This window comes from Nicotiana sylvestris, chromosome 12 (genome assembly GCF_000393655.2).
Source record: "Nicotiana sylvestris chromosome 12, ASM39365v2, whole genome shotgun sequence".
Taxonomy (NCBI): domain Eukaryota; kingdom Viridiplantae; phylum Streptophyta; class Magnoliopsida; order Solanales; family Solanaceae; genus Nicotiana; species Nicotiana sylvestris.
This window is the reverse complement of record NC_091068.1, coordinates 30,419,223-30,491,311: the sequence shown is the minus strand read 5'-3', so window position 1 is coordinate 30,491,311 and position 72,089 is coordinate 30,419,223. Positions and strand designations below refer to the sequence as shown.

At 37.3% G+C, this 72,089-nt stretch overlaps 3 protein-coding genes and 1 long non-coding RNA gene across 4 annotated transcripts; 3 read left to right on the top strand and 1 right to left on the bottom strand.

Moving 5' to 3' along the window:
• Positions 1–18,091: 18,091 nt before the first annotated feature.
• Positions 18,092–19,012, bottom strand: LOC138882854 (uncharacterized). Its single transcript, XM_070163490.1, has one exon. It carries the CDS (start codon positions 19,010–19,012, stop codon positions 18,092–18,094), a length of 921 nt encoding a protein of 306 aa, XP_070019591.1.
• A 10,460-nt stretch (positions 19,013–29,472) lies between these two features.
• LOC138882853 (uncharacterized) lies at positions 29,473–30,871 on the top strand. The gene is made up of 3 exons (XM_070163489.1): positions 29,473–29,495; positions 29,561–30,107; positions 30,203–30,871. Exons 1-3 carry the CDS (start codon positions 29,473–29,475, stop codon positions 30,869–30,871), a joined length of 1,239 nt encoding a protein of 412 aa, XP_070019590.1.
• A 7,812-nt stretch (positions 30,872–38,683) lies between these two features.
• LOC138884150 (uncharacterized) lies at positions 38,684–40,289 on the top strand. The gene is made up of 3 exons (XR_011404310.1): positions 38,684–38,736; positions 39,492–39,521; positions 40,215–40,289. It is a non-coding gene; the product is annotated as an uncharacterized lncRNA (long non-coding RNA).
• Positions 40,290–47,293: 7,004 nt separating this feature from the next.
• LOC104249614 (9-cis-epoxycarotenoid dioxygenase NCED2, chloroplastic) lies at positions 47,294–49,470 on the top strand. Its single transcript, XM_009806074.2, has one exon. It carries the CDS (start codon positions 47,388–47,390, stop codon positions 49,191–49,193), a length of 1,806 nt encoding a protein of 601 aa, XP_009804376.1. The 5' UTR covers positions 47,294–47,387; the 3' UTR covers positions 49,194–49,470.
• Positions 49,471–72,089: the final 22,619 nt, after the last annotated feature.

Below are 72,089 nucleotides of genomic sequence, written 5' to 3'. Positions count from 1 at the left end.
GTTGAGGATGTGTGAGTTTGGGTTCCACAATGACCAAAGTAATTGAGAGAGTTCTTTGATGTAATGAGTCAACTCTTGATGTTGTTGTGTCACACTTGATTCATAGTTTTTCGAAGGCTAAATGTTGTTAATGATTCAATTGTATTGAGGGCAATTGTTAGTCCCAATTGATGCTAGTTGAGGTTACTTTAGGGTAGCTAAAAATTCTTGGATTTTCCCTTAATGTGGGTCTTATTTTGTTTGCTTGAGGACATGCAAAAGCTTAAGTTTGGGGGAGTTGATAACTAGGGATTTTGACGTGTTTCATTTTCCTTCTTGCTTACGCTTTGATTATAAATTCTTACAAAATAGTCCTAAAAGGCTCATAAGTTATGCTTGATTGCAGGTTTGATCAATAAAGTGACGAGATGTCAAAGATCGGCTCAAAAGGAGTGAAACCTGCACAAGTACCAAAGACAAGACAAACTCAGGACAAACAAGCCTAGTGCGGCCGCAGTACACTTTGTGCGGTCTGCGCTAGGGAGATTCAGAGACCTAGATTTGAAGGCATCAAAGCAGTGCGGCCATAGTAGATATTGTGCAGTATCCCGCACTGAAGACACCACGGCCGCACCACCATTTCATGCGGTGCGCAGAAGCAATATTCAGAGAGATGACAAGTGCCAGGGTTCAAGCTTGTGCGGTCCGCAGTCCATTCTGCGGACCGCATTGGAAGCCTCCGCGGCCGCGGTCCACTCTGAAAGGTCCGCGGAGCCTGGGTTCAGAGAGTTGGAATTGTAGAGTCAAGAGCCTAGTGCGGCCGCACACCATTTTGTGCGGTCCGCACTGACCCCGCAGGGGCATTTTTGTCTAGTTTTTCCAGCTTAGTATAAATAGAACCTTTTTCCATTTTTAAGGCATCAGATATTATCAGCTATTTTCTGAACTGAGCTACGCTCGTTAGAAGACCATCTGTAGCCATTTTGGGCATTTTAACTTAGTTTTAACGATAAAATCTCTGTATTTACTTTAGTGTTTAATTAATATGCCTTTATCTTCATCTATTTCTCTATTCTTGTCGTCAAGTATAAGTAGCTAAACCCATTAGCTAGGGTTGTGTCTCAACCCCAGTGTGGGTAATTGATGGGTATTGTGATTTAGGGCTAGATTGACTATGAGTGTTTGTTATTTGGGTCAATTTTATGGTTTAATTTATGAATTGGTGGTTGCAAACACTGGTTTGTGCTAAGTTGACTTGGCTCTTCTTGAGAAAGAGAGCCTATGTTTTCAAAATTGACCCAACAAGGAATTGGGATGGACTTAAGAGAATTGATAGTCCCAATTAAAGAGCTAAACCTCGAGAGAATAATTACCCGACTTGAACCCTAGTTGCTTAAGCAAATTTGCCTACCCATTTGGTCTTGAGAAAGTCAATTGGGCAAAATCACTCTCTCTACCGAGAGGTGTGAGAGTGGGTAAAATCGTGCGGCGGTTATATCATATTTCTCCAATCATGTCAATCGTTCCTTAGAAGCGGTTACCCGTCAATTAGCCACCTAGGTGAAAGTCACTACCCTAGTGCCTTTTTATCCATTAGATACAATTTTTAGCAATTCTCGTTTAGCATAATCTAGTTGCATTTATAATTAGTAGTTGATAATAGTAGTTTGTTAAAGAAAAACCAAAAATGATTGGAAGTGTTATTTGGAACAAATACACAATTCCACTCTAAATAGATACTCGACTCCATTCCTAGATCCCTGTGGAAATCGATCCTGACCCACAAATCGGGTAAAAGCTATTGCGACCCTCTCTTCCTACTTTTAGTAGTGGAGAGTAGGCTTCGATCATTCAGCGTTATATTCCCTAATACTAAGTCCTCGACATTGAAGTATCGCAGGTTAGCCCTTCTGTTGTTGTATCTCTCAATCCTTTGCTTTTGGGCAGCCAACCGAACGAGGGCATGCCTTTCATCCAATAGTTTCAAGCTCGTACTCATAGCCTCATCGTTCGATTCCTTTGTTGCATATTAGAATCTGATACTTGGTTCTCCGACTTTCGACCGGTATTAGATCTTCGGCACCGTAAACCAATGAGAACGGGGTGGCCGCGGTACTGGAAATCGAGGTCGTACAGTATGCCCATAGGAATTCGGGGACGATTTCCTTCCATTTTCCTTTGGTGTTAGTCAACCTCTTTTTAAGGTTCTGAAGTATGGTTTTGTTGGTCGATTTTGCTTGTGTGTTCTCACTAGGGTGGTAGGGTGTTGATAGGATCCTTTTGATCTTGTGGTCTTCAAGAAATTTGGTTACTTTACTATCGATGAATTGTTTGCCGTTGTCGCACGCGATCTCGACCAGCATTCCGAAACGGCATATGACGTGATCCCAAATGAAATCGATGACTTACTTCTCCCTGACCTTCTTGTATGCCTGGGCTTCCACCCACTAAGAAAAATAGTCAATGATAAACAAAATAAATTGAGCCTTATCGGGTGCCCATGGAAGAGGGACGATGACTTCCATTCCCTACTTTATGAACGCCTATGGTGACAAAACTGAATGCAGCAGCTCCCTGTGGTGGAAAATCACCGGAGCATGCCTTTGGCATTGATAAGTGGGAATTTTGACTACTTATTAGCGCCTTTTAGCTTTTGTTTTTATCTAAAAGCGCTTAATTGTGTTCCCGAAACTGATGAGATGTGCTAAATTGGAGGAATATTGGAAGATGGACTCCCAAGATGAAATTCAACTCAAAAAGGAGTAATCTGAATTCAAGGCCATAAAAGGCACATAAGCCCAAAATTGAGGGTCGCAGAATATCATTTGTGGCCGCAAATGATGAAGGAAAAGCCAGCAAAATTTAGTGCAAAATGCGGTCCACACATGAATTGTGCGGCTGCAAACGAAGGCTAGGACCAAAAGTTCAGACAATGTGCATTCCAAGCCCCTCAGAAGTGCGGACCGCACAAGAATTTTGCGGCCGCACATGTAAAAGTGCGTACTGCAGAAGAGAAAGATGTAGCCGTAGTTACAAATCTGTGGACTGTAGAGAGAGTGTATTGCGGCCGCATATCAGAATTATGCAGCCGCAGACTTCCAATACTGAAAAGTTGAAGAATTTTGTGAACTGCACATGAAATTATGCGGGCGCAGAACTTCCCGAAGGGCAGTTTTGTTCGAAATTTCTAGCCTTGTATAAATAGAAAAGTTTCACAATTTTAGGTCAATTTTTGACATCAGCAGTTACAGTAGCCGTTTCTCTTTGCTTCTTTTAGTAGGTTTTTATATTTGGGATATTTTAACATAGATTTTACCATTTTAATTTTACAATATGAGTTTAATTAGCATCGCTTCTTCTATTTCTTCAATTTCAAGCCTGAGTAGCTAGATTTTCATAGGGTTGTGGAATTAATGATTGAAAACATTAGTTCATACCTATTTGACTTAGTCTCTAATTGAGAAAGAGAGAGACTTACTCTAGGAAAACTTGGCTAACAAGAAATTGGGTCAATCGAGAGATTGATAATCCCAATTAAAGAGTTCAATCTAGAGATAGTAATACCCCAACTTGAGCTTTTATCAACCATTTTGTGCAATACCCATTTGGACTTGAAAAAGCCAAATTGGGCAAATTACTGTCTGACCGAGAGGTATTGAGTGTGTAATTGAGTGTTGATAGATATAATACACCTCGATCAACAAAACAAGCATTAAGGTTTATATCCCATCAGGCAAACACCTAGGTGATGGTCATAGCCCTAGGCTTTTTACAAAACTTAAAAAGTAACATAAATAATTTTTTAATTTTATTTCTTAACTTTGCAATCTTAGTTTAAAATAGACATAGAAACAACCCCAACTTGTGGAAGCGTAAATTGAGATAGTTCAAACTCAAGCACTACAATATATACTCCTAACTCCCGTACATAGCTCCTTGTGAAAAATCGACCCCGACCCCTTGTTGGATATTACTATTGCAATCGACCATTTCATAACCTTCATTTGAGGTGTGAATTGGATGAGATCAATTTTTGGCATCGTGGTCGGGGAGCTAAAAATGGAATTAGTTATATATTTGGTTTTGTGTATGAATTGTCTTCTTTTCCTTCTATGTTACTAATTTTTGTAAATCAATTGTAGGTACCACAATGGCAAACAATCAACTCGGAAACATGCCTTTGGGGGATGTGGACGTTGATGATGACCAAGTTGATGATGTTCCTCTTGAACCTCAAGCAAATAGAAGAGGCCGACCACCTCAAGACAACATCCCAGTTCCACCCCCACCTCCACCAAGAGCGGCTCCACACCGGGTGTTGCCGAATGATGGGTATGCAAGCGCTATATTCCCGCCCCGTATTAGGGAAGGCAACTTTCAAAATTACAAATGTAATGCTCACATTGCTAGAGCAACGAGGATTCTTCACCGGGGCTCCGAGTCAAAACGCATACAAACACTTAAAGGGGTTTATGGACACTTGTTGTGGGATTAAATAGACAAGCGTTTCCGATGATGCTTTAAGGTTAAGGCTATTTCCCTTCTCTCTACGAGGGAAAGCCTTGGATTGGTTGGAAAGATTGCCAAATCATTCCATTCATATGTGGGATGAGTTGGCAGAGAAATTTATTTCCAAGTTCTTTTCTCCCAGGCATATGGCTACTTTTAGAGATGAGATTGTAGCATTCAAACAAGAGCCCAATTAGCCGTTACATGAGATATGAAAGCGGTATAGGAAAATGGTCAAAGAGTGCCCCAATAATGACATGACGGAATCTATGATTCAACAAACTTTATTTCGAGGGATCAATACGACTAATCAGTGCGTGGTAAATCAACTAGTCGGTGGACATTTCATGACAACGTCATATGTGGAAACTTGTGAGATTTTAGATGAAATGGAGGAAACATCATTGGTATGGAAAAGTAGGGCTAATGTTCCTCAAGGTTATCCAAATGTGATTCACCTCCATATAGAGTTGCATGATCATGGGCGAGCCATTGCCAAATTGACAACCACAATGAATCAATTAGCAAAGTCTCAACTTCAACAAGTGCAAAGTCCTAATCAAGTCAATGCCATGGAGGGAGTAAACATGATGGTGAACAAAAGAAGGACCAGGGTTTGCAAGTGCAAAACCGAGTGGAGAATTATATGTAAAAAGATAGTGGGTTTGATCAAGATGAATCTTACAAAGAACAAGAGGTGGAAGTGCAATATGTGAACAACTTTCAATGGAAAAGAAACAACTCTCAAGGCCAGAATCACCAACAATGGATACCTCAAGGTAATCATGGTAATTGGAATTCTAACAACCAAGGTAATTGGAGTTATGACAACAATCAAGGGAATTAGCATAATAACAACAATTAAGGAAATTGGAGTGGTGGAAATAACCAAGGTAATTGGAGTAGACACAATCAAGGCTATTGGGGAGGTAACAATCAAGGGGGATGGAACAATAATCAAGGCAATCGGGGGTCGGGTTTTCAAAGTCCCCCGATGTATCAACAACCGAGCAATTCGCCTCCTTATCCTTCCCATGATCCAAGTTCTTCCAACAATGAAATGAGGCGTATTGAGAATATGTTCAAACAAATGATGGAGAAGAATGCTGATTCCGATGCCCAACTTGCCTACAACAATGCATCTATCCGTAACTTGGAAGTTCAAATGAGGGAAATCTCTCAAGATCTAAACACTCATCTTAAGGGGGCACTACCAAGTAACACGGTGGTGAACCCAAAGGGTGGAAACAACACGGGGCATTCCATGGCCGTTACGACAAGGAGTGGAAAAGGTGGGAATGCACCCACCTCGAGTCAAAGGAAACTTGTGGATGATGAGCAAGTGGTACAAGAAGACAAGACCTCGAACAATCTGGTGCAAGAAAATGACGGAGTGTGGATTAATATTGATGACAATGTGGAAGAGACTCAAGAGGAAGTGAACCCGTCTAGGTATCACGTTATTGACATACCGGAAACGGTAGTGCAAAAGACTAAGGCATCATTGCCTAAGCCTCCTCCCCCATATACTCAAAGGATTGCAAAGCAAAATAGTGAAAATCAATTCAAAAAGTTCACTGAATGATGAAGAGTCTCTCGAACAATGTGACATTGGTTCAAGCTTTGGAACAAATATCTGGTTATGCAAAGTTTATGAAGGATTTGGTGACAAAGAAGCGGTCGATGAATTTTTAGACTATCAAAGTCACTCATCAAGTGAGTGCAATAATACATTCTATGGATCTTAAATTGGAAGATCCCGGTGCTTCCACGATCCCTTATACCATTGGAAGTGCCGAGTTGCTAAAGCTCTTTGTGATATTTGGCCAAGTATCAATTTGATGTTTTCATGACTTTGGGAATTGGGCAACCAAGACCCAACTCTATGAGATTACGAATGGCCGATCATACAATGAAGAGATCATTAGGAGTAATTGAAGATGTATTGGTTCATGTTAATAAATTCATTATTCCGGTAGATTTTGTCATTCTTGATTGTGAAGTGAACTATGAGGTGCCGACTATTCTTGGAAGAACTTTCCTTGCTACGAGGAAGGATCTTGTTGATGTGAAAGTCGGAAAAATTACTTTCCAGGTTGGTGATGAAAAGTGGTTTTTCATGTGTGTAAGTCCATGAGGCAACCCAATAGCAATGAGGTGTGCTCTTTTATGGACTTGGTGACTGATGTGATTGTGGATGAAACAAGTGTTGTGGTAAATGTTGGTGACATGTTGGAGGATGTCTTGCTCAACTTTGATGATGACAATATGGATGGCTTCATGGAATATGTGAACTCTTTGCATGGAATAGGGTCGTACACATATGAACCTTGTAAATTGTCCTTGGATCTTGAAAATTGGACGACTCCTCCCACAAAGCCTTCAATTGAAGAGCCTCCTATCTTGGAATTGAAGCCATTGCCTCCACATATTCGGTATGAATTTTTTGTCCCCTCTTCTACTTTACTGGTTATTCTTTTCTCTTGTTTAACTAACGCGCAAGTATACTCTACATTGGCAGTGCTACAAAAAAAGAAGAAGGCTATTGGATGGACATTGGCGGATATTCGGGGGATAAGTCTCGTATTTTGCATGCACAGGATTAAATTGGAGGAAGGTGCCAAACCATCTATTGAACATCAAACGAGACTCGATGAAGCCAGGTAAGAGGTTGTCAAGAAGGAGATCATCAAGTGGTTGGATGTCGGTGTTGTCTACCCCATTTTCGATAGTTCGTGAACTTCTCTAGTTCAATGCGTCACAAAGAAAGAGGGAATGACAGTGGTCACAATGATAAGAATAAGTTGATTCCTACAAGAACGGTGACCAGGTGGAGAGTGTGTATGGACTATCGTAAGCTCAATAAAGACACAAGGAAGGATCATTTTCCACTTCCCTTCCTAGATCAAATGCTTGATAGATTGGTCGGTCATGCTTTCTATTGTCTCCTTGATGGAAATTTCGGCTACAATCAAATTCTTATTGCTCCATAGGATCAATAGAAAACTACCTTTACATGTCCTTATGGTACTTTCGCTTTCAAGCATATGCCATTGGGGTTGTGCAATGCACCAGCGACTTTTCAAAGGTGTATGATGGTGATCTTCATGGACATGGTGGAGGATTACCTTGAAGTCTTCATGGATGACTTCTTGATGGTTTATGGTAGGCTATAATCGCAAGTTTTAGTCGATTATTACATTCTAATTTACTGCACTTCAGTTTAATTTGAGCTTTAATCGCTATTGTTTTCCACTAATTGTGTGTTTTATGTATTGTAGGAGTGCTTCCGAGCTTTGTAGATGTTATGGAATGAATTTAAGTGATTTGTAGCTTTGAAATCTGAGTAAAATCCCAAAAGGCAATATCGTGTTCGGGGATCAACGGATGATAGTGCAACGAAATGAAGAATTGAGCAGGTATACTGCGCACTGTCTAGTTAAATACACATAATTTTTGCTCATAACTCCATTTGGACTACAAAATATAGTGATGGAATAGGGTGAAAACATGCGCGGTCAGTGCATAACTCTATTTGGACTCCAAAATATAGTGTTGGAATAGGGTGAAAAGATGTGCGGCAAGTGCGCGGCCGTGCACTGACCGTGCATATGGGTAAAAAGTGTGAAAAGAGCGTGGCCAAGTGCGTGGGCACCTTTCGAGGTGCGCAGTCGTGCACGTCCTGTCCGTCAAAAGTGTCCCTTTTTTAATAAGAGAAGGTATAATTGTTTGGGTCCGACCCTACTTGGTACATATACATGGAAAAATGGTATTTAGAAGACTTTTAGACATAATTTATATCTAAGGAAGCTAAGGAGAAGAGGGAGAAGCAAGAGCACAAGGATTTCACCATTCATCCTCACTCAAGACAAGGGTTTGGATGTTTTATGTTTTCCTTTGACTTAAACTTAATTGTGATGAATTTCTCCATATCCATGGAGTAATTATCCTTAGGGATTGATGGAATTGGTGTTTTGAGAATTGTTTATAGATATTAACTCTAGTGTTTGTGTATTGAATCATTTTGGGGGTTTTAAGTTGCACATATATTCACTTGTTTATATAATCGAAAGAGGCATAATTTGTGATATTTTGCATTGTCTTGTTTGTTGAATTCGTTGATTATTATTCGTAATCGAAAGAGGCTAGTTGAATAAATGTTTAGACCTAGTTAGGAGGATAATCGATAGAGGTTCTCCTAAAGACTATTCCACTATGAATTCCTGCATATTTTCACCGAGCTTAACTTAGTTCATACCGCAAGGCTGAGACTTAATCGAGATAGGAGTTTCTACTGAATGGTTGACTATAATTGAATGAATTCGAGAGACTCACTTGAACCTTAGAAGTGAATCAATTAGAGTTAATTCCCAAACAAGTATCTTACACCTATCCAATCAACCCCTATTTTCTCCCTTTGATATCTTCTTCCTTACTCTTGTTGCGATTCTCATTAGTCAATAATTTAGATTCTTAGTTAATTTTAGTTTTAAATCACATAAATCTCAATTGTTGATCATCTTGGATAGAAATCTAGATAAAATCTATGATAATAACTGTTTAACTCGAATCCATGTGGATACGATATTATAATTATTATATTTGACTAGCAATCATATTTTAGTGTGTGTTCAGAGCTCGGCAGTAGTCGGGAATTCCTTTGATGATTGTCTCGCAAACTTGGATAAAGTGTTGACAAGATGTGAAAAAATAAATTTGGTGCTCAATTGGGAGAAATGTCATTTCATGTTCGAGGATGGCATTGTACTTGGCCACAAGATCTCAAAGAATGACATTGAAGTCGACAAGGCAAAGATTGAGGTGATTTCTAAACTTCCACCTCTAACTTTGGTGAAAGGAGTGTGGAGTTTCTTAGGCCACGCTGGGGTTTTACCGGCATTTCATCAAGGATTTCTCTAAAGTGATGAACCCGTTGTGCAAGCTTTTGGAGAAAGATGCTAAGATCCACTTCAATTATGATTGCATGAGAGCCTTTGAATTGTTAAAGTTCAAGTTGACTACTACTCCCATTATCACCGCAAATTGGAGTGTTCCTTTTAAGCTCATGTGCGATGCAAGTGATGTAGCGATAGGGGCTATTTTGGGGCAACGCATCAATAAGATTTTTCAGCCGGTCTACTATTCTAGTAAGACCATGAATAGTGCCCAAGTCAACTATACAGTTACAAAGAAAGAGCTCCTTGCCATTGTGTTTGCTATTAAGAAGTTATGCATGTACTTGATGGGTGCAAAAGTGATTACCCATATGGATCATACGGCACTTCGTTATCTTATGAGCAAGAAAGATTCCAAAGCCATGTTTATGAGATGGGTGCTTTCGTTTCAAGAGTTCGATATTGACATTCAAGATCAGAAAGAAAGTAAAAATCAAGTGGTGGAACACTTATCTCATTTGGAGGAGGAGGGGGCCGCATGATGGCCTTGAAATCAACGACTCCTTCCCTGATGTGCAACTTTTGGCTATTTCAATGAAGGAGGTGACATGGTTCGCAGATCTAGCTAATTTCTGTGTAAGTTGTATCATCCCAGATGAGTTCTCTTCAAACCAAAGGAAGAAGCTCAAACAGAATTGCCAAGACTATTATTGGAATGAACCGTACCTTTTTCGAATTTAAACGGATGGGGTGATTAGAAGATGTGTACCGGAGGACGAGCATTGTAAAATTCTTGGGGCTTGTAATTCTTCACCATACGGTGGTCACCATGGTGGAGTGAGAACGGCGCCCAAAGTACTAAGTTGCGGTTTCTATTGGCCCACTCTTTACAAGGATGTATGTGATCTAGTCAAGCATTCTGATGAATGTCAAAAGGGCGGTGGAATCTAAAAGAAAAGTTAAATGCCCCTCACCACCATTTTAGAGACTGATATTTTCGATGTCTAGGGTATTGACTTCATGGGTCCTTTTGTGAGTTCTAGTGAAAACACCTACATCTTGGTCGCGGTTGATTATGTGTCCAAATGGGTTGAGGTCGTTGCTCTACCCAACAATGAGGCGAGAAGTGTGGTGGCGTTCTTAAAGAAAAATATTTTCAAAAGGTTTGGTACTCTACGGGCTATCATAAACGATAGGGGGTCATATTTTTGCAACAAAGCCTTCGACGCCTTACTGGCTAAGTATGGTGTCACTTATAAAGTCACGACTCCCTATCATCAACAAGCAAACGGTCAAGTGGAAGTCTCCAACAGGGAGATAAAGAGTATTTTGTCCAAAACAGTGAATGCTAACCTCACATATTGGTCCAAGAAACTTGATGATACTTTATGGGCTTATAGGACGGGTTATAAAACACCCATCAGAATGTCTCCATATCGGTTGGTGTTCGGAAAAGCTTGTCATCTTCCGGTAGAACTTGAGTACAAAGCCATGTGGGATCTTAAGAAGTTCAATCTTGAGTGGGATGTCGCCTCCAACTTGAGGGTGGCACATTCGAATGAGTTGGATGAGTTCCGGTACCATGCATTCACAAGTTCGCCCTTATACAAAAAGAAGAGAAAATATCTTCATGACAAGTATATTTGGAACAAAGAGTTCAAAGAGGGTGATCTTGTGTTGTTGTTCAATTCACGGTTGAGGATGTTTCCCGGGAAGTTAAAGTCTAAATGGAGTGGCCCGTTTGAAGTTGTGGGTGTGACACCCTTTGGTGCATTAGACTTGAAGAATAAAAATGATGAGGTGTTTCGAGTCAATGGTCACGGGGTGAAACATTATTTGTGAAAAGTTGGTGATGGCCATGTTGTGGCGATAATTCATTTCAAGTGATGGTAATTTGCGTCGCCGCGACTTTAAATTAGGCGCTTTTTGGGAGGAAACCCATGTTTCTTTTTCTTTTTCGTTTCTTCTTTTGTAGATAGGTGTTATTTTTGTGCTAACTGGATTTGAAGTGTGTTGCAGGGATGAGTGTACTATACAGGAACTGTGCTAAGAAAATTAGCTAAGTATGGAAATAAGTGAGGACCGCACAATTATGATTGCTACAGCAAAAGGGAACTACGACCGTACAAATTGAAAAGGGAAAATGCAAACTCTCTGGAGTTTGGTTTGTCAGAGAAATGGTCAAAGTGTGGTTGCACATCAAAATCTGCGGTCCGCAATAGAAATCTACGGGCGCACCACAAATTCTGCGGACTACAGATCAGAAAGGCTTTTGAGCCCCAAGTAACAGAGTGCGGATAGCAGAAGGAATTCTGCGGTCACACTCATCCCTTTGTCCCTCTTAGTTAGACCGTCAATATAAATAGTAACCTTAGGGTTACTGTACATTTTTCCCTTTCTCTGAGCACTCAGAACTCTAAAATATTGAAAGCATATGTTCAATCATCTACCATACTAAATCCTCATATGTGATCACTCATTTGCATTGTTTCATATCTGGTATGCTTTAGTTACTCATAGAATTTTTCAATTTTTAGTTTAATTTACAACTTGTTAGATAGTTTAGGCCATTTATCAATAGATTTCAATTTTATTACCATGTGGGGTTTAAACTGTGTTGGGTCAACTTCTAACTGCTCTATGGGGAATGGGTGAATTTATTTTCATGCTTAATTGTTAATACCATGTCGATTTTTTGCAAATATTGAAAACCCTAGGAAGTCTGATCGATTTTGTTTTGAAATTTGTGTCCGCACCAGAAATTGTGCAGTCCGTAGAAGTTGAGATTTGGGTTCATTAGTAAAGCATGATTCTATGGCCGCACTTGAAATTGTGCGGACAACAGAAATCCCATCACGATTGTAGAAAATTGAGTGCAGCCGCAAAACAACCTAATCTCTATCATCAGAGAGTGGGCAATTTTGGGATATCTAATGTGTAGCCTCAATGATAAAAGTGCGGACCGCACTCCAGTTCTACAGCCACACTAATAATTGTGTGGATCGCAGTTCCACTTTTGTAGCTGCAAGATCAAATTGTGTGGTCCGCACAGCCCAGCCTACGGTCACACTTGTAATTGTGCGGACCACACTTTCCCACCCTACAAACATGTTTTACACTATGTGTTCATTGTCTGTTTGCACTTGAATTATAACTAACTCATATTGTTTCTTATTACATATAATGGTTAGATCTCGAGGTCGTGGAGATACTTCAAAGGGGAGGGGTGAACCTTCCAGAAGCCGAGGCAAGAATACTTTACCCCTCGCCCTCCAAAAGATAATCACCAAGAAGGCTGCAGACATGCAAGGAAGAAATACAGATCTGTCTGAATACAGGTCTTATGCCCCCATCTAGGGAAGCATCGTAGGGCGACTCAGTTCAAGAGCAGCATGTTGTACAATCAAAGCCACCGGGGAGGTATCAATTCTGGGATGTGCCTTCCACATTACATAGCACCTCCGAGGGGTCGGAGAGTGGTAGTCAGGCTTCAGAGCCATCCTCTATACCTGTCCCTGAGGCACTAGCGACTACAGTTGATAATATTTTAGATGATGGCCGAGGGGGAGATACTACAGTTGTCGTCCTTGAGAGGTTGAAGAAGAAAGAGGTCTGGGAGGACCGGTTCGTCAGTCTAGCTGTCTTCACTAGTTTCCATGAGTGGTCGCCGGTGAGATCGCTCACTCTTGAGCGACAGTTCCAACTGAAAGTCCTTGACAAGTACAATCTGGCAGTTTTAAGATAGTTCTGAGAGCGGAAGGGGCGGATGTGGTTCACCTAGAGTGTAGTGGACGCAAAAGAGTATCTAGTCCGGAAATTCTACGCCAATGTGGTGCACATAAAGAAAGGGACCAAAGTGAGGAATCTGAAGGTGCGATTTGACTAGCACACACTGAACTCCTACTTAGGGCTTGAGGATGTTGAGCCTACACAGTACTTGGAGAAGCTAGCAACGAGAGATGTAGCTCTCCTATGGCTACTTGTGATTCTAGCAGCCCTGGGGCCACCACCACCATAGATAACATCAGGTGTTCATATTCAGCGGAACAACCTGAACTTCGAGGCAAAGGGATGACAGACTTTTGTATGTAGCAGACTACACCCATGCCAGAATGAAACAAACCTACCTATTCCGCAGCAGTTCTAGTCCCCTCTATCATGGCTGGGTATCCAATCAATATAGATGTCGTGATGTCAGCCAATATGTCTGTGGTCGCCAGGCAAGATGACACCTCCTACCCATATTCCAACACCATCACTAAGTACCTTACAGATGCATGGGTGGAGTCAAAAGATTTTGCTATGAAGGTGCGGGCGAAGAAGATCTTCTCATGGTATTCTGATGGATACACACAACCCTAAGAGAAAGGGTCAGCCTACTACCACCATTGGCCAGTCTGATGAGTTATCGGTTGTACCTGCACAGAAAGCCGATATGCTATCCACTTTAATAGAGCCTTTAGCCGGTGCAGTTGCCATGCCCCTACCTTCAGCCTCAGTGCCTTCCACTTCGGCATTGAAGCGGGTGCATATGCGTACTACTCTATTTTCTACTCTACGAGTCCCCAAACACTAGCGAGCCTTAACAACTGGATGTAGACATCCACTGTAAAGTTGTCTGATATATTCAGTGATGTTGCAGCACAGTCATCCATTCTGGCACCCCAAATTCCCCCAACAGTAAAGGAGACTTTGAAGAAGCTCTTAGAGAACCAGACCACCATAATGAACACTCCGGTACAGCATGGGGCAGTAATTGAGGAGTTGGGAAAGGAAGTAAATAAAATGAGAAAATCCCAGGCTTTCAAGAAGTCAGTTGACAAGCTCCGAAGAGAGTTGGCTAAGGTTGCAGAAGTTGGAGATCTTCCATTTGACATTCTGATAGATCCATCTCTTTCAGCACCAGCAACACCATCAGTTCCAGTGGCACCAACTGGACAGTCTGAAGAGCCAAACCTGGCTATCGACATTGCTGAGGTGATGCGCCAGATGTTCACCAACCCTGCCACTCCTAGAGTCGAGGATGATGGGATCCAGTTAGAGGAGACCGAGGGCGGTGACATTGTTGTGGACACAGAGATGTCTGAGGCGACATAGGGAGTTTTCTTCACTCTTACTTTGTTAAGCATTGGGGACAATACTCACATTTATTTGGGGGTGGAGTTTATTTGATCTATTTTGATGATTTTGAGACATTTGGCCTGTAATTAACCTAATACTATTTTCTTCTTCTTTCTTATTATGTATATATTCTCTCTACTCTCTCATTATGTATATTCGTTACGCTTTCAGTAGTTTTGCTTTGTAACTTTTTTATTTTGTTTTCTTATTAGTGAGTGTTTAATTTAGTAGATTCTTGTTGATTTAGTAGCTTATTTTTATATTTTAGTGAATAATAAGTCTTTGGTTTTCTTAATATCACGGTTCTTTCCAAAGGTAGTTTTTGTGTTAATCGGGTGACTCTTCCAGCGATGGATGGCGTGACAACCTTCTTAAGGGATTGAGTCCATCTTTGGTATCTAGGTAGTAATAATAGTAGTAATGAATAAAAAGACCTAATTGAGTCATGCTAGAAGAATCAAACATGCTTCACTTGGTACCAACATACTTAACTATGTGCTTATAATTAAAAACAAGTTTTTTTTGGAAAGAAATAGCTCTAGTTAGTGACCTTGTGACTCTTGTGTTGACTTAGGTAATCATCGAGTGGTTTAATCGAACCGTAGTGATTTTCAATCTTGCATATGGTCGTTGTAGGCCCTCAACTCTATCCTCTTTAACAATCCAGCTGCGTGAGAGGTGAGATGTTTTTGTTGCAAGTCCAAGTACCTGTGCGAATGGTCTAGAACCTTCCCCGAAAGTGTTCCAAGATGAAATCTTAAGTTTTGCTTGGCTTGAGAAGTGATTGTAGGCTATCCTTGATCCGCTTGAAGTTTTCCACTGCCCACCGATGTTCTTATCCCTAGTCAGCCGATTTGAGCCTCAAACCTTTCTCACTTGATAACCATATTACAAGCCTTTACCCGTTTTGTCGTGACCCTCTCTTGGACCCGAGCTACTCTTGTGAAACAATTGGCTAAAAACGTAAGTTTGGGGGGAGAGATGAGGAACTTGAAAGAGGTATCAAGGCACAAAAGGAGAAGAAATGATGAGAAGGAAAGACAATAAAAGGAAAGAACAAAAAGAAAAATGCAAACAGAAAGTGAATAAGTTGAAGAGTTGAAGGGATTCAAAAAAAAGTAATGGTGAAAAGCATGGAAAAACCAAAGAGGAATAAAATGAATGTCATGATCAAGAAAGAGTGATGTTAAATCTCTCTAGTTCCCCGGAGAAAAAGAAAATGCCTCAAAAAATTGGCAAAGCATGAGCCAAGAACAAGAAAAATGGAGTGCTTAAGGAAAGGTGAACCCACTCAACCATAATGTATTCAACCTTAGCCCAAAAGCCTTCATTTACATCCCGAAAAAGACCTAGGTGATTTCAAGTTGAGTGATCTTACATTAGTGGCGATTTACCTGAGGGGCAAGCCTGTGGTACATAAAGCCGTACTTGAGACATTCTTTTGAGAGAGATGAGTGAACCTTTCGCAAATCTTTGGATTGAGTACTAAAATTCTTAAGTGAGATAGGAAAACGGAGAGTAGAGGAGGAGTAGTTTGGAATCCACAATGACCTACATAAAAGAGCGAACTTCTGTGATGAATAAAGTCAACTTTTGATGCTCAAGTGTTACATTAGAACTATATATGCATAAACGTTTAACTTGTCGCCTTGTTGATAATACATAAGTAGTGTGGGTAATTGTTGGTCCCAGTTGATGTGTGAATGACTCACTTTTGATTGGTTGGAATGGCACTTGACTTGTGGAGGTGGGAATTATTTTATTTGCTTTAGGACAAGCAAAGTCTTAAGTATGGGAGAGTTGATAAGTGGGAATTTTGACTACTTGTTAGCGCCTTTTAGCTTTTGTTTTGGTCTAAAAGCGCTTAATTGTATTCCAGAAACTGATGAGATGTGCTAAATTGCAGGAATATTGGAAGATGGACTCCCAAGATGAAATTCAACTCAAAAAAGAGTTATCTGAACTCAAGCCCATAAAAGGCACAAAAAGCCCAAAATTGCGGTCCACGGAATATCATTTGGGGTCGCAGATGATGAAGGAAAATCCAACAGAATTTAGTGTAAAATGCAGCCCGCACATGAATTGTGCGGCCGCAAATGGAAGCTAGGACCAAAAGTTCAGAGAATGTGCATCCCAAGTCCCCCAGAAGTGAGGACCGCACAAGAATTGTGCGGCCGCAAAAGAAGAGTTATGCCGCTGCATATGTAAACATGTGGACCACTGAAGAGCAATATGCGGCCGCAATTACAAATCTGCAGACCGTAGAAAAAGTGCATTGCGGCCGCAGATCAGAGTTATGTGGTCGCAGACTTCCATTCCTAACAAGTTGAAGAATTCTGCGGACCGCACATGGAATTGTGCGGCCGCAGAACCTCCCGAAGGACATTTTTGTCCAAAATTTTCAGCCTTGTATAAATAGACAAGTTTCACAATTTTAGGTCAACTTTTGACATCTGAAGCTACAGTAGTTGTTTCTCTTTGCTTCTTTTAGTAGTTTTCATATTTTGGGATATTTTAACATCGATTTTACAATTTTGATTTTACAATATGAGTTTAATTAGCATCTTTTCTTATATTTCTTCAATTTCAAGCATGAGTAACTAGATTTTCACTAGGGTTGTGACCCGACCCTAATGTGTGAACCTTATGGGTGTTTAATTTGATGCTTGTTTATGGTTGTGTGTTTATTATTTTGCCTTGTTCATGCTTTAATTTATGGAATTAATGGTTGCAAATATTAGTTCATGCCTATTTGACTTGGTCTCTACTTGAGAGAGAGACTTAGTCTAGGAAAACTTAGTTAACAAGAAATTGGGTCAATTAAAGGGTTCAATCTAGAGATAGTAATAACCTGACTTGAACTTTTATCAACCGTTTTGTGCAATACCCATTTGGACTTGAGAAATCCAAATTGGGAAAAATCAATCTCTGACCGAGAGGTATTGTGTGGATAATTAAGTGTTGATAGCTATAATACACCCTAATCAACAACATAAGTATTAAGGTTTATATCTCATTAGGCAAATACCTAGGTGATGGTCATAGCCCTGGGCTTTTTACAAAACTTGAAAAACAACAAAAACAATTTCTTAGTTTCATTTCTTAATATTGCAATCTTAGTTTAAAATAGACATAGAAACAACCCCAATTTGTGGAAGTGTAAATTGAGATAGTTCAAACTTAAGCACTACAATATATACTCCTAACTCCCATATATATCTCCCGGTAGAAAATCGACCTTGACTCCTTGTTGGGTATTACTATTGCAATCGACTATTTCATAACCTTGATTTGAGGTGTGAATTGGACAAGATTAGGCATCCATTACATTTTCTTACGAACACCTTCGCATCCTTTTCCATATCGATCCAGTAGTAGCTGGCTTTGATCACCTTTTGAACCAGTGATTTTGTGCCTGAATAATTACCACATGTGCCCTCGTGAATTTCCCTTAGAACATACTTGGTATCTTTTGGTCCTAGACATATCACTTGTGGGCCATCAAACGTTCTCCTGAATAGGGTTCCGTCTTCGGACAAGCTAAATCGGGCGGCCTTCGTATGTAGGGCCCTTAATTCTTTTGGATCCTAGGGCAGTTTTCTAGTCTTAAGATATTCTACATATTTGTTTCTCCAATCCCAAATCAGGCTTGTAGAGTATATCTCAGCATGACCTTCTTCCACAACCGATCTTATGAGTTGTACGACTGCTCCCAAGTTGAGCTCGTCGTCTTCGACCGACGACCCTAAGTTAGCTAGGGCATCGGTCTCACTATTTTGATCCGTAGGAACGTGTTGTAATGTCCACTCCTTGAACCGGTGTAATGTTACTTGCAACTTATCCAAGTACCTTTGCATACGTTCTTCTCTAACCTCAAATGTTCCATTAACTTGGTTTACCACTAGAAGAGAGTCGCACTTAGCTTCGATCACCTTTGTCCCCAAGCTTTTGGCCAGTTCGATACCTGCAATCATGACCTCATATTCAGCCTCATTGTTAGTCAATTTCATAGTCTTAACAGATTGTCTAACTACGTTTCCTGTTTGGGGCTTCAATACGATTCCAAGTCTGGACCCTTTTGCTTTTGAGGCATCGTCTATAAAGAGGGTCCAGATTCCTGAGGGCGTCCCCGAGTTTACCAATAATTTTCGTTCGACCTCAGGTATTAGGGATGGCATAAAGTCGGCCAAGAAATCTGCCAAAATTTGAGATTTAATGGTTGTCCGGGGTCGATATTCAATATCATACCCGCTGATTTCCACAACCCTTTTGTCCAATTGTCCCGAGAGTTCGGGTTTGTGCATTATATTTTGCAACGGGTAAGTAGTCATGACACATATAGGATGGCACTGAAAATATGGTTTCAGTTTCCTAGAGGTGCTTTGCAAAGCGAGCGCCAATTTTTCTAGGTGAAGATATCTAGTTTCAACATCAGCTAAAGTCCTACTAACATAGTATCTTGGAAATTGCATACCTTGTTCTTCCTGGACCAGGACTCCACTTACCATTTTCTCTGATACTGCCAAGTACAGGTATAGTTGTTCGTCTGCCTTCGTGTGTGAAGCAGTGATGGGCTCGATAGCTATCGCTTAAGTTCCTCCAAGACTCGTTAGCATTACGGGGTCCCTAAAAAGTTGTTCTTCTTCTTTAGTAGTGAGAAGAATCGGTGGCTCTTATCGGAGGACCTCGAGATGAACCGCCCTAGGGCAGCTATGCATCTGGTTAATCTTTGCACGGCCTTCTTGTTGTCCATGACCGTGATATCTTTGATAACTTTGATCTTGTTAGGCTTGATCTTGATTTCCTGGTTGGATACCATGAACCCGGGGAATTTACCTAATCCAACTCAGGACGCACATTTCTCTAGGTCCAGTTTCAACTTGTACTACTTCAATATGCTGAAGGTCTCCTACAAATGTTTTAAATGGTTCGCTTCTTGCAGGGACTTAACCAACATATCATCAATGTAAACTTCCATCAATTTTCCTATTTGTTCCTCGAACATCTGGTTTACTAGGCATTGATAAGTGGCATCGGCATTCTTTAATCCAAATGGCATCACGTTATAGTAGTATGTGATGTACTTTGTGATGAAGGATATTTTTTCCTAATCATCCTGGTCCATCCGTATTTGGCTGTACCCGGAATAGGCATCGAAAAAACTGAGGATCTCGTGGCTAGCCGTGGCATCAATCATGCGATCAATGTTGGCCAGAGGTAAAAAGTCCTGGGGACACGCCTTGTTCAAATTTTTATAGTCTACACACATTCTTAATTTATTCCCCTTTTTAAGGACTACCACCACGTTTTCTAACAAACCTGGGTACTTAACTTCCCGAATGGACCCTATTTTAAGGAGTTTGGATACCTCGTCCTTGATGAAAGCATGTTTGACCTCGGACTAGGGCCTTCTCTTCTATTTGACCGGATGGAATTTCGGGTCCAGGCTTAGCTTGTGGGAGGTTATCTCTGGGACCAAGTGAAATAATCTATGTTAGCTATAAGAAATTCAATGAGTTTTTTCCTGAGCTTGGGAGTTAACCCCCTACTCAGGTATATCTTCTGATGGGGTAGATGTTCGATCAATATGGCCTATTCCAGCTCCTCGGCCGTCGATTTAGTGGCACCGAAATCATTAAGAACTATAAAAAGTTGGGGAACCCTATAATCATCGTCTTCATCATTCCCCTGTTTATCCGGTTGGGTCGTGGCCGGAGTCGATGATTGCTATTTAGCCTCTTGCTTTGTACCTAAACTTGGTTCCTTTGACGTTGTGAGTGTTGATACCTGAATCACTTATTCGACTGCAAACATCTCTTTTGCGGCTGGTTGTTCTCCATAAATTGTTTTAATCCCTCCTCGCATTAGGAATTTTCACACTTAGTGAAGAGTCGAGGGCACTACCCTCATGTTGTGGATCCATGGCCTGCCAAACAGGCATTGTACCTCATGTCTCCTTCAATCACATAAAACTTGGCCTCCTAGATGGTCCGGTGGCATTCACTGGTAATGTTATCTCCCCTTTAGTGGTTTCATATGCCATGTTGAATTCGTTCAGAACTCGAACTGCAAGCACAATTTGATCTTGTAGGACGAGTTGCTCTACGACCCTCGACCGAATGATGTTGGCCGAGCTACCTATATCAATTAACACATGCATAACTCAAGATTTATATATGAGTAAAGATATTACTAGTGCGTCATTTTGGTGCTGCAAGATCCCTTTAGCGTCCTCATCATTAAAAGACAAAGTTTCCTCTGGTATGTACTCTCGAGTCCGTTTTTACCTTGTGATTGATTCTTTGGTGCGCTTTAACATCGGCTCTTGAGGGATGTCGACCCCACCGATGATCTTGTCAATGACATGTTGAGGTTCTTCTTGTTCAATCTGCTTGTTAGAATCCCTATTTCTGAAATGATTCTTGGCTTGGTCGCTTTGGAATTCTCGAAGGTGTCCGTTGTTGAATAACCGGGCTACCTCCTTCCTCAATTGTCGGCAATCCTTTTTTTGTGGCCGTGAGTGCCATGATATTTGCACATATAGTTCGGATCCCTTTGAGCTAGATTGGTTTGTAGAGGTTGAGGCCATTTGCTGTCCTTGATGCGTCTGATAGCTGACACGATGGCAACAACATCAACATTAAAGTTATATTCTGATAACATCGGTGTTTCTTTAGGCTCGACGGGCCTATCAAAACCATTCTTGCTCATGAGACCCTGATTATTCTGACCTCAATCATTTCTCCTTTCATTTCACACAATATTTCGTCCATACCCACTGCTTCTTCGATCTCTATTGTAGGGCTGGTATCGATCCTTGCTTGACCTCGGTTCACGGTCGATATCTCTCTTAGCTTTGTCGATGGATCTAACGGATAAACGGACCCGAAAGGAGCCCCAAGTTAATCGTCCTCAACTCTGATTTTTGATTGATATCGGTTATACACATCAGCCAAGTAACACTCGGATACTGTATCAGATTCTGCTTCAACTACTATAAAGCTGCCGAGCTTCGAACATTGAGTCCTTAGGTGAAAGCTTGAACAGCCCAATCATCGGCGATTAGTGGTAGATCCATCCGTTCCATTTGAAATTGGGACACCAACTCTCTGAGCATTTCATTATCCTTTTGTTTTACTTTGAAAAGGTCTGACTTCCTGGTTTCGACCTTAATAGCCCGGTGTGTGCTTTCATGAAGGAATCTTCAAGTATGGCAAACGAGTTAATAGAATTAGCAGGTAAGTTGTGATACTATATCATAGCTTCTTTTGACAGGGTCTATCCGAATTTCTTTAGCAAGACAGACTCGATCTCATCATCCTCCAAGTCATTCCCTTTGATGGCGTATGTCTAGGAGGTAACATGCTCGTTCGGATCGGTCGTTCCGTTATACTTAGGAATCTCGGGCATGCAAAACTTCATAGGAATCGGCTTAGGAGCCGCACTCGGAGGAAAAGGCTTTTGTACGAACTTCTTGGAGTCCATGCCTTTCAATATCGGCGGCTCCTGGGATTTGATCAACCCTGGAATTGTAGGTTTCCACCTTCTTATCATTTGCCTCAATTTTTTTCTCCCCCGAATCTATCTTTTTTGTTAGTTCCTCGAGCATCTTCATGATTACCGGGCTGGTCCCCCACTCCTTCTTTTCGATCTCTCTAAGACCGGTTCATCTCTGTTAACAACTTCCCGTAATGGTTCGGGCTCAAATCTACTTGGTAGGTGGCTGTGGTTCTGGAGCTGGGCTATCGCCGCTTGTTGAGCCTGTAACATTTCGAAGATTACCCGCAAGTTGATTCCACCGTCTTCGCCGCCGTGTACGCTTTGTGCAACTGATCGAATATCCCTACGGATGTTGTCCTCAGGGCCGGTAGGCAAATTTGCGTTGATGGCCACATGCGAGCTAACGTTAATTGGGTCTGCGGCCAGAATTCTACCGAGGTCGACTTGGGGCACCTCGTTTCCGGGTGCTACGTTATCGTTTTCGCCATGGTGGCCGGACTCATTGTCAACATGTAGGGGTGCTGATTGGGAGTCCGACATTTTTAATTTCAACCTGAAAGCAGAGACACTTCAAAGAATAAGTGTAAAAAGTGTGTGTTATGGAAATTTGTATCAAATAACTACTATTATCCTTAGCTCCATGGTGGGCGCCGAACTGTTTACCCTTAAAATCGGATAACAATTAAATATGTATGTGATTTTAAGGATACGTGGATTAAATTGATACAAAGTAATGAATTGAATAACAATTGAAATAAAGTATGATAAAGTAAATTCAAACCACACTGATTGAACAGTTACAACCTTGGGGTTGGGGGGATGGGGGGAGGGCACCCTTAAACAAAATGCACTTTGATCGGTGTCAAGACACAGTTGACTAAGAACTTAAAGAGAAAATAACTGTATATTGCTTCTGAATGATTGTTATTATGCCTTGTACAAATAATCAGACCCCCTTTATATAGTAGGAGAGTCCTACTTTAGGTACAATTTTATAAAAGGTAAAAATCTCATGATTTGCTGATTTGCCGGTTCCTTATTGATTCGTGCCGAGATTCCCGTCGTGATACTCGGATATTTCGGCCTTATGTTATTTCGGTCTTCTGTTGGTTATACAATGTTTCCTCGAGCTCATTCGTGGTCAGGGTCGATTCTGAGATCTTGGACCCGATGTTCTCGAGGACGGACATTCTGACCTCGTGTTCTGGCTCGATGGAACCTGGGGTCGATCTCCAATCCATCACGTTCCAAGCCCGATCGGTCATGCAGTAGACGAGCCCAATTTCGACCGTATACACATTTTTAGTAGTTCTCCACAACAGATGCCAACCACTTGTGATTCGTTAATCCTTTCAAGCCAATAAAATGAGCTGGATGAAAGCCTAATTTACCGATAAAATCTTTCTTTTAATAACAAGTATGGACGGCAAACTCTCAAGAAAATGGATATCATTCTTTTTCACTTGCTCAGCTTAGTTAAGCTTTCAATCAATGACAAGTAGAATTAACTCACAACTTTCCTTTAAATTATGGACGACCTTAATTATATATATATATATATATATATATATATATATATATATATATATATATATATATATATATATATATATAAAGTTACAACCAGATACTTTATGTGGCAAATTAAAACCATCTACACTTCAAGGAATTCTTTGGTATGAAAATATGAATTATCATGGTTTGGCACTGAGTGTGTTAGTGGACCATAGTGAAGTAGGCACAAGTTGGTTATTGATGCAAAATTTGAGAAAGGTATCTTTCATTCTCCACTCAGCCTTACCTAAAATGGCTAACAATAATGAAACGGTAACTTGTGTTACAAAGGTAACATGTGCTGTTTGAGTGATTTAGAACAAAAGGTTTCCTTCTTTACCTCTTTTTCACTAACTCAACTCATTTGGGATAAAGTGCAATAGCTACTTACAAATAGATTCAAAGCCTTTGCCTGAATTCATTTTACAAAAAGTTATAGTAGAAAGTTTAGGGAGTACATGACCACTACTTCAAAATAATTTAAGGGTTTTAGCCACATTTCTTCACGAATGACGAATAAATGCAAATAGAGAAGCTAAGTAGTATTGTACTTTTAGAAAAGCAAGTGCAGAAACTCCAACAGTGAACACATAAAATGTAATTGACTTGTACTATTTTCTCTGGTACCAAACATCAGTAGTTTTAACAAATTGAATTTGTTTCAAATAATTTGTTGCGTTAAAAAATAGGAAAGTTTATAAACTTACCCTTAGTGCTCCATTTAGTAAAATTTTAATTAAGTGAGACGTTTAAAAAAGATCATATAAAAGTTAGTCTAGACAAAAATTATTTTGATTGACAAATACAGGTCTCTAAAAGAAATGCCAAACTTTATTAATTCATTCTTTAGTGGAACTCAACAAAGATCATGACTAGGTCCTTGACACTCATTTTGATTCGGCAAATCCTTGATTGTGATTTGTGTGTTGTTAGTGATGGTAATGCTAGGTTTAGAGGACAATGCACATGCCAATTTCGAGAAGCCAAAGGTTTCCAAATTCATTGGCTAAGAATGCATAGAACCTAATATAATAATAATTCGTGGTATTTTTATGCATAGAAAATATTCGGAGGCAATGTAGGACGAAGGTGTGTAATTTGAAGCAAAAAAGGGACAAAATAGAAGCAATGCCACAAAGTAACGCCCTGGGTAGTGTGGGGCGCTACCCGTGGCACAGAAATCAAACCATAAAAATTTCCAGCGCCAGGACTAGCGCCCACGCTACCCTGAGCGCTCGGTGATGGGAAGTCTTCTATTTCGCACGAGGCAAAGTTATTTCGGCTCTATACACTCCGAACTCGTATAAAAGGGGTCCTAAACATATTTTGGAGGCGGGGGAGGAGAACATTTTAGAGAGGACCTTTTGACCAAGGGAGAGCACGGAGCCATTGTGGAGGCCGAGTTTCATCTTTTCTTCCACCGAACTTAGTAATTCTTATATTTATTTGTTTGATTTGTTGTTTGACTGTCATGTATATGTGGAGCTAAATTTCACGTTCTAGGGTGATGGTTCTTTCATGAGCATTGTTATTTGGATATTGATTTTGATTTCTTGATTTATCGTATCGATTTATTTATACAATCATGCGCTTAATTATTTGATTGCTTGATCACAAACTAATGCTATCTAAGACTCTAGAGTTGAACTTGAAAGTGAGAATTCTTGATTGCATATAGGATTGAGTAAAGCAAGTTCTCGAACCCGGGCATTGGAGAATAGATTCGCAGTTAGGGTAGACATATATTATAGGATCGCCTTGCTTGGTTACTATAGGGGGATTATAAATGCATTCTTGTTGATTCTGCCTCTATAGACATATATGTGTTATGTTAACTTGAATAGACGAGTAAGAAATCGATAGATTCTTATGAGTAATATTAACCCCATCAACCAATAAATCAGATAAATTAATTAGTTAATTCTAGTAAAAGATACAATAGGATTGCTAGATAGCCCATAACCCTAGATCGTTTTTTATTGCATTGATAACATAAAAATCAACTCGGCCTCTGTTTATAGTTCCCTATTTATTTTTCTTTATTTTAATTACACCGTTTAGAATCAAACCTTCTCGGTTTAATTCTTGTTTAGATTATTAAAATAGTCTAATTTAATTAATAGTTAATCACAAGTCTTTGTGGATTCGATATTCAATTTTTAATCACTTTATTAGATGACGATGCGTATATTTGCGTGTGAGTTTCACTGTAACGTTGACACCGTACGTAGTTTGTAGTCTCTCCTTGAAATGCCAAACTTTGTTTCATTCTTTAGTGGAACTCAACAAAGATCATGACTAGGTCATTGACACTCATTTTGATTCGGCAAATACTTGATTGTGATTTGTGTGTTGTTAGTGATGGTAATCCTAGGTTTAGAGGACAATGCACATGCCAATTTCGAGAAGCCAAAGGTTTCCAAATTCATTGACTAAGAATGCATAGAACCTAATATAATAATAATTCGTGGTATTTTTATGCGTAGGAATTATTCGGAGACAATGTAGGATGAAGGTGTATAATTTGAAGCAAAAAAGGGACGAAATAGAAACAATGCCACAAAGTAGCGCCCTGGGTAGTGTGGGGCACTACCCAGGGCACAGAAATCAGACCACAAAAATTCCCAGTGCAGGACTAGCGCCCCACGCTACCCTAAGCGTTGGGTGATGGGAAGTCTTCTATTTCGCAAGGGACAAAGTTATTTCGGCTCTATACACTCCGAACTTGTATAAAAGGGGTCCTAAACATATTTTGTAGAGGGGGAGAACGTTTTAGAGAGGAACTTTTGACCAAGGGAGAGCACGGAGCTACCGTGGAGGCCGGGTTTCATCTTTTCTTCCACCGAATTTAGTAATTCTTATGTTTATTTGTATGATTTGTTGTTTGACTACCATGTCTATGTGGAGCTAAATTTCACGTTCTAGGGTAATGGTTCTTTCATGAGCATTGTTATTTGGATATTGATTTTGATTTCTTGATTTATCGTACTGATTTATTTATTCAATCATGCGCTTAATTATTTGATTGCTTGATCATCAACTAAATGCTATCTAAGAATCTAGAGTTGAACTTGAAAGTGTGAATTCTTGATTGCATATAGGATTGAGTAAAGCAAGTTCTCGAACCCGGGCATCGGAGAATAGATTCGCGGTTAGAATAAACATATATTATAGGATTGCCTTGCTTGGTTACTATACGGGGATTATAAATGCATTCTTGTTGATTCTGCCTCTATAGACATATATGTGTTAGGTTAACTCGAATAGATGAGCACTACAAAAAAATTGTTAAATTGTGGCGGTTAATTTATGGGAGTTATAAGAAACTCCCACAATACATTTGTTTTGTGGCGTTTGCGTTAACCCCTACAAAATAATTCTTTTTGTGGCGGTTTATTTGTGGGGGCTGTAAAAGACCTCCACTATATTTTCAATTTATGGCATTTGTTCTAACTTTCACAAAATTATTCATATTGTGACAGTTTTATTGTGGAAGTTTCTGATAACCTCCAGAAATACAAATTTAATTGTCTGCAAAATCTTTGTCATTCGATACAAATTGGAGGCCACTAACTCATGCAATATTTAGTCATTTTTTACCATCTTTTGAAAATCTAATCAAATTGCACATTTTAGTTAAATTTCTACAAATTGATGCAATTTATGCTAATTTTTAACCCTTGTCATTTTTTGTCTTTTCCCCAACATTCAATACATAGTTTACCACCCAACCTTTGGTCCAAATCCCCCTTACACATTTTCTATGGACGATAATAACCTTACACAAGAAACCTTTTTAAAGTGTATCTAGTACCCACCTCCTTTGACCAGATCCTATTAATAAGACATCCGTGTATGTCACGCGTTTGAATTTACATAATTTTAACCCATTACCTTATAATAACTAACCCGACCCTACCCGACCCTAACTGACCCTACCCGACCCACAAGGTAAAAGCGTTGAAACCAAACTTACCCAAGTCAGTACTCAAAATCCGATACATCTAGAAGGAGATACTGTAAAGGCGATTCCGGCGACCATCGTGGATTTCCGGTGGATTTATGCAGTTAATAGGTTAGTAATTTTCTTCTCCTTGCATTACCCGTTTATTTTAATAGTGGGTGGGTTGAACCTAGGTTTTTGTTTTTTGAAATTTCTTCTATTTTGCTTAGGGTTATCGGACTTTTTAAAAGGGGAATCTTTTGTCATTGTCGATATGACTGTGAATTTATCGTCTTGTTGCCTTTACAGATAGTTTTTTTTATAAAAAAGATTTGTCTTGTGTTTGCAAATCGTGTGTAAAGTTAGGGTTTAACTAATTATTGTAATAGCATTGCTTTGAACAATGTGATATGCTCTTGTCTTTGTCTCCACTTTTATATTTCATTTGTATTTCTTTATTTTCAATTGTTGCATGTGGAAAGTCCATTTATTTGTCCCTTCTTTGTTTGCAGATAATGTCTTTTAAAATCATTACCCTCGGGTGGTACCATGATGGGGTATTAGTTTCTGGTAACTTTGCTCGTTATGTGGGTGGTAGTCAAACATTAACTTTAGATGTAGATGTGGACTTACTGTCTCTTATTGAACTGATGAACTACACTAGGATTTATGACTTTCAAAATGTGGCTGAGTTGTATATTTGTCCAATGGATAGGACAGATAAATTGGTAAATATTCTCACAGACAAGGATATTTTAGACATTTGTAATGAATTGGAAGATGGGGATACCTTAGATATTTATGTGACTCATACTGCCCCTTTATGTGTTGTTGACATAAATGAGGCTAGTAAAGGGGTTGGTGGGTCTAATAGTGGAGCGTTTAAGAGCACAACTATCTTAGAAGAAGAGGAAGATAGTGAATTAACTTTAGATGTAGATGTGGACTTACTATCTCTTATTGAACTGATGAACTACACTAGGATCTATGACTTTCAAAATGTAGCTGAGTTGTATATTTGTCCAATGGATAGGACAGATAAATTGGTAAATATTCTCACAGACAAGGATATTTTTGACATTTGTAATGAATTGGAAGATGGGGATACCTTAGATATTTATGTGACTCATACTGCCCCTTTATGTGTTGTTGACATAAATGAGGCTAGTAAAGGGGTTGGTGGGTCTAATAGTGGAGCGTTTGAGAGCACAACTATCTTAGAAGAAGAGGAAGATAGTGAATCTGAATCTGAATCTGCCCCTGCTCATGAACCTACCCCTTCCCTTTCCCCTTCCCCTTCTCCAGAACCTGCTCCTGCCCTTGCACCTTCAAGAGAATAAGAGAGTGGAGTAGATAGTGAATCAGACTTTGATAATAGTGAAGGTGAGGATGACAATGAGAATGATTCAGACTTTGACAATAGTGATAGTGATGAGAGTGATGGAGTAGATTTACATGTTCCTGATGATAAGGATTATGAATCTGATGTTCATGAAGAATTTGTAGAGTGTAGGGATGAACTGAGGAAGTATAGGAGGAAAAGGAGTGAAAGGCCAAAAGATAGAGGTGATATTAACATAGGTGATGCAGGAGTTGATATTGGTTTTGATGAATTAAGAACTAGTAGCAAGCAAGATAGGTACACAGGCTTAGTAGAGACAGATGAGCCTTACTTTGAGTCTTCAGATGCTGAAAGTTTTTCTTCAGATGCTGAAGATGAATTTGATGAAGAACATAAGGAGAAAATGGCTGCCAAGAGGAGGAAGAAAGCCCTGATATTTGATCCAACTATCAATAAAATAACCTGGGAGTTGGGGCTGATTTTTTAGAGTGTTGAACAATTTAGGTTTGCTATTAGTAAGTATGCAATTCAGAAAGGAGTTCAAATTGAAAAGTATATTAATGAACCTGGTAGGTTGAGGGTAAGATGCATGCATCCAAAATGTCCATGAATCTTGGCTGCAAGCAAAGATGGCAGATCCAACAATTTTAAGGTAAAAAGGTATTGCCCTGTCCACAAGTGTTACAAAACAAATAAAAACATGCTTTGCAACTCCAGATACCTAGCAAAGCATTACAGGGATAAGATTGTGTGTCAGCCAAATATGAAAGTTTGGGAGCTAAAGAAACTCATTAAAGATGAACTGGACATGTATGTTGGTAGGTCTATTGTACATAGAGCTAGAGCAAAAATTCTAAAGGACATAATAGGTGATGTGCATGCTGAGTTCAAGAGACTCTATGATTATAGAGATATTCTATTACAGACAGATCCAGGTACAACTTGTGTTGTGAAGGTAGAAGATCAAGGTGAAGGCAAGCTTGTCTTCAATTCATTTTATGTTTGCTTCTATGCTATGAAAAAAGGATGGTCTGAGGGTCGTAGAAGGATAATTGGCCTTGATGGTTGTTTTCTAAAAGGCATTTGTAAGGGTCAACTTCTTGTAGCAGTATCAAAGGATGGAAATAATCAGATGTTTCCTATAGCTTGGGCCATTGTAGAGGTTGAGAACAGTTTCACTTGGACATGGTTTCTGAAGTGTGTGACTCATGACTTAGAGCTTCAAGATGGAAGGGATCTTACTATCATGTCTGATATGCAAAAGGTGAATATATTCTTCTTTTTCTGTTTTCTGTCAATATTTATTTTTTTTAATTTCTGTTTTGGTTGGCAACTAATTCAATTCTTTTTATGTTTAAGGGATTGCTTAAAGCTGTATCAGAAGTGTTGCCTGAAAGTGAACATAGGTGGTGTTCCAGACATATATTAGCAAACTGGTCCAAAGATTGGAGAGGATTAGAGAGGAGAAACAACTTCTGGAGGTGTGCTAGAGCATCATGTGTAGCAGAACTAAATTTTCACCTGGACAGTTTGAATATGCTTGGGAATGGGATATGTGAGAGCCTCTTGAGGTATAACAAGGAAACCTGGTATAGAGCATACTTCAATTGTGACAGGAAATATGATATAATTGACAACAATATGTGCGAGAAATTTAATGCTTGGATACTTGCTTCTCGGCACAAGACAATTATCACAATGTTGGAGGAAATTAGAGTGAAGATGATGGAGAGAATAGGAAAGTTGAGGGAGTTTGCAGATACATGGATATGTGATATATCCCCAATTGCTATGAAGGTGTATCAAGATAACATGGCCCAATCTATGAGGTGTACAATCAAGTGGAATGGTGAATATGGCTATGAGGTTGAGGATACCTCATTAAGAGTAGTGCTGAAGCATTGTGTGAATATGCAAGCTCAAACTTATACATGCAGGTCATGGATGCTGAAGGGTATCCCTTGTGCTCATGCCATTGTTGTTATGCATTTCAAGAACCTTGACCCAATTAACTACATATCTCACTAGTACCATAAATCTACCTATCTGAAGGCATATTCAACATTCATCCAGCCTGTGTCAAATATGCAGATGTGGGCAACATCTAACAATCCACCAATTGAACCCCCACCAATTAAAAAGATGCCTGGCAGATCAGAGAAGAAGAGAAGAAGAGAAGAAATTGAACATCCTACTTCTGGAAAGCTTTCAAGAAGGGGTATGGAGATGACATGTTCAAACTGTGGTGGATATGGACACAACAAGAGGAGCTGCCCTAAGAAAGCAAGGCCTGCAGATTCTACTCCAGCAAATGCTTCATATATCCAAAGATGTGGAGGAAGAGGAAGAGGCAGAGCAAGAGGAAGAGGAACTCCAACTACTTCTGCCCCTGCTGCTGTTGGTAGAGGAAGAGGAACTGCTGCTAGTAGAGGAAGAGGAACTGGTAGTGGTAGGGGAAGTTCTGGGTTTGGACTATTTCAATCAAGCAGTAGGTTCACAAGTTTTTTTGTAAGTAGTTCAAAGTTAATTTTATATCTTGTTTGCTTTAACAACTTTACTGAATATTTTTTGTTTTTGGCAGTCTGGTGGAGGTAAGCCAAGAGTGGTCTCTCATGGTGGTGAAAAGCGGTCCTCGGCAGATATTCTAGAGTGTGCATACAAGTCAAGAAGTGGTGTAAAATGGAATGGTAAACCAGCCATTACTAGAAAACAACTTGAAAGAACTGCTGCAACTCGTTCCAGAACTGCCTCATCTCAATCCAATTTAAGTCAAGCAAGTTCATCATCCCAGCCATCCTAGAACAACCACTGAATTTTGTTATTGTCACTGTTAATTTATTTTGGAACTGCTGTAATTTCCTTTTGGAACTGTAATTTATTTTGGAATTGTTGTTAGGTTAATTCGAAACTGCTATTTAGGTTTGCTGTTAGTGTTGTTATTTTGTTAAGGCAGCCTGCTATTATTTTGGTATGCTGTAAAACTGGGCAGCGTATATTTTTGTTAAGGCAGGCTGCTGCTATTAAGTGACTGTAATGAACACCTTTACTCTATGATGAAATATATTTTTAGTATTGTTTGATAATTTCTGGGCAGATGTGTCTTTAGTGTTGTATGAATGCTGTTATTTTGGTATGTTGTTAAGCATTTTTGCTGTCATTTTTGTATGCTATTATTTCTGGAAAATTTCAGCATTTGAGTTGTATATCAGCCACTATTTGACTGTGTTTCAGTGTTTTATCAGTCACAATTTGAGGTGTGTTTTAACTGCACTATCATCTCACACAGCAACAAAGTCAAACGAAACAACATTAATAATTGCCAAAAAAAATCATTCAACTCACACAGCAACAAACTCAAACGAAACAACATTAACAATTGCCAAAAAAATCATTCAACTCATACAACAACAAACTCAAACAAAACAACATTAACAATTGCCAAAAGATTTCATTTATTTCTAATAAAGGGATACAAAATCTACCAAAATACTTCATTTATTTTCTTACATTATATAACAATCTTTAGAACTACCTAACACAATCAACTTCAACACAATTGCAATTAAAATCAGCACACACAATCTCCTCCAATTTCTTTGGTTTCTATTTTCCTTCAACAATGCATCAAATGCCCTCTTCTTCTTCAGCAGCCCCAAAATCACCATTTTCAAGTGCTCTAGAGTTGAGGGGTCAAACCACTAAAGAAATTACATGCCGATCGTCTGTCCCTCTGAAATATTGAAGAGAGAAAATTATTACGGAATATAAAATCGATTAGAAAAGTACAATTGATATTTATCTCATAAAATGGACATCCGTAAAACCGACAACCTGGATTATCAACACTCCATGACTGTATCACCACAACTTCTTCACCACAATAGCAAAATTTTCTCAGATTATGCATTTTCCCAAACCTTAAAATTGAGCCCTAGAAATTTAACCCTTATGTCAAAAAACAAATAAGGAATAAATAGAAGAAGATTGTAATATTGGCTTCGAGCTTCAAGAAGAGGAATAAATTTTGGCTTCAAGAAGATAAAATTTTCTTCAATTTAGAGCTTTCAAGGAGGAAGAAGAAGATGAAAATCGGGTTAGTAAAGATAGAAATGGGTTAAGGCCCTTTTAATATTTTAAAAAGGGTCGCATGAATGTGTTTTTGACCATTTATTAAAGACAGAAATTGTCTTGAAATAGTGTCCACGCGCTTGGTCCAGCTTGTATTACACACGCTTAGACTTGGTCAAAGGAGGTGTGTACTAGGCACACTTTAGAAAGGTTACGTGTGTAAGATTATTATGGTACACAGAAAGTGTGTAAGCGGAATTTGGGCCATAGTTTGGGTGGCAACTTATGTAATTTCCCCTACAAAAAGTAGACACAAAAGCAGAGGTTTTCCATTATCTCCTTATATTAGTTATTAGTTTTTCTTTTATTGTCTTCAGATTTTTTATTTTTTTTTTGTATATTCATCTTTAGCTAATGAAGGATTGAAATACCCCGATAAATAATTTAGCCACAAGTAAAAAAATTCAATAAAGGCTATATAGAAAAAATTTAACAAACTAGATAGAGAACGGGAATTTTTTATTCACTTATAAATTCTTGAATATCTCTACATCGAAGCTACCTCTCCACCTTAGAAACCATGTAGCTACACCCCTTTTTACACAAATAGCCGTTCATATTCTTTGTTTACTTTTTTTCTAGCCATATACATAGATTATACATTGATTATACACATATAATATACAAAATATGCATACATTATACCTCCACCGGCGATTTTTAGTTTAAATAATTGGTGAACGACTATTTGGGTTAATTCTCCATTTATAATACTACAAATCAAACTTGACTAGAATTTAGAAAATTTACTCCTACATGGATTCGATTGTGAATCCTAATTAGATAGAATTAAATAGAGTAACAAATACCAAATCCCAGAGAGCTTAGGAATACTAATTAATCTCGGTTTAATTTCCAACAGTTTTCTTTAAACCAAGATCTTCAAACTTGAGCATGTAACGAGTAACATCAAACCTTGTAGAAGTCAAATACTTTAGGCTCTCATTAATTTTCTAAAATATGTTGCATCAACAAAATCAGAAGCGCAATCCTTAATCAATTTCATCTTCTCTTCAAAATTGATCATAATTGATTTGGCTTTACCTATGATACATCCTTTCAAAATATCAATAACATATTTTTCTTTTACTATGAAATCATCTACTTCTCCATTTGCCTTGTGGTTGGCCTTGTACACCCATTCAATTCCAATTAGTCGTCCTATAGTTTTTAGAGTAATGCCATCAATAAACATTTCATCATACTCCTTGAAATATGCAATCTCGAATAATGGCACAAAATTTATTCCATTTTCGATATCTGTAATCATGAGTTATTATGGTTCTGGATCCCAAGCTAGTTCCGTCTCAATCTTGAATAGATCACCAGAACTTTTCTCTTGGTGTATCATTATACTTCTTTATTACTAGGATCATCTTGACTATCAAGTAAGTTTTCTTGTAAATACCATCCTCTTTCAGTGGTGCACCACTTGCAACTAAATCATCTATTTTAACTTTTCCTTCGATTCTTGCTCCTCTATTTTTGAATTCTAACCTTCTTGATTTATTTTCGCAAAATTTGTTATCTTTTTTTTTGTAGGTTGATCATTGATCTCCTTCGGTAGCAATACCTCCTCCATTATTTTATATCTCTGTTGATTAAGGGACATCTAATATGTCACGAAATCACATTCTAAATCATCAAGTCTTATGGTGTTAAGTGTAACGACCCGATCGGTCATTTTGAGCTCTAGCGCGTCGTTTGGTAGTTTGAGGTTATGAGTAGCTTCACTTCAAGAATTATGACTTGTACGCATGGTCGGAATTGAATTTTGGGAAGTTCAGAGTGGATTTGGAAAGAAAATTCTCATTTCGGAAGCTTTAAGTTGAAAGAATTAAGTAAGGGTCGATTTATAAGTAAACGACCTCGGAATTAGGATTTAAAGGCTCTAACAGGTTCGTATGATGATTTTAGACTTGGGCATATGTCCGAATCGGGTTTTGGATGACCCGGGAGCGTTTCGGTGCCTATTGTGGAAGTTGACATTTTGGAAGAATTTCATAAATATGGGTTGAAGTGCATTTCAATGCTATCGATGTCCTATTGGGATTTCGAATCTGGGAGTAGCTCCGTATGGTGATTCAGGTATTGGGAGCGCGATCGGAAGTGGATTTGGAGGCCCGTAGGTCATTTTGGGTCATTTGGCTTAAGTTAGAAATTTGAAGGTTTTTGGAGAAGTTTGACCGGAAGTGGACTTTTTGATATTGGGGTCGGATTCTGATTCCGGAAGTTGGAGTAGGTCCGTAATATCAAATATGACTTGTGTGCAAAATTTAAGGTCAATCGGACGTGATTTGATAGGTTTTGACATCGAGTGAAGAAAATCGAAGATCTAAAGTTTATCAAGTTCGAAATTGAGTATGATTCGTGATTTTAGCGTTGTTTGATGTGATTTGAGGCCTCAAGCAGGTCCATATTATGGTTTGGGATTGGCTGGTATGTTTGGTCGGGGCCCGAGGGACCTCGGGTGGATTCTAGGTGGTAATATACGACATTGTCCAGGCCTCGTTTAATTACTTTGCATGCAAGATTTGTTAGATACATGCAGTTTGACCTTGATGGCAAGATAATATCGCACTCACAATCCAATTGTCTTTTTTTTTTTTCAATTGTGCAGTTGTGTTACTCATCAATGTTGTACCTTCTAGAGTTTTCAAATCCTTCGTTAATAATGGACCATAATCCAACAATATTTAAAAAATTCTTTTTCTGTTGATACCAAGTTTCAAAATTATTTTTGTCATCAAACACAAAAAAATGAGACAACCAAGTGATAGAATATCCATATATTTTTAGGATCTCATACCTGCTTTGACAGATCTCACATAGGCTTCGATACCAATTTAAAGGATTGAAATACCCCAAAAAATAATTTAAGCACAAGCAAAAAATTCAACAAAGGCTATACAGAAAAAATTTATCAAACTAGAGACCAAACATGGTATGAGGCTTTTTTATTTATTTATAAACTCTTGAATCTCTCTACATCGATGCTATCTCTCTACCTAAAAAATTATGTAGCTACACCCCTATTTATAATACTAAAAACCAAATTTGACTGGAATTTAGAAAACCTATTCCTACATGATTCCGACTGTGAATCCTAATTAGACAGAATTAAATAAACTACTCCATCCGTTTTAATTTATGTGAACTTATTTGACTGGGCACAGAGTTTAAGAAAAAATGAAGACTTTTAAAATTTGTGGTCCTAAACAAGTCAGAAAGAGGCCTAGGATACTTGTGTGGTTATAAAAGCTTCACATTAAGGGTAGAATTGTAAGTTTAAGCTAAATTGTTACCAAATTTAGAAAGTGGTCATTCTTTTTTGATAGACCAAAAAGGAAATGGGTTCACATAAACTGGAACAGAGTGAGTAACAAATATCATAGACAATTTAGGAATACTAATTAATCTTAGTTTAATTTTCAACTTCTAAAAACTCAAAGGCTTTTTTTCCTCTCTTTATTTGTCACTTCTCAATATTAAGATATTGATTTTATTGTGGATGAAATTTTTTCACAAATTTTAAGAATATGATACCAGTAGCTAAATAGTAGAATGAAAAAAAATATTGTTAAACCTCTTTATAACAGTCTCATATGTCCATATTTTTTGGCCTATATTAACGATTAATTGTTATACACCTATACTAACATTTAAAATTTAGATCTTATTTGGTTGTTATAAACAAAATTACCAAAAAATAGTTTTTTCAATTTTTTTATATTTAAAAGATAAAAAATATATTTAGAATTAACATCTCAAAAGATATTCATATTTCATTAATTAAAATTTTAAATAATTAGTACGATATCAATACATCCGTAACTAGTTGTTACATTTATTTTATCTAGGGAGTTTAGCAATTTTATTATGTTCAAAAATATTATTTTTTGTTGTTTGAAAAATACTTAATTTTTTCAAAACTTATTTGTTACCTTAAATTTCCCTTTTTTTTGCTCGAAAAGTAAACGCGGTAAGTTCTCCCTCCTTTTCCAAAATATTTCCCGAATCTTTCCCTCTTTTAATTCCATTATTATGCCTCTAGTCCTAAATTTTCTCTTTTCAACATTTCGGCTGAATTGCTTCTTCTCTAGTGCACTGCTTCCCTTCAGATGCGCTCTCTCGCAATTTTCTGTCCATATTAGTTACATTTTGTAAGTATTATTCTTCTTCTCAATTTATGGCTCCTGCTATGATTTTTGAATCACGGATTATGTCTTTTGTGTTGCTCCATTGTTTCAATTTAAGTAGTTTTTTATTAAGGTGTTTTCAGGCTAGGAATACGATTTATTGGTATTGCAGTGTGTCTTGGGAATTTTTGAAGTGAAGTATCCATTTGGGCGAATCAACTTCAGAATGTCACTGCTCGTCTAAAGGTGGTTTTTTTCTTTTTTTTTCTTTTCCTCTTAATTTTATTTATTTTCTTTATCTTAGTAGCAGTAGAATTTGGGTTTTTCAGTTGTAGTTATTGCTTGAACCAGTAATGAAACCCTTATGGACAATCTAGCTTGAAATTTATTCTCTTTTTTAAAGAGTGTTGATATTCGAGGAAAGACCATTAGATATTTTGCTTCAGGCTAGAGACTACTCAGTGTTGTAGTAAGAAGCTCCTTTGTTTAAGGTAAAGCTTTTCCAGATTCCAATTAGAATTTAGTTCTGTTGTGTGATGTTGAAATTGATTGACCCACAAATTAATATAATATGGGAGACATGAGCGGCTCAAGTATATGCAGAGCCTAAGACCAAAGTTTAATATGAGGCCTAATTTTTTAAAAGAAAGTTATAGCATACGTTTTTATTTGAAGTATATACTTCTAACTTCTTGAGATACAAAGTTGTTAATAATCTTTTTTTATAATTGATTTTCTCTAATTGTCTTTATTCAATTGATAATATAGCCAGCTCATTTAATCTTTCTTGAGATATTGTAGATATTAGATAATATTTTATAGAGCAATAGAAGTATAGAATTATTGGAAGCTTAAAAGTATTGTTGAACAGTGGAGCTAATGATATCTTGTAGAAATAAAGTGAGTAATGAAATATTGGAGAAAGCAATTGAGTAAGAATATTAAAAAGAAAGAAAGAAAATATATAAGGGTTTCTGAAATATAAAGATATTGGAGAAAAGAAAGATTGACTTGGACATATTAAGAAAGGGAGAGTGAATTTTTTTATACATTATCTAATGAAGAAGTAAAACTGAAATATTGAGAAAACTATTCATCTATCCATTTTGAATATGTCAAATTATTACTTTATTTACATATCTAAAGAGCTCTATTTCCTCTTATATTAAAAACTCTAATTTTGTATTAAAAGTACTAAATATCATTTTTTTAAATACCTATAAGCCTATTCGTTTTAAAAAATGCCCCCCCCCCCCAAATTTGTGGGCCTAAGGCCCATGCCTTACCTCTCATCACGTTAGAGTCGGCGCTGATGGGAGAGCATAAATGCATTTTATTCTGTCGATTATTCAGTCAGGGAACTTCCTAATGTTTTTCTCACTTCTATATTGAGGAATATCAAGACAGTACAAGGTCTTTAATGAATACATATCTTTTACTTGCTATGGTGACAAATTTTTCCTTCTCTAGCTCATACTTTAGTAGTTTAGTTTTTCACTTTCCTTAGAAAATGAATTACTGCAAATGAAAACTTCCTCTAGTAATATGTCTTGCATCATATCATTATTGCAGATGTGCACGTTTCTAAGAGTACTGGACATGGTATAACTTCAAACCCGCTATCAGGTAAGTTGACTCATTTTGTTGTAAAAACTAGTTTATGTACGGCTCGCATAAGTTTTTGAGCATATTTTATATATGCCTTCAAATTTGAATAATTCTAGCATACAAAGATCATTAGGCAGGTAATTATTTGTATGCTATTGATGTTTTATTTATTTGAAAAAAAGAAAATGAACTCCAACTTTCTATATAATTATTCGAGATTGAGGGTGAAGAACATGAGCCTTACATCGAAGTATTTCAATCATAAATATGGTGTACTATGTAGATGATGTTTTCAATTAAGGATGAAGTATTTTTAGTAAACCTAAAGCTAAGAGATTTATATGATACATAAGAAGTTATGGAAGATGAAGGTTATGAGAATGAGTCATACTAATAGTTGGGATATAACTAGTTACAGACCATCTAATTGATGATGTAGTCGAGGCAAATACTGCTACTTATTTAGCAACAAATGCATATAAATTCGAATAAATTTTTTATTTAATATGGTATTTTATCTAAAGGTAACAATATTGCATCTTTAAGTAGTACTTATTTATTTCGTTTATAGATATGTTTAGAGATGATATTCATATTTGGTTTAAAGCTATGTTCAGAAATGATATTCACATTTGATTCACCTTATTTTTTATATCTTGCATTCGTATGTGTTCCCATAAAAGGATCTCTTACTGTGGAGTAATTCTAGGGACAAAAACTTTGATGAAGCCAACTTGATTGAATGCTAATCTATGCATATTTTGGTTTAACAGATTGATATGTTGTTATGATGGCATTGAGTGGTAAGTTATGCTTGTTAACTCATCTCCTAAATCTTTTCACATCTTTTCCTTAGGTTACATTAAGTAACTAAAAGTAATTTGTTATATATTCTCTTGTAGTTTTTACTGATAATACAGATACTAGTGGAATTCATGCCTTAGAAAAAGTTTTGCGCCTTTTAATTTGTTGCTTCTTTTGTTTGAAGTTGGATCCAACAGATTTTAACATGCTTGGTTTGTTTAACTAACTACTCCTATCAGACCACTCCTATTTTATTCAGTTCATTTCTTCTGCTTCAATTTCATAGTGTTATTAGCCTTCAGTTTTGATGCAAGTATGTTAATCACTAGGATAGATTACAGCTTATAATTTATTTGTTTGATTCTAAATGTTAGAAAACTTATAGTGGTTAACTTATGATTTATTAGTTACATTATGATTTTCGTGAATATATGGCAAGAATTTATGCTATCAAGTAAATAGTTTGTGGATGTAAGTGTTGTGATGATATCCAAGGAAATAGCTTTGTACTTTAGCTCTTATTCATGCGAGTATCTAACAACTTCTGTTCAATGCTATTGTTGGATCAAGTAACAGATTTATTTGTAAGAAGAATCAGATCTTTTGTTTATTTATATACCCAGATCTTCCTTTTAGCTTGTTGGCAAAATTTTATTCCTTTATAAGTTTTTGATCAAAATTCTCCGTTTCAGCATGTGATGTGTAGAGTGAGCCTACTTTATTCGGTGGATGTGAGAATATGATCAGGTGACAGCAATACAAATCGCCAAGCAAATACTTAGCACATCTGCATATTTACTTATTATGGGCAACTGTAGAATGTATAATGTTTAAATTATCAAATATGTGTTTTTATAACTTTAGTGTGATATGAATTTGAATGTGTTGATGTTTGTTACTATAGATATTCTTAATGGAATTGGATTTATGTTGTATGAGTTATTGAGTTTATTTTTTGAATCCTTGAATTAAAATTTTCCATTATTGTGGCAGTTATAAGCTGCCAATGATTATTTTTTTTTAAAAGATTGAGATCAAATTGTGGGGGTTTATAACCCTCTCACATTATTTTTTTTAAAAACACAGAGATCATATTTTGGGTGTTACAAACCGCCGCCAATTGCCTTTAAAAACCGCCACAAATTAAAAATTTATATTGTGGCGGTCGTCGTGGAGGTTTTACAAAATTGCCACAGAAATGCTCGTGGCGAAGGTAACTGTGGCGTTTTTTGAAACCGCCACAATTCATTTTGTAGGGGTCAAAAACCGCCAAAAAACTTAAAAATACCCCCCCCCCCCCACACACACACACAAAATGAGCCTTTTCTTGTAGTGGAGTAAAATATCAATAGATTCTTATGAGTAATATTAACTCCATCAACCAATAAATCAGATAAATTAATTAGTTAATTCAAGTGAAAAATACAATAAGATTGCTAGATAGTCCATAACCCTAGATCGTTTTCATTGCATTGATAACATAAAAATCAACTCGGCCTCTGTTCATAGTTTCCTATTTATTTTTCTTTATTTTAATTACTCCGTTTAGAATCAAACCTTCTCGGTTTAATTCTTGTTTAGATTATTAAGATAGTTTAATTTAGTTAATAGTTAATCACAAGTCCTTATGAATTCGATATTCAATTTTTAGTCACTTTATTACTTGACGATGCATATATTTGCGTTTGCGTTTGACTGCAACATAGACACGGTACGTAGTTTATAGTCTCTCCTAAAAATGTCGAACTTTATTTCATTCTTTAGTGGGACTCAACAAAGATCATGACTAGGTCCTTGACACTCTTTCTGATTCGGCAAATCCTTGATTGTGATCTATGCGTTGTTAGTGATGGTAATCCTAGGTTTAGAGGACAATGCACATGCCAATTTCGAGAAGCCAAATTCATTGGCTAAGCATGCATAGGACCTAAATGTAATTTGACACTAAATAATCTCTCAAATTTGATAAAATGATGTGATCTTTTAAGATTATCTCACGTCTAGATCTTATGACTGACATAATTATATTATAACTTTGTTGTAATTGAATGGGAATAATGGTCTCATTGGCTAAGTATGATCTTAAGACTAGATCTTCTATAGGATTAATAGTCTTATCAAGATTAAATAGAAATCTCTCCTATGTGCTCAGTTTGACTAATCTCCCATATGCTTGGGCAAAACTTAAATCCTCACTATAAATAATATTTTAACAAATTAAGATCTTTCTACTACTCCTTTCATGTCATCTGCGACAGATTAAGGTCGAGGCCTAATTTTCCCTAAGGCCCGTGTGGCCATAAATGTTTTTTACTTTTTTCGGAATGAGTTTTTGGCCGTTTCAAATTTCACTTAAGCTAAATTTTGAAATTTTTCGAAAATTTAACACACTCCAAAAAGCTGTTTTTGAATTTTTTTACTTCAAATCATTCACAAAAATTCAAAAACAGTTCCATATTGTATTCATATCCAAATATAACTCTAATTTACAAATACCATTTTTTTATTTGAATTTTTTTTTTAACTTTTTTCTGGAATTTTACAATTCTTATGTTCACGCCCACTTTATAATAATTTGTGGGCGAATGTTCTTACTTTATTTTAGGCAGGGGATAAGATTCTTACATTAAGACAATATGAACAGATGTACAATGTTCTTTATAAACACAACAATTATCGTTAGCATTCCTACAAAAAAGGAACAATAATAATATGATAAAAGAAATATATGTAGAAGATCTTCTAAATCAATTCGTTTAACTCTTCTCTAGTAGATAGTGCTTTCCAGACATTTTATATAAATGTTTCTTTAGCAATATACATGCAGTTGAACCATAAAATATTTTATCACATGTTACCGTAGCACCTTCCTTTTCCAACGCCTTCAGATTTTGTAAAAGATTTTTATTCTACTAATGATTACTTTGTAATTGGATAATGATTAGTTTAGTTAAGTTTGATTTAGATCTTGGGAAGACTATGGCATGCCTTACTTAATAAATTACTGTCAATAGAATCTATTATATATGGTTTCGAAAATTAATTTGGATGAAATAAGAGATATATTTTGGATGGTTGGAACCAAAAGCTGTGTAAAAGCAATTAGAAGAATTTGTTTGGTTGGAGGGATTATTAAGTATAATCATTGTAGAGAAATCCCGTATTATACATTCCTTTTTTATTTTGCTGCTTTACATTTCTGATATAAGAATTATCCGAATAACTTAGACCTCAATTGGGTATTATGGAAAAATTAGGTGTTATATTAGGCTTGATACAACATGTGATAGGTAATTTCAGTACTAGCAATATGAGTAATATTAATTTATGTATAAATAATGTTTACATTATAATATAGTGCATGTATATATGACTAGCTCATTAGCCAAAATGATCCGTGGGGTTGTTTGACTAACTGTTGAGTTATGCGGCCATTATAACGAAATACTTATTTATGTGGTGAATAATAATGTAATTTTTCCATTTTTTTTTTCGTGAAATCGACCAAATTCAGTTGTTTTGTTTTGCACCAAAACGTGAATTTTTTTTTTTTCGACTCATCCGGTCGGTATAGTTTAGTTTTTAAGAAATCGCCCAACTTAAGTCGGTTTTTCATTTAAAATTAATATTCAGAAAATCATTCAATTTTTTGGTCAACTAATCGACCAATTTCAGTCCGTAATTTTATTTTTTAATAAAATTGAATGAACCGGTCGGTTATTTTCGTACAAAAATGCGATTAATAATAAGTATAAATAAAAAATATTAAAGTTTTAAACCAACAAGCACCAACGGTCTAGTGGTAGAATAGTTTCATGCCATAGTACAAACCTTGGTTCGATTCTTAGATAGTGTATTTTTTAATTGCATAAATTTAAAACATTGATCAATTTTGGTCATTTTTTTGCTTCGTACTAGAATTTTTCTGGCCCGCCCAATTCAGTCGATTTTTGGTTGGTAATAATTAAGAACTAAACCGCATTCGCTCTTTTTTTGGTTGAAAAGAAACTATTTTTTAGTAGTGTATATGAGTAAATATTATGCATTGAATTATTATGTAGGGATTTCCTAATCTAAGGACATCATTATTTTTAATAAACTTGTCCATATGTTGCTGATACTCATATGCTTGTTTCACATTTTATCACATATAAATTAATACATAAATTTTCACACATTATATTAGTATTACTTATAAGAGATAACCTTACTCCCTATGTCCTAATTTGTTTGATGCATTCCAAATTTTGAGAGTTGAACTTCTCAATTTTGATCGCGAATTCAGATATATAATTTTAAGTTATTTTTTAAATAAAATTTATTTATTTGAAAACCATATAAAAAAATTTACAATTTATAATAAGTAATAATAAAAAAAATATTTAAAAGGCATATAAAAAACTCATAATCAAAGCAAAATTTGTTTAACTTTCGAAATTCGAAATGTATCAAATAATTTGGAAGGGGGCAATACTAATTATGTGAGATTTTATACGAGAAAGTAAAGGTTGCATAAGTAATAGAGTATTAAAAATGTCCTTGTACTTCAGAGTTCAGACGAAATGACCAATGGTTTAAATGAGACTCTCTTTCAATCTGAAATCTACGGAAAGCCAATTTATCAACTATCACTTTCATCCTATCTTCCCTCCCCTTATAACCCGTTTGGTCAAGTTGCAAAAATCAGCTTATTTTGAAAAGTGTTTTTCCTCAAAAGTGTTTTTCTCAAAAGTACTTCCGGTAAGAAGCAGTTTGTATTTGGCTAATTAATTTGAAAAGCACTTCTGAGCAGCAATTTGTATTTGGCCAAGCTTTAAAAAACTGCTTCTAAGTATATTTTTTTTCAAAAGTACTTTTGAAGAGAATCTACTTTTTTCTGCTTCTCGAAAACTACTTCTGCTCTTCCTCAAAAGTACATTTTTTTCAAAAGTTTGGCCAAACAACTTAATTTTAGAAAAAAATCAGTTTTGACAAAAAAAAAATACTTTTAGTTAGAAAAAGCTTGGCCAAACATGCTATTAAACTCTTTCTCAATGGCCGTTGAAAGGGTTTCAGTTGCAGAGTTGCAGCGTGGACCACAATGTATGAAGCCCAAAAAAGTATTGTTTAATTTGATCTGATTGCTGCAAATGTTCTGATTGAATTAGAATGACAAAACTATGACAATATGTGAGAAACTAGTTGTATTAAGTATTTTTTTTTCTCTAACAATTTTTTGGATCCAGATTTTTGTGAATCCGAAAGTATAAAATTGGAGTTCACAAATTTGTAAGACAAAAAGTAATCTCATACAACTAATGACAGTTGTATGAGACACACAATAAAACTTCTCCTTAGTTATTGTTATACACATAGTATTTTACTTAACACACAAGAAAAGAAATACGTTTCTCATATGTTACTCAATATCTAAAATGGCATTTTAATGGTTTAAGTTAGTACAGAAATGCATCCCTTTTTTATTTTGTATTTTTTTGTGATACATTTTTCTTTTTAATCTATCCCAGTTACCTGCACTTTCGTTTCTCGTCGTATGATTGATGTTTTCGAGACTTCCATATGTTCATATTAGCTTATTCAAAATTCTATATCCTTAAACACCAATTATCAAATAAACTTAGTACTCTCCCTATTTCAATTAATATATCATATTTATAGTATGTTTGGTCAAGTTTCAATAATTAGTTTATTTTGAGAATTGAAAAAGTATTTTTAGTGAGAAATAATTTGTATTTTATTAATTAATTTGAAAAACAATGCTAAATAACAATTAGTGTTTGGCCAAACTTTTAAAAAGTGTTTCTAAGTGTATTTTTCTCAAAAGTGTTTTTGAGGAGAAGCTACTTTTTCTGCTTCTCCAAACTATTTTTGGTTCTACTCAAAATTATTTTTTTCTTCTAAAAGCTTGGCCAAACACTTACACTTTGAAAAAAAAGTACTTTTTAAAGAAAAAAAAATATTTTTGACTTTAGAGAAGCTTGACCAAACACGCTATTAGTCTATTCAACAAAGAATAATATATTTTCTTATTTAAAAAAATTTATTTTTAATGAGATATTCTATGATTATACAAATACATATAATTTGTTTTAGATCATAAATTTTAAAAATATTATTTTAATTTAACGACAATCAAATATTGCCACATTAATTAAGACGGAAGAAGTATTAAGGTTCAACAAGGAGTCAACGGAGCGCGTTAGGAAGTAGGCCGGGAAACGCTTTTACAGTTCCTGCAAATTTCAGGAAACGCACAAAAATCAATTAAAAGTGGGCAATCAGTAGAAGGCAGTGCTGACTACTGTTTTGACTGAGTTATTTTGCCCTCTGACTTTATTTTCCATCTCTTATTGGTCCTTAATTCATGCATCTCCTCCAATAACACTGATTTCCAACTTTATAAATCAGAAATTAAAAACAACTTCCAAAGTTGATGCTAAAACTTTGGAACCAAACAAACTCAAATAAGTTGGTTCTTGGAACCAAAAAACTCAATAACTTTTTGATACTTTTGTTGCTGAAAAAGTTACACATCTATTTATCTTATTTCATATGATAATAAAGTATTCCCTCCGTTTCATATTAAATGAGATAGTTTGACTTGACACGGAGTTTAAGAAAAAAGAAGAAGACTTTAGGAACTTGTGGTCTTAAAAGCTTAAGGGGTAAAAAGTTTGTGAGGCCATGACATTTGTGTGGCTATAAAAACTTCTCATTAAGGATAAATGGGTAAAATGAAAGAGTTTAAATTGAATTATTTCCAAATTTAGAAATGTGTCATTTATTTTGGAACAGACTAAAAAGGAATGTACCTCATTTAATATGAAACGTAGGGAGTATTATATTTTGAATAGTTAAAGATTTCCTTAAATGTACTTTTTATTACATATTTTTTATTATGAAACTATTACTTTTAATCTTTTTGTGATTTTACATTACTGTATTTCTTCTCTATCCTATTGTGATTTTGCATGCTTTTGTGATTTTACATTACTGTATTTCTTTTCTATACTATTGTGATTTTGCATGCTTGTTTGGAGCCGAGGGTTTATCTATCGAAAATATTTTCTTTACCTGCACAAAGTAGAAGTAAGGTTGTGTACTCGCTATCCTCCCCGCACCTTACTTGTGAAATTATACTGTCATTTTGTTGTTGTTGTTGTATTACTTTTAATCTTTTTATTAGTATTTCATTTCAAATACAACATTTGCACCCTCTTACCCCACTTTCTTTCTCCTAACTCTATCTTACGCGGTTATGCATATGTTGATCCCAAGTGATCTTCCCACAAATTCACCAACAACCCAATAAGTTTTTACTAGTTTTTCTTGCATTATTTTTCATATCCGATATATTCATCAAATTAATAAAATGCAATATACATTTTATATATACTAAGGTAATATATTATTATATTAGTTTATAATTATTCAAATTAATATTTAAATTGCTACTGTGTGATTAGGGGGTACCGGGTTCGAGCAGTGGAAACAGCCTCATAAAGAAATGTAAGGTAAAACTGCGTACAATATACCCTCGTGATCCGGCCTTACTCGAATCCTGTACATAGCAAAAGCTTAGTGCTCCGAGATGCGCGATGATACTCTCCTCCAACTTTTTCCTCCTCTCTCTCCCCTTACCCCTACCCCTTATGTTGCTCCCAAGTGACTATCTCACAAAATCCACCACGTGCTCTTCTCTTAGATGTCTAAGGTGGACCTCCATTCCCCTCTTTACCATACACACTCCCCTCTTTTTCTCAAACACATACTTCTATTTAAACCTTTCTTTCCCTCTCTCTTCTCGCACAATCCTCTCTTTCTTTTCTCCTCTCCCTCTTCAAAATACTAAACACAACAAGAAAATGACTTCTACATCTGCAAATTATACTACTTGGGCTACAACCCAAAATTCTCATCCCTTTTCACCTTCAACTTCTTATTCTTCTTCTCATGTTGATTTTTCCCTCCCTTCAAAGTCCAGCTCCATGAAAAATCTCACAATTAGAAAAACTAACATCCACTCTGCTTTACAGTCCCCTGCTGTACTCATTTTCCCAAAACGGAAAAAACAAAATCCAACAATTCCCAACAAACAGTTACACTCTCAGCCTCAAACTCCTGACTTGAATCTTTTCCAGAGAGCAGCAGCAAAAGCTTTAGATATTGTTGAGAGCGCGTTAGTCTCACGCGAACTCCAAAATCCACTCCCTAAAACAGCTGACCCACGTGTCCAAATCGCCGGCAACTTTGCTCCGGTGCCGGAACAGCCCGTCCGGCATAATCTCCCCGTTACGGGGACAATTCCCGATTGCATTAACGGGGTTTATGTCCGTAACGGTGCTAATCCGCTCTTTGAACCAGTAGCGGGTCACCACCTTTTTGATGGCGACGGCATGATTCATGCCGTCACCATCGATGATAGCTCTGTGAGCTATTCTTGCCGTTTCACTGAAACGCAAAGATTAGTTCAAGAACGTGAATTGGGTCGCCCTGTTTTTCCAAAAGCCATTGGTGAACTTCATGGCCATTCTGGAATTGCGCGGCTATTGCTCTTCTACGCTCGTGGACTATTCGGGCTCGTGAATCATAGCCACGGCATGGGAGTGGCTAATGCCGGATTGGTTTACTTTAACAACAAACTTTTAGCCATGTCAGAAGATGATGTCCCGTATCAAGTTCAAATCTCGTCTTCTGGTGACCTTCAAACTGTTGGAAGGTACGATTTTGAGGAGCAATTAAAAAGCACAATGATTGCTCATCCGAAAATTGATCCTGTTTCGGGTGAGCTTTTTGCTTTGAGCTACGACGTAGTTCAAAAGCCTTACTTGAAGTACTTCATGTTTTCGACCGACGGGAAGAAATCACCTGACGTCGAAATCCCACTGGACGTCCCGACCATGATGCATGATTTTGCTATTACCGAGAATTATGTCGTAATTCCCGACCAGCAAGTTGTGTTCAAGCTTCAAGAAATGATCAAAGGTGGTTCACCAGTAATTTATGACAAAGACAAGAAATCCAGGTTCGGGATTCTACCCAAAAATGCTAAAGATTCGAAGAATATTATTTGGGTAGAATCACCCGAAACATTCTGTTTTCATTTATGGAATGCTTGGGAAGAGCCAGAGACAGATGAAGTAGTTGTCATTGGCTCATGCATGACACCACCAGACTCAATTTTCAACGAATGTAATGAGAATTTACAGAGTGTTTTGTCCGAAATAAGGCTCAATTTGAAGACAGGCGAATCGACGAAACGGGCTATAATTTCATCATCAGAACAAGTTAATTTGGAAGCCGGAATGGTTAATAGGAACAAACTTGGTCGAAAAACACAATATGCTTATCTTGCAATTGCAGAGCCATGGCCAAAAGTGTCAGGATTTGCAAAAGTGGACTTATCAACAGGGGAAGTTCAGAAATATATGTATGGAGATAAAAGATATGGAGGTGAGCCATTATTTTTACCGAGAAACGTAAATTCTGAGAACGAAGATGACGGTTTTATTCTTGCATTTTGCCATGACGAGAAGACATGGAAATCAGAACTACAAATTGTGAATGCTATGACTCTAGAATTGGAGGCTACTGTTAAACTTCCATCTAGAGTTCCATATGGATTTCATGGGACTTTTATTAGCTCAAAAGACTTGCAAAATCAAGTATAGTACTACAAAATTATTATTCGTATATACGTAAATATTAAAGGGGTAGAAAATTATACTATAAGTGTGTTATAAAGGAGATATTCAGAAACCAAGCTTGAAGCTTGTAGGTGTGTAGGTAGGATTAGAAAGGCTCAGATGGTTTCTGTTATCTTTCTTTTCTCTTTTTGCCAAATACATTATTATGTGTTTTTTACACTTTTTTTTTTGGTCATTGTATATGAGTGAATATTTATACGTATTGGCAGTATTATACTAGTTGCAACAAGCTTGAAAATGATGTTCAACTTTTCTTATGTTTTTCTCTTGGATGGGGGCTTGCAAATTTTAACATAGGATTAGGTTATTTCCAAAAAAGTATACCTCTTGCATTATTTGGTTTATTAAGAACTGACCAAAATAAGGTAGTCGACAAGATAATCCACATGTAGGCAACCGTCTGTTCCGAATCCATCAAGTATAAATTCTGAAAGAGTGTCATGTGTAATACATGATCACTTCATTCTTTCTACTACTTTTATTGTATTTGAGTTCTGTGAATGAACAACTTCTTGGTAAGAAACATTTTATCCTCTTTAGTAGGTGTATCTATTCTGAGACTAGATAAATCGAGCAAATGTAATTCGAATATGGAATGTTTAAAGAAAATAATTTCATAGGACGCTACGTGGTGTTTTTGATGGGACATTTCTTCTGATTTAAAGGCATTTCAATAATTTCATAAATAGAAGGAATAAGGTGTTATGAATCTTAGGATAGTTTTGCGTGAATTTGAATTAGTCCAGTCATTATGATTATGTATACTCAAAAAATCTAAGTCATGAGACATATAGTCTTCTTGAGTGGACATTCCTTTTGATTTGAACGCCATTCAATAATTTATTAGCATGTGTTAAATTGATAGAAGGTCTAAGTTGCTATCAGAGTCTCCTATTTTGTTTGCTGCATACTTTAGTGCTCCATCTTTCATATATCCTTATATCCTTCAAATGGCCTTTTAGTTTTTATGGGTTCAAGATCTGAAATTTATGAGTTTAGTATTTTAATGTTTTAAGTTATGTTATTCTAAATTAATATTTCGGAATATACCCTTGTATTATGAGAAAAGATTTAAATATATCCCTCGTTATACTTTCGGTCCAAATATATCCCTGCTGTAATACTATTAATTCAAATATACCCTTCTTCCGTTAAATTTGTCCAAGGTGGAGATCCAATCCTACGTGACATTAACATTTGATGAGGTGGATGTCACGTGGCTTGCCACCTCAGCGCCCCTAACCCATTTTACCCCTCCCTTCTATTTTTTTTTTCCATCACTAAACTTTCCTTCCCCTCGAAGAAAATTTTAGTGGTGGAAAAACAAATATAGGGGAGGGGTAAAATGGGTTAGGGTCTCTGAGTTGGCATGCCACGTGACATACCACCTCATCAAATGTTAGTGTCACGTAGGATTGGATGTCCACCTTGGACAAATTTAACGAAAGAGGGGTATATTTGAACCAATACTATTACAGTAGGGATATATTTGGACCGAAAGTATAACGAAGGGTATATTTGAACCTTTTCTCATAGTACAAGGGTATATTTGGCCCTTCTCCATTAATAATTTGTGCATTATTTAATAATTTTTAAAACAATGTAAGGTTTGGACAAAAATTATTAGGTTCAGCCGTACTCGTATCTGGAGGATTAGCCTGCTTGCATAGTATTAGGATTTCCCTAAAAATATTTGAAAAATCATGTCTCATGAATGCAATTGAGCTAAACAAAATAAAAGCAAACAGCATATTACAACAACAACTATTATTATACCTCAACTTTTAAGTAAGTAGAAATCGATCGAGTATATGAATATTCACTAATTAATGTCATTGAAAAAATGCCAACACCTTCACAAGTTCGAAAATGCTACTCTTAACTTATTGTAATAATTAAAAATAGCACCAACTAGTGAAAGTAAGAAGAAGATCAAATAGTCCAAAGCAGTCTTCTAGGATGACGTTTACCTCTCAAGAAACATTAGGGACCTCATTTCATGACAATTGCATTTGTCGTTGGAAATGTTTTCTCTCTTATATAAGGCAGTCTTAATTAAACACTAAAATTTAATTTAAAAGTTGAAAAGAAATATTAGATTTAAAGCGTTCTCTACTAAACAAAAGATTAGATTCTTATAATTTTTATTTTTATAATAGGGGAAACAATGAGAAACAAAAAGTGGTCACAAATCTTGATTAATATCTCTAATTTCATGATATGTTCCCTTATTTCCTCTTTGTCTATGTATTGAATGGCGTTGTTCAATGCATCTTAAAGGTTCTTTCGGTATTGCCAATCTCCCATGTGATTCACACAACTACTTTCCTTATTTTGGGAGTGCCAACAATCATAGACAGAAAAATTAACCAATATTTGCTTTCTTTTTTTCTCATCTTTCGTTTTCTTTTCATGTTTTTGATTTTCTTTTCACTTTGCCAATTTTTTTTTTTAAACTTCGAGTCGTCTTGCACAACTAGGATTCATTAAACTAAATGTGTGTTGATAATTGATACATACGAATGAAGGCGATTTGTGAAATTTTATTTCAAATAACATTGAAATCATTTTCAGGTCAACATAGAAGAATGTTTGTATTCACAAATTCTCAAATAAGAATGTACATCATGCCTCAGCGTCCCTCTTTTTGGATTATTTTCTTTTTTCCCCTTTAAATAGATAAATCACATGTTAGGATCGAAATAATCAAGTATCATGAGAAGCTATAAAGCATATGTCTAATGACGATAAATCAAACAACAAAAGAGACACAAACATTTAACGTGGTTCAATCAATTGGCCTTATGTCCACATTCAGATCGAGATGAACAATCCACTATATAAAAGAGAGTACGAGAGAACAACCTCACAATAAGACACACATAAGTGCCAGATTTGCACTTGTCACACAAATTCTCCCCCTAAATAAGGCTCTCAATTGCCATAAGAATACATAGTGAATGCTACTAAATGAGAAGAAAAAATCTTTTTATAGAAAATCAGGACAAAAAACCCAGATTCTTTCGATCCTAATACTACATTAATGCATCTTGTATTAGTAAATAAAACTCCTTACTTTTTAGGTTTATCCTAGTCCTTAGGAAGTAGTTTAACGTGGTTTTTGTTATCAAGTTTTTAGGAGAAAATTTTATGTGGTAGTTCCTAATTTTAAGCTTAAGTTTGCTATATTTTTTTGTTATAAAAAAGATTGCAATTGCAGTATTGTAGTCAATCAGTCAAGCAATTTCTTTTTCACGTTTATTGCCTTTTTCTCTGCTCTATTTTTTACTTACAATCTACATCCTTCTCTGATTAATTTTTCTATCAGTGGTATGAGAACAAGGTTAGATCCCAAAAATAAATAAACCATGTGAGAGAGAGAGTTTACTCAAAAATAAAAAAAATTATTCTTCATCTATGGCTTCAGAGAGCAATTTTGTGCAAACAACTATTCCCCGTTCTGATGGTCACTATGACCATTGGAGTATGCTGATGGAGAATTTCTTACGGTCAAAAGAGTATTGGTCAATTGTTGAAGATGACACTAAAGCGTCAGCAGTAGGCGAAACTTTGACGGATGCTCAAAAGAATCAGTTTGAAGCAAGAAAGTTGAAAGATTTAAAGGCAAAAAATTATCTCTTTCAGGCTATTGAGCGTCCCATCTTGGAAACTATTCTTTGAAAAGAAATTTCCAAGGATATATTGGATTCCATGAAGAAAAAGTATCAAGGCTCTACAAATGTGAAGCGGGCACAACTTCAAGCCTTGAGGAGGGACTTCGAAACCTTGCAGATGAAGGAAGGAGAATCCGTCACCAACTACTGTGCTAGAACCATGGAGATATGCAACAAGATGCGATTCCACGGTGAGAACATGGGCGACGTCGTAATAGTGTAAAAGATATTGTGCTCTCTGACACCAAAGTATGGTTATGTCATTTGCTCTATTGAGGAGTCAAAAGACATAGATGTCTTATCGCTTGACGTATTGCAAAGCTCCTTATTGGTGCATGAGCAGAAGATGAACCGTAGTTCAAATTTCGATGAGCAGTCTTTGAAGGCTTCTACTTTTATTTCTTCTCCCAATTCTAGAGGAAGGGGTGGAGGTAGAGGTCGAGGCAGAGGAAGAGGAGATCGTGGAGGTAGAGATTCCGGTAGGAATTTCAAAGCAAATAATGATCAATCTCAAGGTAAAGTCAGAAGTCGAGATTATGACAAATCCAAGATAGAGTGCTATAGATGTCATAAATTTGGTCATTACGCATGTGAATGTTATACTAGGCTGCCTAATTACAAAGAAAAGGAAGAGAAGTCCAATTACTCGGAGAACAAGGAAGGAGAGACCTTGTTTATGGCAATTCAAGTAGAGAAGGAAACCGAGCAAGATGTTTGGTATTTAGACACAAGCTGTACTAATCACATGACTGGAAGTAAGTCTTGCTTTTCTTACTTAAATGAAGACTTCCATTCTAAAGTTAGTTTTGGTGATTGTTCTACTGTGGATGCAACGGAAAAGGTGACATCAAGATTAAAACCAATAATGGTTTTGTGGAAACAATCTTTAATGTGTTATATGTTCCTGATTTGAAAAGCAACTTACTGAGTGTTGGTCAGTTGCAAGAGAAAGGCCATGTCATCACTATTAAGAAGGGTAAGTGTGAAATTTATGACCCTGTAAGAGGAGCTATAGAGATAATTCAGATGAGTTCCAACAGATTATTTCCGATAATGATTGATAGTATGCAATCTTGTTTGATGACGGAAGTGAAGGATCCCTCATGGTTGTGGCATTTTTGTTATGGTCATTTGAGTTTTGGAGGATTGAAGAAACTTTAGGAGAAGAACATGGTCACAGGTTTTCCTCAAATTACTGCTCCTCAAATTTGTGAAGAATGTGTTGTTGGCAAACAACACCGATCTCAATTTGTAACAATCTGATTGGTCGTTTTGAATAATTGCACTTCGCTCGCCAGTTCTCGGGCATGACTAGCCCCGTATGATGTGTTATGACTTATGTAAATCGTCGGTTTTAGTTTTCAGGACATTCAGAATAGATTTGGAAGAACAATTCTCAGCTTGAAGCTTTAAATTTGAAAGGTTTGACCAAGTTTTGACTCTTTAGTATTCAATCTCGAATTTGAATTTTTATGATTTGGTTAGCTTCATTAGGTAATTTTGGACTTGGGAGCGCATCTGGAATGTGATTTGGAGGTCCGTGATAGATTTAGGCTTGAATTGGCGAAATTAGAAATTTGGAGTTTCAGGTAGGCAGTGGAAATCTTAATATTGGGGTCGGAATAAAATTTCAGAAGTTGGAGTAGGTTCTTAGTATCATTTGTGCAGTGTGTGCAAAATTTCAGGTCATTCGGGCGGAGTTTGATAGGTTTCAGCGTTATTTGTGGAATTTGGAAATTTAGATGTTCTTAAACTTGAATCCGAGGTTGATTTGGTGTTGTGATGTTGTTTAGAGTGTTCCAAAGGTTCGACTAGGTTTGTGTGTTAATATATGACTTGCTGGTGCTTTTGGATGAGGTCCCGAGGGCCTCAGGATGAATTTAGTTGGTTGACGGAAGAGTTGGAATTGAGTTGGTGAAGCTGAAATTTGCTGCTTATGTTATTTCCACTCCTGCGGATTTAGGACCGCAGGTGCGAGGTCGCAGATGCATGAGGAAGGCCGTGGATGCGGTTTTGGACTAGTTGAAGCTTGATCGCAGGTGCGGCGATTTTATCGCACCAGCGGGGCCGCATGTGTGATGTTGTAATTGCAGAAGTGATTTATGGGCATAAGTGGGAGCCGCACTTGTGATGAATCTTCCGCAGGTGCAGCATCACAGAAGTGACATTTTGACAGCAGATGCGGTACCTCTGGGCAGAAAGTATAAATTGTAGACTTCGCAGATTTTAGTTCATTTTCCACCATTTTTAGTCGGCTTTGGAGCTTTTGTGAGCGATTTTGAGGAGGAATTCAAGGGTTTATCAGTAAGGTAAGTTGCTTGAGCCCTAATACTCGTATATGTGATGATTTTTCGTTGTTTAATCATGTAATTTATGAAGATTAGGGGTGAAAATGAGGTGTTAGGACTTGAGATTTTTGGAGAGTTTGATTAAGGACTTGAGGGGTCAAATTGAGTTGGATTTTGATAAATTTGGTATGTATGAACTCGTGAGAGGATAAGGATTTTAGTTTTGTGATTTTTATCGGATTTTGAGATATGGGACAGGGGGTCGGGTCTGGCCAATTTCGGGAATTTTGATTAAATTTGATAATTTTCGCGTGAGCCTTGTTCCTTTAGCATGTATTGATGATATGATTCTGATTTTGGATAGATTCGGGATGATTTGAGGCCGAGTCAAGCGGCAACGGCATCACGATGTAGATTTTTGTCCGGTTGAGGTAAGTAATTATGGTAAATGTTGTCCTGAGGGTATAAAACCCCGGATTTCACACTGTTTCACTACTTTGAGGTGATGCACAAGCTAGATGACGAGCGTGGGGTCATGCACCGTTGGGGATTGTAACTTGGTCCATCCTGTACGACTATTATGTCACGTATTTGATTGAAAACTATCTGATATAAGGAACAAAGCAAGAGACTCCAAGAAAACAAACTAAATCATAGATAGGAAAGTTTCCCTACAAAGGGGCTGGCTTCAACAACCCATAAGGGATGGCTTGCCAAGCTATACAAACAGTTAATTTGTTTATAGTCGCAAAAGTGTTCCTACAAAGGGGCTAGATTCAACAACCCATAAGGGACGGTTTGCCAAGCTACACAACTCAAAAAACTTTTGTACTATAACAAACGTTAGTTGTTTATAACTCAGAAAAATTTCGTACTACAATAAGCTAACTTTCAAAGAGTATTCTTAATCTATTTTCATACATGGACCAGCCTTTCCATCCATTCGAAAGAAAGAATAAGAGGGAAATTTAGAAAGCACTCATATGTAATATATCACAAAAGATTTACAAAGGTTACACTATGATCCTACAACTACTACAAGGCCTCCTTTATATAGGACTAGGAGGGTTTTACAGGACAAACTTTCATGATAAAATAAACCTATCTTACATGGCAAACTTATCTACAAGCGGGTCCCTCTTGGCATGTGAAGGACTTTAGGCAAAACAACTGAAAAACACCTGAAAACATGTGAAAGGGGTGAAATATACATGGTGTAGCATGTGAAAGTATGAGGGAGCATGTGACGCCATGTGAAAGTATTGTGTTGCATATGACGAAGCATGTGGAGACATGTGGAAGTATGTGAAAATAAGTAGAAGTAGGGCCCGGATAGTATGAAAAGATGTGGGAATTTGTCTTGGCATGTGTAGAATATTTTTGAGGAATTTTTGGGCAGGTAATGTAGGATTATGGTGGTATTAGCAGGGATTTAGATAATTATCCTTCATTGATTTTAGGGTTGTCTTCTAGGCATCTTTTCAAAGACCTTGTGTAGTAATGCCTGAAATTTGACGGTCCTTCTCCACTGTGCTCTTTCTCCTTTGGATTGAGAGATGTAATCCGTAACTTTAATCTGGAAATGTCGTGAGTGATCTTTTCTCGGATGACTTCGTATGGGGTTTGATATTCTTTTACTACTTTCCGGACTCGTTCCCAGTGAGGATGAGTGTTAGTATAATTCCAACTTGCCCAATCTTTTGGCCATATCTCTCTCGGGATGCACCTATTTTGCTGGAAAAGGATTCTTTGTGCCTCGCTATATTCCTCCTCCATTGATAAAGTGGACACGAGAAATTTCCACTAGAATGATGCCTCTGCTTGTACCTGGACTTTTCCATTAATAATCTTCACTGGCATGTGGAACACAAATACCTTTGTTGTATAGGAATCGTTGAAACATTTTATCCGATATCTTATAGGTTTGAACCATAGCAAAAATACTTTAAGGGCTGGTGCAATGTTATCAAAATCCTTGAAGACGTTGCATTTGAATTCCATGAAAATATGATACTGATGACATAGGTACCAGAAAAACCATAATAGTTCTTGTGGAAAATCCTTGGCTTGAGCTATGAATATATGGTAAAACAAATATTCTGGATTGACCCCATATGGCTTGAGAATGGATCATTCATGTTGCCGGAAAACTTGGAGCTCATAATGAGTTTTTCTTTCCATAATAATTGACGGGTCAAAGGGATCCATGTGGTTGAACAACTCCGGTGGATGGTTTGTTGGCTTTGATGAACTCGTTCCTGGTATACTTGAGAGCATGAAGATGTGGCTGATCAGCTTTTGCTTTGGCTTCAGTTTTGCTGGGGAAAATCTCTTTGAGAATTCTTCCGGTCGAGATAGAAAATTTGCGAGAATATTATTCTTTCCTTTCAGGTGCCTAACTTGAAATTTGTATGGAGAGAACTATTGAGCCCACTTGAGAATCTGAGGATTGGGAATAATTTTTGCATTTAGCTGAATCATCTTTGGGAAGGCCTTCATATCCATCTCTATTAGAAATTCTGTATGAATAAGGAAGAAATTAAATTTCTTGATTCCATTCTTTACTGCAAGAATTTCCTTGAAAGTTGAGTGATAATGTTGCTCGGCATCTTTGAACTTTCCACTGGCGTATCCGCATATTTTCCTCTGTCCATCTTTTTCTTCAAATAGAACAGCACTCCTTGACTGCTTCATCTTGTTTCTTTCCCCATGGCGGAGCATTTTTCTTGAGCATCTCTGTGAGTGGATAAATGTATGTAGAGATATTTGGGATGAAATCTCTCGCATAATTTACTATGCCCAAGAATTGTTGGATCTGCTTTGTTGTGAGGATGGTATCCAGAAATTTGAATAATTCCTGACATATATGTGGTCCTGGACTGTATTCAACTTGGACAAAATGCATTCCGAGAAAATCGATCTCTTTTTGAGCAAGAACCATCTTTTTTGCTGAAAGCATGATCCCGTACTGTGTTACCAATGCCTCAAATTGACGAATCAAATTGACATGTTCTTCCAATGTATCACTAAATAAGAATATGTCATCAATGTAAACTAAGGAGGTATGGAGGATGGATTGAAATATTTTTAGCATGGCTTTTTGGAACAAAGAGGGTGCAGTTTTCAACCCGAAGGGCATGACTTTCTATTGGAAGTGATGATCGGGGATGCAAAATCCCGTTTTAGGTCTTTCTTCAGGGTAGATTCCCAATTGCCAAAATTCGGATTTTAAATCAAACTTGGAAAAATATTTGGCCTTGGCTAAGTGGGAGAAAATGGTGAGTTTATTTGGGATAGGAAACTTATCATCTTGGAGGAAATGGTTAAGTGGCTGGTAGTTGATGACTAACCTGAGTTTTCCTCTTGTCTGTTCAGCTCTTTTGTTGATATAAATTGCTTCCCATTCCCATTGTGAATCTTATGGCTCTATCAGATCAAATTCCAAAAGTTCTTCACATTCTTTCTTTGCAAGCTGAAGATGGTCTGGATTCATCCCTAGATGGCTGGTTTTTGTTGGATTGATATTTTCATTCTTCTTGAAAGGGAGCTTGATAAAAAACTCTTCATTTTTCCATAATGGGTGTTTCCCTTTATTCATGAAATCCTTGTGGGATTGAGCACATGAATGTTCAATGAGATTTTGCTCAATCTCTTTGATTTGTTCGTCGTCAGTGATTTGGAATAGCCTTGGAATCTCAGAATAAGCTCTGAACTGCTTTTTAAAAGCTATCCCGTTAGCCTTGATTTGGAGTTGATCTCTAAGTTGTCTGTAAATGTCGAATCCAATAATAAGATCCTTTCTTGGTACATCATATCCTAGCAGCTTGGTTCTGTACTTTAACCCTAGAAAGAACTCAATTGTGACCCAGTGCTTTATAATGACAGTTGTGGTCAAAATTGCATTTGATGCAGTGTTAAAATCTTTAAAATGCGGCACCCATTGATCTTCAGGGAGAACAACAGGATTTAGGAGTAAAAAAGCAGCTCTGGTGTCGATGAAAGCAATAAGTCGAGTTGGTTTATCCCATTTGGATGAATAGACTTTTAGTTTTACTTGAGGAACGATTGCGAGGGCGTTGATCTCCTCTCGGACTTCGATCACTAGTTTTGAAATTTGGTAGTGATCATTGCCTTGATCTTCATAGATATCAAGAGAGAATAAACTTTCTTCATTGGGTTCATCATCCACAGAGAATATGCATTCAAGGTCCTCCTCTTTTCCAAGATGTATGCCAATGTAATCTTCAATATCTTCAAGGAGTTTGACAGATCTTCTAGATTGGGGACAATTTTTTGCGAAATGTCCAATCTTATGGCAAATAAATCATTTGTTCTTCTTGTGAAAATTTCCTGGCCTTCTGCGTCTGAAATATTTTGTGCGTCTCTTGGACCTTGATTTTCCGTCTGAAATTCTTGGCCATCTGAACCTCCCGAATTCTCTCCTTCACCTAGATGTGTGGCAGGAACATCCTGATCCGGTGATTAGACAGATTTGCGACATGTTTTGTCAAGCGCTGGATTGTGTTGGATAATTTGTTTTAGGGCAAAGCGCTTCGTACAAATGTCATCCAATGCAACAAAAATAGCTTGCCTGATGTAACCAATTTGTGGGATTGTTATAGACTGAAACTTTTCTTCAGTGGTGGTCATGGTTCGGCTTGCCAACAACTTTGGAAGGAAAGAGACAAAGGCTTGCTTCAGATTGATGTTCTCCGCCAATTTCAAAGTATATCTTCACCATTTTTTGAAAATGCCTGTCAATGTCATTTCTGTCGAATGACACACACTTCATCTCGAAGAGTTGTCTTCGCATTTTCTCCTGTCTTTGGCCAGTATCTCCACAGAAAATTTCATGTAGGATTCTGATGTTGAAGGAAAAATCTTGGGAAGTAAGAAAAGTATTTTTGTCTTGAATTCCAACTGAGTTCCACCAATCTCTGAGGATTTGTGAGAACCATGAAGTGAGTTCTGACAGGATGATATACTTTTCTCGTTCCACCAAAATTTTGGTCACCATCCAAGTAAAAAAGTCTTGGATCCTTTGAGGCCATCTTGAAACCTTGACGTCATATAAGGTGAAAGTGTGGAAACCAGTTCCAACGGGTTATGACGCCATGGGATCATATCTTCTTTCTGGGATTGGCTCATTTGTCATGCCTTCTTGTTCCTCATCTATTTCAGATACTTTTGGGTCTCTTAGCTGGTTTACAAATATTGGGGGATTGTCATCTTCGGAAGAGTTTGTTGTGGATTCATTGCTTGATTGAGAGCTATATTCCATTGTTTCATCGTCTGATAAATTTAGACATTCCGACCATGGAGTATCTTCTTCTGATATGTATCTTGGCTGGGAGACATAGAGGTCTGGATCCTTCTAGTCAGAAATCATCAGATTTTCGAGGTTGGACCCTTTTGAACTTTCTCCTTGGTCTCGCCTTTTCTTGGTTTATTTTTGTGCTGCAAGGGCATCTTTCCTTTCCCAAACCATTTTTGCAATATCAAAATCATGTTCTTCTTTTAAAGGTCGGGTGAAAGAGATTGGATTTTGTGAGGTAGATGTAAAAGTAGAAAAGGTGTAGTCTAATTTAGGTGGGGAATATGCTTGTGGAGACATAGGGAAGAAGGTAGGTTTCGAGGGGAAAACTGAGATTTTTTGTGGCTCAAAGTGGTCATGTCTCAGAAGTTGAATTTGTTCTTTGATAAAATCATCTCCTTTTGTTGTTGTTGGAAGACCTGGAAAAGTGAAGTTCCTGGCGGACAAATCTCATATTGTAAATTTTTCAATCTTAGTTCTAAGACTTTGATTAATCCGGTATGGTGAGACGATGTCTGCTCCATCTTTTTCTCAATTGTTTCCATTTTGCTATCATTTTGTTTTGTGTATGGGCCACGTTATTTATGGTGTTGCCTATGTTGTTCAACACCTTGTTTTTGCAGATGGAGTTTTCTGATTGCCAGTTCATTATTGCTTCGATGTCACTTGTTGGGGGGTTTTTCTCCAGTAGGTAGCACTATGATTTTCTTGGAAATTTTTGGAGCATGGCTTATACACTCTTTTTCAAAAGGTTGAAGTGAAGGAAAATCTTGGATACGACTGGAGCTTGAAGGACTTAGCATGAATATTTGTGGTTATGTGGGATTTATGGTTTTTTGAGTCGGTGAAGTTTTAGGTTCAGGTGGCTTTTTGGATTCTGGGGTATGAGCTGATGGTGATTTGGGTTTGGGTGTGGTTTCACTATCCTCCCAACTTGGAGTGAATGTTTCTGGTAATTTTGGCCATTCCTAGGGTTTGTAACTGACAAGAAATTCATATTTACCTGGACGTCTTAATGAGCCAATTGAAGGATCTTTATTCTCATATTTGGCTCGAAATTGTTTTTAGTGGTTTTCCACTTTTTCTTGGATTTTGGTTTGGTTTTATTGAGGCTGAACCTTTCGCAATGAAACTGGTGGTGTTCATCATATTCTCCAATTGGATCTTCCAAACAGTCTTTACAGTTGCAATCAAGATCCCAAGGGCAGTGCCCCGTAAAGGGGCATTTGAACCACCAAGCTCTTTTCCCTTCTTTGTCAAAATTTTAACACCAGTCATGTTCTTGCATGATACTTTGTATATTCCAAAAGAATTCTCTATCAGGTTTAGGGTATGTATCTGTTGTATCTTTGGGTTGAATCATTTGGCAAGAAAAGATGGTTTTATTGGGTTTTCTAAGATGGGAATGGTCAAAGCTTATGCAGACAGTTTTGTCATTTCTTTTGGTAAAAGTTGGTTCACCAGATTGCAGAGATTCCTTCGGTTCTCTTAACTTTTCATAATTTGTGATCCAGGAATTAGGAAGAATTTTGATAAGTTCATCTCTTAAAATTTGTCTGGGTATTTGGGTGCACATGGTGTTTTCTTTGGTAGCATCAATATTTAGGAGTAAATCATTTTCTCCTCCAGGAAGGCAAAGATCCATGGCATGATTTGGGACTCGCCACGCCATTTGGTGATGAAGAGTGGCTTGGATGGAATCTTTAGATTGAGGGGCTCCTTGGATTTGGACTTGGATTTTTAGAGTTTCGGTTGAGTATGGATCATAAAGGGACATGTTGAAATTTGGAAAGATAGTTATGAAGACAGTCCCAACATTCAGGGTAACTTCTGCAGTACCCAGATTTGCATGTTGGTACTCCAAATACCTTGTATCTAGAAGAGAAAGTCGAGCTACAACAGGTTGACCTTTTCTTCCGTGATATGTTAAAGTGATTCGGATAACACCAAAATGGATATGGGTAAAACCATGATCTCTCCATTGTTTGGGAAAATCATCTGGGATTTGAAGAGTGATAAATTGTTCCTCTCAAGTGGAAAGAATAGGATGCTGGTCAAGTTTTGAGGCAGCAACGTATTCTTTGACTCCTTTTGGTCTGTGTTGGACTAAGGAATAAATTTGGGTCCAGGGTACAAATGATTTTTTGGCGAAAGCTGAGTAGAGGTTTATGAGAGGTAGTTCAGTGGAGGATACTTTTTGTTCATTGGGTAGGATATCTACTTCATAGAGGTAATCATATTTTTTGGACAAGGTTTTATATAGAGTAGGGGACATATTCATTTTTGCAAGGGAAGAGGATGATGGGAATGACTCAGACATATTTAGTAAATTGTTTCTCCCTCCGAAAGGATGGGCTGGCTCTGATACCACAGTATAAGGAACAAAGCAAGAGACTCCAAGAAAGCAAACTAAATCATAGATACGAATGTTTTCCTAGAAAGGGGCTGGCTTCAACAACCCATAAGGGACGACTTGTTAAGCTACACAAAGAGTTAATTTGTTTATAGTTGCAAAAGTTTTCCGACAAAGGGGCTGGCTTCAACAACCCATAAGGGACGGTTTGCCAAACCTTGTGTTTTGGAAAGTATTACTAAGTTTTGCGCTGGATGCCATATTTGGGCCTCGTTCCAACTGTTTGGACCCTTAGGGTTTTTCTTTGTTGAAATTTCTCACTGTTTTAATTTAATAACTGTACTCAGTCATGCTATATTTTACTGATTTCATAACTCAGTCTTATTTACCCTAATTTGACGCATAAATGATATTTCGACTGAGCATACTATTTTACTGTAGCCCGAATGGCTTGAGAGGTTTCTGACTGAGTGAGGCCGATGACCTATGTTGTGGGGATATCATGGGATATGACTGCGCGCCGCAGCATGTTGTACTGATTTGTGATATATGAGAGGCCAAGGGCCTGGTTTATTATGCCACGGGGTGGCTTGTTATGTGAGGCCGAGGGCCTGATTGATTATGCCACGAAATGACTTGTGATAGCGCTTGGGCTGTAGGAGCCCCTCCGGAGTCTGATCACCCCTAGTGAGCGCGGGTACCTAGTGCGAGTGATGTGATGTTGCCCGAGGGGCTATTTTTATTTATGTTGTTCCCCGAGGGGCTGATTACGAGTGATTAGGAGGTAGCCCGAGGGACTGGTTCTTTTGAGATTTTGCCCGAGGGCCGATTTATGATTTATTTTGCCCGAGGGACTGTATACGAGTGAGTTTTTGCCCGAGGGGCTAACTATGTTTTCATCATTTCTACTCATTGTTTCATCACTAGTTTGAAAACTGTTGAAAGATGTTTTAAATGGATTTTTACACATATTCAAATGATTTCTACCGAAAACTGGATTTTTAACAAAATGATTTGATTTATACATTGTTTTTGAAACACATTGTACTCACTGTTGTGTTATGACGTGGATTATGTATTTTTTTACTACTCAGCCTTTATTTACTCTCATTACTTACTGAGTTGGCGTACTCACATTACTCCCTGCACCTTGTGTGCAGATTTAGGTATTTCTGAACCTGGTAGCGGGTGTGGATTACTCATTGGCAGGTTCATCGGAGTTAGCAAGGTAGCTGCCTGGCGTTCGTAGCCCTGCTCTTCTCCCTCTTATCTTCCTTAAACTGTTTTTAGTATATTTTCAGACACTTCATTGTATTCAGACCTTAGTAGATGCTCGTGACTTGTGACACCCCGATGTCGGGCTTGTGTTATTTTCTTCCGCACTAGTTATTTAGACTTATGTTAATTTAATAGCTTAAAAATGACTTATATGAAATACTGATTTGATTTGGGATTTGTGTCGGCTGGCCTAGTTTCATGATAGGCGCCATCACGACCGGGTCGGTTTTAGGGTCATGACACAATTTCCGAAAGGCAAATCATGGCGAGCAAAACATGTTTTGGAGTTAGTTCACTCTGATATATGTGGGCCAATAAGACTAATCTCTAATGGAGGCAAAATGTATTTTATTACCTTCATTGAAAATTATTTTAGAAAGACTTGGGTGTATTTTCCACAGGAAAAATCAGAGGCTTTTATTGTATTTAAAAGCTTCAAAGCTCATGTGGAGAATGAGACAGGAAAGACCATCAAGAGCTTCCGAACAGACTGTGAAGGTGAATATTGCTCTAAGGCATTTTAAGAATTTTGTGGGACTCATGGCATTCGAAAAGAGCTCACAACGGCATATACACCACAACAAAATAGTGTATTAGAGAGGAATAATAGAACCATTCTCAATATGGTTCTAAGCTTGCTAGCTCGAGGAAAAGTTCCAAAGATATTCTGGCTAAAAGCAGTAAATTGGAGTATTCATATTTTGAATAAAAGACCAATATTTGTTGTTCAAAACATGACTCCATAGGAGGCTTGGAGTGGAAGGAAACCTGTTGTAGATCATTTTAAATTTTTTTGGTTGTGTTGGCTATGCACATGTCCTAGATGAGAAGAGGAAGAAACTTGATGACAAAAGCGAAAAGTGTGTTTTTCTTGGTGTTAGCGAGGCATCCAAGGCGTACAAGTTATTCAATCCATTGACAAAGAAGGTTTTGACCAATAGAGATGTTATTTTTAATGAAGAAAACTCTTGGGATTGGAATATGCAGCAGTCTATTCCAATCTTAATTGATAATGCAGTCGAAGAAGCAACAATAATACCTGAAAATTTTGACAATTCTAATCCAGCAGCTGCTAAAATTTCACCCTCAGCTTTGGAAGAAATTGATGCACCAGATGAGTCTCTCCGTCGTGCTCGCAAAAGGCCCGCGTGGATGATGGATTATGAGGTAACAAGAATTGATGTAAATGAAGATGATTTTTCCTACTTTGCATTGTTTGCAGATAGTGATCCTACAACTTTTGAAAATGCTATCAAAGAGGAGAAATGTAGGAAAGCTATGGATGACGAAATTGATGCTATTGAAAGAAGTGGCACCTGGGAGCTATCAGATCTTCCAAAAGGGCACAAAACTATTGGTGTGAAGTGCGTATTCAAGACAAAGCTAAAAGAAGATGATGAAGTTGACAAGTATAAGGCACGCTTAGTGGTTAAAGGATACAAACAAGAATATCAAATTGACTACAAAGAAGTATTTTTTCCGGTTGCAAGACACGATACAATCAGATTGGTGATTGCATTAGCGGCACAAAATTCTTGGCCTATTTTTTCAATTAGATATCAAATCGGCATTTTTGTATGGGCACTTGAAAGAACAGGTATTTGTAGAACAACCTTCTGGTTATATAAAAATTGGAAATGAGCATAAGGTGTACAAGTTGAAAAAGGCTCTTTACGGACTAAAACAAGCTCCGCGAGCTTGGTATAGTCGTATTGAGGTTTACTTTCTAAAAGTTGGTTTTCTGAAATGTCCATATGAACACTCTCTTTTTAGTAAAACTCGAGAATCTGGAAAAATATTCATTGTGTGTTTATATGTCGACGATCTTATATTTATTGGGAATGATAGTATCATGTTTGCCGATTTCAAGAAGTGTATGATGGATGAGTTTGAAATGTCCGATTTTGGTAAGATACACTACTTTCTTGGATTAGAAGTAGTACAATCTGATGATGGAATATTTGTTTCCCAAAAGAAGTATGTGTGAGAAATTTTGGACAAGTTCACGATGTAGAATTGCAATCCCGCCAACACTCCAGTTGAGTTTGGCTTGAATTTATGCAAAGTTAGAAGCGGAAAAAGGTGGATAGCACATTCTACAAGCAAATTGTAGGTAATTTGATGTATCTTACTGCTACAAGGCCCGACATCGTGTATGCTGTAAGTCTCATAAGCAGATATATGGAGAGCCCAACTGAATTTCACATGCTAGCTGCTAAGAGAATCCTTCGCTACTTACAGGGAACTAAGGATTTTGTTTTGTTGTACAAGAAGGGTGAAAAATCTGATTTGATTGGTTTTACTGACAGTGATTATGCAGGAGATCAAGATGACAGAAGGAGCACTTCAGGTTATGTTTCTATGTTAGGTACGGGGGCTGTTTCGTGGTCTTCTAAGAAGCAATCAATTATCACTTTGTCAAGTACCGAAGCTGAATTTGTTGCTGCTACAACTTGTGCTTGTCAAGCTGTTTGGTTAAGGAGAGTTCTTGAAGAAGTGAAATTCAAACAAGAAAAAGCAACTACAATTTTTTGTGACAAAAACTCTGCCATCAAGTTGTCAAAGAATCCGATGCTACATGAAAGAAGCAAACACATTGACATGAAGTACTATTTTTTGCGAGATCTCAACAATGAAGGAATAATAGAGCTAAAATATTGCCGGAGTAAAGACCAGTTAGCGGATATTTTCACTAAACCTTTCAAATTACTTTCTTTCCAAAATTTGAGAAGATTGCTGGGACATTGCACCATGGAAGAACTCAAGAAATTGAAGATAAACTGAAGCTTGAAAGCTTTCAGTTTAAGGGAGGGTGTTAGTAAATAAAACACCTACCTTTTAGGTTTGTCCTAATCCTTAGGAAGTAGTTTAACGTGGTTTTTGTTATCTAGTTTTTAGGAAAAAACTTTGTGGGGTAGTTCCTAATTTTTAGCTTAAGTTTGTTATGTTTTTTTGTTATAAAAAGACTGCAGTTGCAGCATTGTAGTCAATCAGTCAAGTAATTTCTTTTTCACGTCTATTGCCTATTTCTATGCTCTATTTTTCATTTATAAATTTACATCCTGCTCTGATCAAATTTTCTATCATCTTGTAAATTGAATCTCTACATTATAACCCCTGATCACGAACTACATTTGGCAATTCAAATACCTCTTTAATCTAGTGGACATGTATTTTATGTTACAAGGAAAGACATGAATAGTAAATGAACTTTTCACAAGTTTTAGGATTTCAGAAAGTAATTTTTTTATGTTATCAGTGTAATTAAACCCATTGTAGCAAGAAGTAGTATTTGAAATATTCCAATTGAAATTTCTATCTAAATAGCAAGTGCTAATTAATCGGTAACCTCAAACCTCAAGTGGTCACGTTTTATAATTAGGTAAGTCTCATTCCTACATAATATAAAATAACAAAAAGGTATTTAATATTAATTTGCCGCAGAATGAATATAGTCCATAAGTTATATGTGCAAAGTGTTCCTCTAACCAAGTATAGAGAGAGAAAAGAGGCCCTTAATACTCTAAAGTGGGTGATGCAAAGAAGATGACACTTAACTTTACAAGAAAATGTCCATATAGCAAAAGTTTCAAAGTCAACTCTCTTCTCAAAAATTTAATTGCTTTATGACGGTCACACCTCCTTTTTCCGCACCCGCGGGGTATAAGGGAGTTTTTCCAATTAAAGGATAATCGAAAGGAGATTTATTTGTTTATTTCAGAGTCGCCACTTGGGAGATTTAGGGTGTCCCAAGTCACCAATTTTTAATCCCGAATCGAGGAAAAGAATGACTCCATATTACAGTCTGCATTTCAGAAATCCGGATAAGGAATTCTATTAACCCGGGAGAAGGTGTTAGGCACTCCCGAGTTCCGTGGTTCTAGCACGGTCGCTCAACTGTTATATTTGGCTTAATTATCTGATTTTATACAAATATGAACTTATGTGCAAATTTTATCTTTTAACCACTTTTATCATTTACTGTTATTTTTGTCAAGAATTGCAATGTTGTGAAAATGTATCTCGAACCACGTTACAATCAATGTACCCGTGGTCGTCGACACATTTTGACTCTGTTGAGATTTGGATTTAGGTCACATCAATGTGCACCCGAGTTTAAGGAAATTAAATTATTAAAGGCGCGCCTAAAGCGACTAGCGTATTCATTTTGGGTAGGACCGTGGAGTTTTGCTAAACGGTACATCCCGAAATCTAAGCAATTTGAAAGCAAATCTTTACTGAGGGCCCCGCAATTTTGTATTTTTATTTGGCGAGGCTCATCTCATTCTTATTTTCTGAAAGGAATTTGCAACGTCATGGACACGTATCTCGAACCACGTCACAATCAATGTACCCGTGATTAGAAACACATTTCGACTCCGTTGAGAATTGGATTTAGGTCACATAAATGTGCATCCGAGTTTAAGAAGGTAAGATATATTAAGGCGCGTCCTAAAGAGTCTAATGTATTGTTGTTTAGGAAGAGGCCGTGAAGGTTCATTAAACGGCCAAATCCAAAGTCTAGTCAATGGTTATGTATTTTATTGAGGGCCCCGGCAGTTTGTGATTTATTTGGCGAGGCTCGTCTCATTTTTATTTTTAAAGGATAAACCTATAGCAACTACGTTTCTTGTCTCGCTTGTCTCTACTAACTGAAAACAGAGATAGTCCTAGTTAATTGCATGCTTGCAGGTTATTTATAGCAGGATTCAAAAATGCTTTTACAGAATAGGAAAATGTGGCTACACGCACGGACTGCTGATCGAACATTATGGGGCCCAAATCCAGCTCATGCGAGATGGGCCAGACCTGGGCCACTGTTCATCTGATGCGGACCTGCTTGGTCCGTTTCTACCTGGGCTCGACCTCCATGAGGTTGAGACAGTAAACTTATGTTCTTGGTTCTAAAGGTGTGGCTTATCAATAATTATAACAAAGTAATTTATCAAAAGGAGGTGAACTTTAGATAGTAATGGATATTTTCATGCTTGGCATGTATTAAATGATACGTTACACAATTAAACCAAGTCTGGGATGCAACCTAATGCATTGAGAATATTTTTACCTAACAGCATACATATACAACTAACATTCAATCACCCTACATTGACATCTACTAGGCGTGTAAGCTACCTTCAGTATCCCAAACAAAAATGTAAGCTATTATACACTACATGACATTTAACACAACAGTCCATGTATATAAAAAAACATCTGCAGATCTTCTCTTTTGCATTCATGCTCAAACTTTCAAGTTACATTGGTAGTATTAATTGTGTACCTGGTTGGGAAGACAAGAAGAAGGAAAGAATCAGCTGAGTAGTACACAGCAAACACAGCAGCAGCAGTTAAACAGCAACAACCCGACAACAAACAACCAGCCACAAGGATGAAGTTCACACGTTGGTCGAGCAACAAACAAATAATCCCAGAAAAACAGGATAGTAAACGAAACCAGCCGAGAAAGGAACCAGAATGTTTTATGCAATAGCAAACAGAAATTCAATAACCATCAAAGCTCAGCAAATAACCAGCACAGTTCCGACAATCAGGGAGACTAACACTCAATCCACAACACACAGAAGCTCAGTGCCTCCAACCTTTTCAGCCTTAGTGACTGCCCATCCCCTTTATTTCCCATGCCTAAGCATCTTCTTGATGCCAGCCATTTTGTTCCCCACGCCTGGCTTATTCCTTTTGTTCAAGAGTTAAGGGCTCATTTAAGTATTCATTTTTAATTCCCGTGCTCTTATGTCTTGTTCCCTATTGGCATTAATCTAATCCTAATTCAGTACCCTACTTGTCAGCTTACTTAAACTAATCTTTTCTGTTCTTTTCAAACCCCAGACTATCCCTGTTATTCCTTGGTTATTACTGTCTTAAGCCATTGCAACATCAGGGCCTTTTGAACTTCTGAAAGTTCAAATTCAAGACTGCCCTAGCCTGGTTCTTTTAATTGTCTACAATGCAGTTACAAATTACTCTCAAACAATGTCAGACAATCAATTAACCACAATAGGTTCGTTTACGTGAAGTTGTATGAATTAGAATATTTGACCCTTCAGTTATAGAAAACTAATCGACGACGTTTATCAAGTCGACTATACTAATTATAACCAGATATAACAAATAGATTAAATAAACAATACGTACGGGGTCCTGAATATCTTCAGCTAACTTTGCACAATACTGGGAAGCCATACAAATTGTTTATATGACGACTAATCTAATCGAACATGTATGTCACAGAATACATTCCAAAACACACACAAAAAAACCAACGACCAAATAAAGGCCTTACAAAGATGGAAGGAATTAAGAACAATACCAGAAATAACAAACAAACACAACAAAACATGCTAACAAACTCAATTAGCACTCGAATAAAACAGAAAGGCAAAGAAAAACTTACCGAAAAATGTCCAAACAAAGTCGACCTAAGTCTGACTCGGCTTTGACCATTTGAGGCCGAACAAACTTTAATCAGGGTGTTCTCAAACGAGAACACCTTGATTAAGGCCTATCAGACCTCAAACCCCTGTTAAGACTGGCCGGATTCTCCAGGTTCTTGTGTTCTAAGGTTTAGATTCTCAGATTTGAGATTCTAGGAGTTGTGGGTAGATTCAGACCAAACAAAGCTTGGTTTGGTCACGAGGGAGGTCAGGGGACTGTCTAGTATGAATCTAGGGTGGTTTGGTATAGATCGAGTCTTGTCTCGAATCTTCAAATGAAGATTCAAGAAGGTGGGGGAGGATTCGAGGCTAGAGGGTAACCGATTTGGGTTCGGGGTGGTGAGATACATCAAGGGTGTTAAGGGGGTGATCACCGGAGTTCATGCCGCCGGGTTCTGGTGGAAGGGAAACCAGGGCGGCTGCTAGGGTTTCGGGGGGTTCAGGGTTTGGTGAAGAAGATGAGTGAAGGGGGGTTCGGATAGGGGGCGTGGGGTACGATAGAAGGCTTATATACGATCTAGGGGTTTAGATCCTGGCCGTTGGATCAAATGAGATTTATGGCCAGGATCTATTCACTTAGGGAAGACGGTGTCGTTTGGGTGTGATGGTGGGTGAGACCGGGTAAGGCTGGATCGGGTCAAAATTTGACGGGTTTAGGGGGAAGGCCTGGGTCCGTTGGATCAAGGGGTTGGACGGTTTAGATCAATTGCCTAAGACGACGTCGTTTGGGGTTGAATGAGTGGCCTGATGGGGACCGTTTATTCGAATCAAATCCACGGCTCAGCACAGGGACGCGGATACGGCGTCGTTTGGGACTTACCCGGGCAGCTCATGTTTGGACTGGACCTGTGTCCTGGTTTTGGGCCTGATTTTAATTCATTTTGGGCCCAAATAAACTTCATTATTCTTTTCTTTTTGTTTTCTAAAAAAAATGAATTTAAAACCATCATTAATTTAATTACTTAACCTAATTATCACACTCATATCACAACCCAACATAAAAGATGCATATATATTTTTGGATTTTCTTTTAGTGATCGAATTACGGTTTAATTACTCATGACATACATATTTTGTATTTCGTTTTGGTAAGATTAAACGAAAAAAAATGGACAGAACCAACAAATGACTGCCAACACGTGTCACGCAAAAAATCGAAAAATTGTATAGTGAAGCCATTTGCCATTATTTTTATTTCTTTTTTGGAGTGATTGTCCGCGAAGCAAAAATCACGTGCTTACAGCTGCCCCTCTTTACCCGAAGACACGAAGGGTTTTCGCGCAAAGATAAAGCGGGCGATTTTTGCTCGTCCGAGTACTCCGTGTGAAGCATTTTTGAAAAATATTTGACCGAACCTTTGCTTCAGAGGTTTCCTACATATCCTGGGCTGAACAGGAATCAGGTCAATGTAGTTCGGGAAATTTGGGTAGCTGGGACTACCGTGTGACTGTAGTGTTCGCTGCTGTTGTGTGCTGTTGCATGCTGCTGTAGGATGCTACCG

What these genes read in the sequence shown, in the direction of transcription:
- LOC104249614 (XM_009806074.2), top strand. Translation starts at nt 47,388, where the DNA reads ATGACTTCTACATCTGCAAATTATACTACTTGGGCTACAACCCAAAAT.
- LOC138882853 (XM_070163489.1), top strand. Translation starts at nt 29,473, where the DNA reads ATGGCAGATCCAACAATTTTAAG. An exon ending in GCAGATCCAACAATTTTAAG is followed by an intron (nt 29,496 to 29,560) that starts GTAAAAAGGTAT and finishes TTGCAACTCCAG; the next exon opens with ATACCTAGCAAAGCATTACA. An exon ending in TCATGTCTGATATGCAAAAG is followed by an intron (nt 30,108 to 30,202) that starts GTGAATATATTC and finishes TTTATGTTTAAG; the next exon opens with GGATTGCTTAAAGCTGTATC.
- LOC138882854 (XM_070163490.1), bottom strand. Translation starts at nt 19,012, where the DNA reads ATGGTAAGTGGAGTCCTGGTCCAGGAAGAACAAGGTATGCAATTTCCA.